Source organism: Sapajus apella, unplaced genomic scaffold (genome assembly GCF_009761245.1).
Source record: "Sapajus apella isolate SASKATOON/1434 unplaced genomic scaffold, GSC_monkey_1.0 scaffold11, whole genome shotgun sequence".
NCBI lineage: Eukaryota > Metazoa > Chordata > Mammalia > Primates > Cebidae > Sapajus > Sapajus apella.
Window position 1 is genome coordinate 16,107,753 of NW_022436951.1, and position 72,089 is coordinate 16,179,841.

A 72,089-nucleotide genomic window follows, 5' to 3' on the forward strand; every position below is an offset into this window, starting at 1 on the left:
CCTGGAGAAGAAGGTATCCCTCTTTGCTTCTTCCAGTTTCCACTTGCATTAGACATTTCCTTGACTTGTGCCAGGAAGCATAATATATATATATATTTACCTCTGACTTCTTATGGAGTTCGTCCTGTGTCTTCTCACATTGTCATCCCTCTATTCATGTCTATTTTGGTCAGGGGTTAGGACTTCAATTTATCTTTTTTTGTGGGGATGCAAAATTCAGATCATGGCTGACTTCAAAGCTTATAAAGGAGGGTGATTTTCTTCCCTAGCTCTAGCTCAAATAAGTAGATCTCCTCAGTTATACACTTACATTTGAAGCAGGAGGCCAAGAGTGGAGCATTGGACTTGGTGTGATGAGACATGGTAGATGCTCAATGAGTATTACTTGATGAATGACTGAATCAGTTATATGTTGTTATAAAATAGAATCATGAAATTTTAAAAGCAATGGAGCAAATCATAAAGTGGTGAACATATTTTTTAAAAGCCTCAAAAATTGTGTTTTTTAACAAGTTCAAATTCAAAATACTAATTTTATTAGGCCTTTGATAGATTTTCAAACAGGTTGAACAATATATGCAGATACACTATTAATTCAGGATTTTATTTTTCAGAAAATATATAAATTAGATTTCATATTTGCATGCATTGCACTGCCTGCCAAATTATAAAGTGATCATATGTTAAAGCTTCACTTAATTTTGTGTAGTTTGATATGACATTTTCTAGGGTTTTCAGAATTAAAAAAAAAAGTTACGTTTGAATTTTAGATAATGACAAAAAGTTTAATGTAAATATGTCCTATTATATGTTTGTCAGTAATACTCTTTGTTTCTTTCACTGTGTAAGTGATTTACTCTTTATTTTTTAATAAAAATATATATTTCAAAACAGTGGCAACTTAACCTATTATTAATAATATGAAAAAAAAGCAGAGAAATACAATTAGTAGAAAATAAAACTTCTTACACTTTAAGATAACCTTTTTTGTTATGAGTCACCTTAAGTTAAGATTTTAAAACTTTATGAGAGCTTTAGACACAGATTAAGCAATTAAAGAATATTTTAAAATTACACATTTAAAGTTTATTTACCTTTTATTATTCATTATAAAAATACGCAAGTTCTTTGCATCTAATCATTACATATATCATCCCCAATCCCAATACAAAAAAAAATCCAAGAAAAGTACTTGATTAAATACCTTTTATGAAAAACAACTCTAATTGTATTGAGAACTTAAAATAATACAGATTTTTAAGAAATGAAGATAATTTGAATGAGGAAATTACTTTCACGAAACAGAAATAATAGAATAAAATGCCTTGAGATTTGGAGATTGACTGGGCTAAAATGTGTATGTGTTCAAAAAATGTCATGTCAAGAAGAAACAAGGTATGAAATGGTTCATTTTGAAGCAGTAGATGGATAGAACCTGCGCCGTTTGATCAGTGAAATTGATTTGTAGATATCAGAGCTTAAAAGTGAATCTGGAAACCATCACTTTCAACAAACTGACACAAGAACGGAAAACCAATCACTGCATGTTCTCACTCAAGTGGGTGTTGAACAATGAGAACACAGGGACACAGGGAGGGAAACATCCCCCACTGGGTCTTGTCAGAGCGTGGGCTAGGGGAGGGAAAGCAGGGGGTGGGGGCACTAGGGAGGGCTAACATTAAGAGAAATACCTAATGTAGACGACGGGGAATGGATGCAGCAAACCACCATGACACGTGTATACTTACGTAACAAACCTGCACGTTTTGCACATGTACTCCAGAACTTAAAGTATATATAAAAAAAAATAAGGTACTGTAGAAGCTATGTAAAATTAAAAAAAAAAAATGAATTAAAACTCAAACGTTGTCTACTTTACAGTTTTTTTTTTTTTTTTCTTTTAGCTGGGATCATAAGCATGTCAGAGTAAAAGTATCACACTCCATATAGGTAATTTTCAGTCTCCCTCACCCCACATCCAACATAGACCTACAGCTCTCAATGCTTTCTCTTGGTGAATAACTACTTCACCTTTCCTATTTTCCAGGCCAATAGCCTGCTGCATCCTATCCTACTATTCTTCTTTATTTTCATTAAAAAAACACTTTCTCAGCAACTTTTATGTATATTACTTTTTAAGGAAATTTACTGTTTGTATTCCCACTGGTACTTAAGATGTATCAAGGAAGATATTTTCATCAGTTCTGTTCGGTTCTGTATGCCAGTTTCTAAACAATGCCTGGCACAAAATCAACACTCAAATATATTAATGAATTTTGGATACATTAAGTAAATTTCATTCATATTCATTAATGTCTAATTTTTCTTTACATCTGTTTTGTTTTTAAATTTTATTAAGATTAGTATTTCCTTATACCTATGGTAAACTGGTTTGTATTTTTAAAAAACTACTATCCCTAATGCTAATTATGTAATTTAGAATATTAGCATGCACTTTTTCATGTAACTAGAATATGTAATTGAAGTTTGAAGAACCAAGGGTTATAAATTTTTCTAAGGAAAATATAGAGTACTTAGAAAACCCATTTATAATTTCCAAAATTCTCATGCTTTCCAGAGATTCTTACTCTTTCCTTTAAATAATGCTAGAGGAATTATTATCCAAATGCTCTCTTGAGTTTTTTGTAATTAGCCTGAATGAACAACACATTACATATAGTTATTATTAAGCAGAAATGATTTCTAAGATCCTTCTCAATTTATATTAATTTACATTTAGATTTACAGGCCTTTGAGAAGATTGAGGAGGAACCTATTGTCATGAGTAACAAATGTACTACACATCATTTGGAATGAATTTATACACGCAGAGAGCTCTTCTCATCCATATATGTTTGTTGTGCTTTGTGTCACTTTTCAGGAGAAATGACACTTTGCTATTTTATCTTAAATTGTAAGTAGACTCCTAGGTATAAAATGTACTATTTAACACACTAAGAGGACATTTAGGTATTATAAAATTAAGATTTCAATTTTGTTCACCACCTTACATTATAAATCACTATGTGGTTTTCTAAAATACTCTAGAAATAAATAAGCATATTATGTGAATAATAATTTAAGTATTTAAAAAAGTATTGATCAAATTAGTAAAGCAAAAAAAAAAAAAAACTTACATATCACAGGGAGTAACATAATTATTTTAACTGAACTTCAGCTGTTATTTTGATTTACAAAACAAAATAGAAAACCATGGAATTAAAGCTTTTCAAATATGGAATTCAGAATTAATCTCTTAGAGAATTTTATACATTATTATTAGAAATAAGTCAAAAATAAAATAAGTTACATGAGAAATACTGCAAATTACCAGAGGATTATGCAGTGAGGATTATGCAGCTTTTGCTACACTGGCTACATTACCAACATTCCATGATGCTATTTCTCATGAGTCTACACCTAGTAATGGGCACATAACATGAAGCATAGCTCAGTGAAGCAATTCAGCAAGATGCTAGAATTATGTGGGCCAGATGTGTAGCCTTCAGGTGGTGAAACTTAATTCATAGACATAAGGTAGAGTAAGAATAAATATATATAACAGGCTTATCTATTTGAATATATCCTAGAATTATTTCTACATGTCTACATATTAGCATCTGAAAAGATGACTGTAGGTCTGTTTGCAATATTAAAAATACATAAAATAGCATAGACGTACATAAATTAAGAACTGAGTAAATAATATATTGCATATTCTATGAAAATCTTTCATATAGCTGATTAAACAAATTCCAAATAATAGAGGCAAATATTAATTAATCAAAACACACTATTGAAGAATGAAAACCCTAACTTCAAGAAGCACCAAAAATAAATAACATTTATTTTATTAAGAAAGTACATTTCTTAATATATATTTGCTAATTTCATGTCATAATAACTAAATATTTCTAAATTAATATGGTTTAATACCATATATTTAATTCATAAATATGTAAATGTTTGTAAAATATTTTAAGATGAAAACTGTAAGCGTATTTCCCCCAATTAGAATAGTTGAGGTTGAAGGGCAAAACGATGTAAGGTTATTTTTAAAGTGCACTTTTACTATATATATGATGTGGTCGTTTTAAGCATCACTTAATCGAATCTGAAATACATAGGCATGATGTGTGATTCTCTAGAGATAGTACAGAGTTAATATTGTTGATTGCTCTTGAAAGTTTATTCACATATTTATACATAAATTGTCAAATTGATGTCCCCTCCTTATTAAAAACTTGAGGAGTTTGACACATGCATGAATGAAAATACACTCCTATTAAGAGTAAAATATTACCTTCAATCAAACTAGAAATTTTCCTCATGAATAAGTTAAAGGCCCACTCCTGCATACTTATAAGGGACATATGAGTTTCAAATTTCAGCATCAAAAGGTTTGAGCAAAATCTTTTTTAAATTATAGTTTTTTTTTTTTAAATAAAAATAAAATGCAGTCTTTCTATGTGGGGTAGCCAGGTTGGAATCAAACACTTAGGTTCAAGGGATCCACCCACCTTAGCCTCTTGAGTAGCTGGGATTACTGGCACATGCCACAGTGCTTAGGCACAAAATGCTTTTTTACAAAACTGTATTTAAAACATACATTTCATATGCTAATTCTCTCTGACAGCAATATGTATCTGTAAGTCTATTAACCCAAATTAATCCTGACTTCTGAGTAAAAATCTTTTTAAAACTTTACATATTAACAATTAAACAATAGAAAATAAAAAGAAAAAACATTAAAAACAATTTAACACAATTACAACTGGTAACAAACCTGTTTGTCAACCAGATAGGAATATAAAGGCTTCATAGTTTCAGGAATATAAATCCATTTTTATGTTACTTTTCAGTGAATTTTATACTTGAGTGAATTTTGATTTTAGCCAATAATCATTCCATAATTTCTTTTAAAATATTATAATATAGTAGAATATTAGTGCTTATTTAATTATTTTTGCTTATAAAATCAAATGTGAAGACTTTCCATCAGAGAAATGTGGGGCTTATTCCTTAGGTAAACAGGATATTCTGCGAATGTAAGACTTTTTTTAAAAAGTTGGAAACTACTAAATTAGCATCATAATGTAATTCTGAGTCATTTTCATTTGTCATATTTTCTATGAATCTGCAAAATTTATTTTCAGATACTAGAACTCTAGGATTTAACCTAAGACTGAAGAAACAATGTCAATTGTAGTTCTATTGCCCTGTCTTACATAGTGGCAGGCAGGAGAGAATGAGAGCCAAGCAAAAGGAGGAACCCATAATAGAACCATCAAATCTTGTGAGTCTCATTCAATACCACGAGAACAGTTGGGGGAAACCAGCCCTATGATTCAATTATCACTCACTGTGTCCCTCCCACAACACACAGTGATTATGGGAGCTATAATTCAAGATGATATCTGGGTTAAGACACAGCCAAACCATATCATTTCACCCCGACCCCTCCCAAATCTCACATCTTCACATTTCAAAACCAGTTATGTCTCCCCAACAGTTCCCCAAAGTTTTAACAAATTTCAGCATTAGCTCAAAAGTCCACAGTCTGAAGTCTCATCTGAGACAAGGCAAGACCCTTACATGTATGGGCTAGTAAAATTAAAAGCAAGTTGGTTACTTCCTAGATACAATGAGGGTACAGGCATTGTATAAATTCATGCAACCCAAATGGAAAAAAACAATGTGCAAAACAGGGGGGCTAAAGACCACAAACAAGTCTGAAATTTAGTGGGGCAATCAAGTCTTTTTTTTTTTTTTTTTTTTTTTGAGACAGAGTCTCACTCTGTCACCAGGCAGTGGCACAATCTTGGCTCACTGCAACCTCCAACTTATGGGTTCAAGCAATTCTCCTGCCTTAGCCTCCCAAGTAGCTGGGACTACAGGTGTGTGCCACAGCACCCAGATAATTTTTCTATTTTTAGTAGAGACAGAGTTTCACCATGTTGGCCAAGATGGTCTCGATCTCTTGAACTTGTGATCTGTCCACTTCAGCCTCCCAAAGTGCTGGATTACAGGCGTGAGCCACCACACCCAACCTAGTAATCAAATCTTAAAGCCCCCAAATGATCTCCTTTGACTCCCTGTCTCACACCCAGATCATGCTGATGCAAGAGGGACATCCCAGTGGTCCTGGGCCTCTCCAGCCCTGTGACTTTGTGAGGCACAGCCCTGTTCCCAGCTCCGTTGACTGCCTGGCATTATCTGCAGCGTTTCTAGGCAAATGGTGCAAGATTTCAGTGGATGTATCATTTTGAAAACTGGAGGACAATGGCCCTCTTCATAGCTCCACTAGGCAGTGCCCCAGTGACAATTTATGTGGGGGCTTAAACCCCCCACTTACCTTCTGGATGGCCCTAGCAGAAGTTCTCTATGAAGGTTCTACCTCTGCAGCACACCTCTGCCTGGACGTCCAAGCATTCCCATACATCCTCTGAAATCTAGGTGGAGGTTCCCAAACCTCAAACCTTGACTTCTGTGCACCTCTGGGCTCAACACTAATGGAAGCTGCCAAGGCTTGGTTGGGGTTTGCACCCTCTGGATCCACAGCCCAAGTTGTACCTTGGCTTCTTTTAGCCATAGCTAGAGCGACTGGGACACAGGACACCAAGTCCTTAGGTTACGCACAGAAGTGGGGCAATGGGTCTGGCCCATGAAACCCTTTTTTCTTTCTAGGCCTCCAGGCCTGTGATGGGAGGGCTTGCCTCCAACATCTCTGATATTTCTTGGAGACACTTTCTCCATTGTCTTGGTGATTAGCATTTAAATCCTCATTACTTATGGAAATTACTGCAATCAGATTGAGTTTTTTCTCAGAATACATGGTTTTCTTTTCTACCACATTGTCAGGCTGTAAATTTTCTGAACTTTTATGCTCTGTTTCCCTTTTAAAACTGAATTCTTCTACCAGCACCAAAGTCACCTCTTGAATACTTTGCCACTTAGAAATTTTTTCTGCTAGATACCCTAAATCATCTCTCTCAAGTTCAAAGTTCCACAAATCTCTAGGGTAGGGGCAAAATGCTGCCAATCTCTTTGTTAAACATAGCAAGAGTCACCTTCACTGCAGTTCCCAACAAGTTTCTCATTTCCATCTGAGACCACCTCAGCATGGATTTTATTGTCTGTATCATTATCAAGATTTTGTTAAAACGATTCAACAAGTCTCTAGGAAGTTCCAAACTTTCCCATTTTTCCTGTCTTCTTCTGAGACTTCCAAACTGCTCCAACCTCTGCCTGTTACCCAGTTACAAAATCTTTTCCACATTTTTGGGTATCTTTACAACAGCACTCCGCTCCTGGTACCAGTTTACTGTATTAGTGTCTTTTCATGCCTCTAATAAAGACATACCAAAGACTGGGTAATTTATAAAGAAAAACAGTTTAATAGACTTGCAGTTCCACATAGCTGGGAAGACCTCACAGTCATGATCACAATCATGGCAGGGTGAAAGGCACATCTTACATGGTGGCAGGCTAGAAAGAATGAGAGTGAAGTAAACAGGGAAACCATGCATAAAACTATTAAACATCATGAGGCTTAGTCCCTACTATGAGAACAGAATGGGAAAACAGTATGATCATTAAATCACCCTTAGGATTCAGTGATCTCCCATTGGGTCTCTCCCACAACATGTTGGAGTTCTGGGCACTACAATTCAAGATAAGATTTGGGTGGGGCCAAAGCCAAACTATACCAAGGTCTTTATTCCTAATTGTTAGATAGGTATTTTAAAAACATTTTATCTAAATATATAATCATACTAACTCATGGCCTTATAAGCACTAACCATTTCACTTAGGTAAGACCTTTGCCATTCAGATAGCTGTCATGAAATGTGATTATTTATTATTAGAATTACATTGTATCCAAGAAAAACTAAAGTGTCTCCACTCCTGTGTTTTTCCACTCATCCACTCATCAGTGCTAATTTGTGAGAATTGGTAAAGATGAGAAAGAATGTGAGCTCACATCACCTACTGTAATTCGATTATGTTTACCCGGGCTAAAGTCACTATCTTTCATTAAATAACTTGTGTATAATTGAGGGGCTTAGATTTTTGTGGCCATGTATATATGCATATATTTTCAAGCATATTATTGTGTTTTTCAGTATTTAATAATTTATACATTACATACAGATTTAAAATATATCAGTATTATTTTAAGATCATGAATACCAATACTTACATTATTCTTAACCTAACCACGAATTGGCTTATATACTTATTGTCACTCTAAAGACAAAAGAATCATAACCAGTGTGGTGAGAACCTGTCATGTTTCTGACTACCAGCAGGTTGCACATCCTTAGCTATAACTGGCAAATTTACAGCTTTATGGCCTTTCACACCAAAGTAAAATTCAGAAATAGAAATTTCTTACATTACTGTCGACAAAAGCTTATAACAGAAGACCTTCACATCAGAAACACTCCAAATTTAAGTTAGAAAATGAGCAACTTGATGAAGGCTTCATGACACCCATCACAGGTAATGGTCACATTTTCAGATCTGTGGCAACAGGCATAAATAGTTTGGTATTCTGTTGATTTCAAGATTGAGTGCTTCACAAAGAAATTTATTTGCTTGGGCAACAGAAACAGCAGTTGTGTTTTCTTTGCATCATTTTTAAAATATGTCCTTAGGTACAGTTCCTGAATGTGTTTTCTGTCTCTCTTCATAATTTTCTGAACTGCCTAATATTCTTTTACTGAATCAATTTTTGCTTATTCATCCAAAGTCAACATCTGTTATTTGCAACTAAGACCCATGTGTTAAACAGACAATTCTGATGTCTGCTAAATAATTGTCTTTGCTATGAGCTATACGTGACAGAAAATCTGACATTAGCTTTACAAAGGTTCTTTTTTTCCCCTATGCCCTCAGAAGTGTTGAGGGAAAAGATCGTCGCATTGATTCAGTGGCCCAAAGCTGACAGGCCCAAGATTTCTGCACTTCACTTAGCCTTTTCCTGCGGGGCCATATGACAATTGTTACAGATTCAGCCATTAAGACAGAACTTCCTGCAGGAAAAGAGGTTAAAATAGATAACACAAAGAGCAATAGGAGACAGGTGTATTAGAAACACACAAGTTTTGCCAAATTCCCAGCAGACTCACACTTGTGCCTGGTTGGCTCTCATTATGTCACAGGGCCATCATAATTGCAGTAGAGCCTGGTGACTGTAATTTTAAAGCTGGGTTCATTGCCGCTCCAAATTAAAGTGAGGATCGGCTTTTAAAGAAGGATCTAGCTTGACTGTTATTCAGGGTCCATGCATCCACTTTCAGATAATATAAACTCTCTTAGCTATTTTACCAAAATGTATTTCATAAAGAGAATTGTGTACTTATAAAAAGTACCAAAGGCTTGAGGAATAGGTATAACCTTTATTTTCAGGAATGACTTGAAACAATGTTCCCATCAGTAGTGCCATCCTCTCAAAAGATGTGCGGCTTCTACTTCAGTCAGAACATTGTTGAATTAAGTGTTGGCCCCTGAGTCGTACTCCACTGGTCATAATCTTGGAATAGAGAAGTCATTGCTATAATTATTAGATCCAAAACCCCACTGCTCCAGGCCTAATGCATGACGCTCCTGTCTTTTCTGAATATTTCACTTGAAATGGTCTCAAATTCATGTCTTGTATGAACCAGATAAGATAGAAAGAACCCAAATCACAACACAAAGCCTACCTGTAGAAAAGGTTAAGAATATAATTTGTAACTTTTAAACCTCCACTATATTGAATGGTGTACCAGAAAACTGTTGAGAGGTTTGTATGACCATATATGCTACAACTATGTAAAAATAAAATTATATTTCAGTAAACTATATTATTTAATCATTACATTACATTGGTAAAAGATGAAACCACTTATAATTCTTTGAAATCATGATGATTTAAAGAATAAACTAGAAAACAATCTGCTTTCTCTATCATCAAGTCTGCTCAAGGTAATTCATTCTCCTTTTAAAAAGCCATGCTTGGACTACCAGATCATTCTTCCGATTATTTCCCTCTTACCCTGTTTCATTCATAGCACCCTTCCTAGAGTCATTAGAAAGAGGGGAAGTAACCATTAAAAAAGTGATTTTACTCTTTTTAAATTTTTTTTGCAGCTCTTTGTCAAGTATAGGATCAACATTGAGTTCCCAACTATGCATAGGAGGTTCTGCCAAACTCTCTTCTTCCAGCATCCCTTGTTTTATTCCTGAAAACACTGCCAAACATTTTATGTTCTAACACTAGACATCTTATAGTTCTCTACACACTTCTTTGTTTCCCAAATCCATACACTGACTTTTGGAGTGCTTTGTACTTGTCTCACATAATTTCCAAGCTAAATTTTATTCACCTCTTCAGATACAGCTCTGCCATCACAGTCTATGAGATGCCTTCCCTAAAATGAAGGTCTTTCACTTATCTTTCTTTCTCTTCTCCTTAAGAACAGCTCTCAATACTGTTTGAAAATATCTGTCACTATATCTGATACATTTTAATTTCTGTCTAAAAAATTTGTCTTTTCTATGAGATTATGAGTCACTTAAGGATAAGTTTAATATTCACATACATATTGCCAGCCCATTGCTCAGTTGCTAATCCTTCTAAATTGTCCATACATGTTTATGAGAGAAAAAGAAAATCAGATGATAAGGATTATCTTTGGATATTAATATTGACTTACGGGAAAAGCTTTTATCTGAGTGTTGTTTGATTTTTTTTATGTGAAGAATACCTAGAATAAACTTGTTTATTAACGTCAGTGCTTTTTACACAGGTAAAAATTCACTTGTACAGGTGAAAATAAGAAGAAAATGTGATGGTTAATTTTATGTGTCAACCTAACTAGGATAAAGGATGACAAGATAGGTAGTAAAATATTATTTCCAGTTGTGTCTGTGAAGGTGTATCTGAAAGGGATTGGCCAATTTGGGTAGACATTATCCAATCCATGAATAGAACAGAAAAGCAGAGGAAGGGCAAAGTCACCCTGTCTCTCTCTTATGGAACTAGGACATCCATCTTCTCTTGTTCTCAGACATTGGAGCTCCTGGTTCTTGGGCCTTTGAACTCAGCTCCTGGTTCTTGGGCCTTTGAAGATTTACATCAGGGACTCTTTCTGTCAGACCTTTAGAGTGTGTTTGAGAGTTGGACAAATACTTTCTCTTGTTCTCAGGTCTTTGGGTTTGGACTGCAGCCACACCACTGGCTTTCCTGGGTCTCCAGCTTGCCAATGTCCTATTATGGGACTCTCTGCCTTTGTAATCACACAAACAAATTCCTCATTTTATATATATTTATCATCTATATCTTCTTTATTGATTCTGTTTCTTTGGAGAATCCTGACTAATATACGAGACTTACTGATGTTTTTGTTGTTATGAGCACAAAGCTAAAGTTTATTTAAATTGTTCATATATTCTCATACCATGAAACATTAAAATTACCTTAATAAAGTGATCATATTTTAATATATTTTTATAATGTACTCTTTCTATGTCTGTAGAGGCAGACAATGCTAAATAATTTGAATAATTAGTGAAAAGATTAGAAATTTTCAGGACAAATTCTTGACCTCATTTCCCTTTTTAAATTTTTCTAAATGTTGGAATTATATTTTATGTAAATGGAATTAAGTATCTTACTGAGAAATATATTATCTTCAAAGAGATTATTTACTGTGTATTTATTAATACTTTTTAATTTACTTCCAAAATTCTAAGCCTTATTTCCTTTAGAGATGAAATAAATGTAATTACTTCTTAATTAATGTCTTAAAGAAATAGTGCATAAATTATGGACAAAGTATGCCCTCTTGTGTGATTAGTTACACTTGTTGGAAGATTTCTATGATTAGTTATTTCAAAAAAAATTACTTGTTTTTATTAAAAACCAATATATTTTTTCCATATTCTAAATTCAGCTAATAATAAAATAAAAACACAATAACCGTGTGGAATTATGGCTCTAAGTTTTCTTTTAGAAAGTGCTCTCTAAAAACAGCAATGGCTCAGAAGTTTGTCTGCCCTAATGTTACACTGATTAGTGCTTTTGAGAATTGATCCTTAAAATACAAATCTGGTAAGTTTCCATCTTAATAGTGCACATTCTCAAAAAAGATAATCCAACATGTTATCAGAATAGAGGATTAGTCCATGCGGGGCAATCAGTAACCATTTTCATTTGAATTTCACTCAACATTTTCTAGCAAGGATATGAATCTTGTTCATATTTTTGGCCATCAAAGTTGTAGAAATAGCTCTCGTTTAAGACTTTCATATGGTCTTGTAGATTTTTAAGACTGGTTTATTTTTCTGAGTATTAGAATTCTGGACTCTGAGGGCTGGGGTAAAAACCTAGTAGAAATGTAATTGAGTTTTTAAAGGTTTCTCTAAAGTTCAGTAGAAATTTAAAATGAAGAATTTCAAGCCTTCCTGGCTGTAAATGAAATATGTTCTTTAATGTTGGAACCAAGCACATTTTTTTCCTTGTCAGCAGAAGGTAAAAAAAATCATCATTGAAAAAATATGAAATATGACAGATGAGTCAAGCTTATTTTCATCCTTGTCTTGATGTTCATGTCATTGGAAGTCAAAGTTCTTACGGTCATACTCTTGATTTGCTTTAAATCTGGGGGCAGTTGGGATGGAATCCAGATTAAACAACCCAATTGGGAGTTTTGTCAATTATCCAGCTCAAATGAGTTGGAGGAAAGGAAATACTTATAGACAAACACATATATATGGACAGGCACATATATATACAAACACATGTACATATACATACTTATATGCACATATATACACACATGTACATACTTATTTGTGGCTGTAGTTATTTATATTATATAAAATATATTAAAATATTAACATGAGCAGAATATTACAGACAGAAAAACAGAAAAGGGATATTATAAAACAACAATAAGGCTAAATATATGTAGTTATAGATAAGTATATTATTTATAATGGAAAAATCAAGAAATTTTTTAAAGAAATATATATTTTATAGGAAAAATTTGGAGAATGTTAGAGTATAAGATCATTCTATTTATAGTATTTTTATAATTAATTTTAAATTAAAGGTAGCAATTAAAGGCTATCTTTAGCTTTCATACTATCCCAGTTTTAAAGAATGAAATTACATTGATTTATTAGGAGTCAGGAAAATGCATTTAAATTTCTCTTTTAGAGGAACAATAATATTACTGTGGAAGAATGACCTCTACTCTTGTACATAACTTACTTTGCACAAAAGAAGTTCATTCAAACCTGAGTCAAGAATTCATTTCTACAATAACACTAAAAATGTATATGCTGTTAGTATACCATATTTTAAAATTATCTAGGTTTTAACCTGATAAAAATTTTTCATTTATTTTCCAACTGTATATATGCATACTTACATCTAAAATAAAGTGTTATAAAAAATCTCATGAGTGTTAATTTCTTTTGGTAGTACTGTTACTATATTAAATACTTTAAGACTATTCTACCACCACTGCTACTACTATATAATGAGGATGATAATCAATAACATTAGAATTTGTGGATGACTTATTATTAGATTTGCATTCTCCAAATATTTTGCATGTATTATATCTAATATAAGCATTGAATTATGTTAAAAAGGTAACTAGGTTTAAGTTTGAAATCTGGAAGAGAAAGAGATGCATCATTGTAAAATAATACCACAAAAATTTCTTTTCTGTTTCTTTATCCTATTGTTAATTTGCGAACTTAATTTTATCATAATCACTGTTTATATCTGCAGTTAAATAAGAACAATAAAAAAAAAAAAGATTTTCCCTATCCAGTCTATCGTCGATGGGCATTTGGGTTGGTTCCACTACCATTCTCAGCAAACTGACAGAAGAGCAGAAGATCAAACACCACATGTTCTCACTCATAGGCGGGTGTTGAACAATGAGAACACATGGACACAGGGAGGGGAGCACTACACACTGGGGTCAGTTGGGGTGAAACAGGGAAGGGACGGTGGAGGGTGGGGAACAGGGGAGAGATAGAAAGGGGAGACATGCCAAATGTAGATGATGGGGAGGAAGGCAGCAAATCACACTGCCACGTGTGTACCTATGCAACAATCTTGCATGTTCTTCACATGTACCCCAAAACCTAAAATGCAATAAAATAAATAAATGGGAAAATAAAATAAAATAAAAAATAAAAGATTACATATCTTACTTAAACCTAAAGAAAGATCTGTTTTTTCATTTTCATTGTACCTAAGTGACTGTGTATCTGGACAACACATATTTTTACTGCATATATTTTCTCCCTATGTCAATTTTGAAGTTCATCACAAAATTACAATTGACATCTACACTTTTTTTAAAAAAGGATATATCAGAACAAAAGTAAAAAAATACTGTTTTTCCATGTGTTGGTGAGACATAAAAGAACTAGATGAAGCATATAGGATCAGTAAAAATTATACTTTTATATCTAATAAATTTTCTAAAAAATTTCTACCGTGTGTGAATATACACAAATAAAATATCTGTGCATTTTAATTCAGTCTGCAAATTCAGAAAAAATAGTAAAATATCTTTAAATAATTTCAGTATGTTAAGTCCAATTTGGAAAAGAAAATTGAGTAAAGTTAAAATTATGGGCAAAAATTGGTCAGAAAAAGATGAGTTTATTAAAACACCTAATGGATTAAAAGTTACTTTAACCTTTTCTTGTTTATTTCTCTTTTTAATGTGTTGGCTCCACTAAAGTTAATTTTTCTTATGAATGTATCTTTTGGTAATCATGATAGATATATATTTTCCCACGTACAGAGATGAACTCTTTTATACTAAATATTCTGAAAGCCTGAATTTACCAGACAAGAGTTAGTTGTGTAGTTCAATACAGTTTCAAATACCTAAAGACTTGTATTCAATGGATTCTTACTCCTTTTGCCTTTAACCCTCTTATTTACTGCTAAGATTATGTTTGTAAGAGTGTACAATTGGTGATTTTTATCCTTTTTTACTTCTTCACCTGAGATTAGAGCACAAGTATAATCATTATAAAGAAAACTGCTATTTTATCTGAAGTGCTACTCTCTTATAGAAATAAATGATGTCTCTGGCAGACTTTTAGTGACAATATTTTAAGTGTCCTGCAATGGCCATGACTTTAGAGTTGTCCCATTCTCTTCTCCAGACTATGTTTATATAACATTATAGACAAAATCCTAGGGCTGTATTGACAGAAAACTTGGATCACAGGATTCTGTCACCTTCTACTATGGATGAAGTAGGCCAAAAGGCAAGGCATAGTTTCAAAAAAAAAAAAAAAAAAAAACCATGCAAATCCCCAAGAATAATTTTTTGGGTGGTATTTGACAATCACTATGGCTATATATTATATCAGTGGCCCCTCTTGAGGGGAAATTTATGTTGATTAAACTTTCTACTTAAAATTCACAATTATTGACCAATCCTGAGGGATTTGTTGTTTTGTTAGTTGTTTTAAATTCTTGTGAAGGCTGTGAATTGCTAAAATGCCATGCCTTTTTTTTTTTTTACAATTACACTGGATAACTAAACTTTTCTTATCTATTTATTTTAGAGGAAAAATGCACTGCTGACATAAAATGCCTTTTTATAGGCAGACCACAATTAAGTTTACTCAACATTTTAATTACTTAATTCATTAAATGTTTTAATATGAATCGAATCATGATATATCTACTATACAAGATAATTAAGAAAAATAAGATGTAAAATGAAAATATATACCCAGAATGCAAAGAAAATGAAGTCCTAAGTTCAGAGCTATATGAAAAACCTAGCATGAATGCAGTGTATATTAGAGAATTAGCAAAGTATAATTAAGAAGTTGTACTATTTTATGTACATTACAAGAAAGAAAATCAGAAGCCCATTTAACTTATCAATATCAGTGAAGGATTATGGATTCAACTGAGTCCTTGCATATTAAAAAGTATGCAGCAAAACAGTGAGTTTAACAGTGTATTTCATAATAAAATGCCATGATTAAGCAGCATTTATTACAGAAATACTGGCTCCTATCACATCAGAAAACCTAATAATATAAATTAGAAAATTAATGGACAACACTTAGCCATATAGTAATTTCAAATAATGTAAACAAATTATAAATTTTAACACTTGTTTTATAACATAAAATAGCAAATAAAGACTGGGAGAGAATTGTTTAACTTGGTAATAATTAAATGCCAAAAAAGAAAATATAGCAAACATTATACTTATTGGAGATATTTTATGAGTTTTTGATTCATTCTTTGAGAGCAAGAAAACAATGTCTGCTATCATTGAATTATTTGTACTGTCAGTACTAGCAAAGCAAAGCAAACTTCTGTGAGAATTGGAAGAGGAAGACTGAATACTCTTTATTAGCTAACAATATCTCAATTAGAGAAATCAACTGAGTTTAGAAACAAACTAATAAAACAAGTAAAAGTGCTTGACAAATTTTCTATATGAAGCATGGGGTCTTACAAATACTGGTAACATATCTCTAACCAACTAGAACACATAAATTGTAAAAATATGCCTCTCCTAATATCAATGAAAACTATTAAGCGTATAATAACTAACTTAAGCAAGAATTTAGCAGATGTTTATACAAATAAGTTTAAAATTCTAATAAAACATTCATTAGAATATGAATTAATAAATAAATAAATATTCTAAAGTTCTAACTTAAATTGAAAAAGACTTTATTAGAGCCCTAGCCCAGTTAGGGAAATGGTATTTATCTAATACCAGGCACCTCTACTCTTCTTTCATATTAATTGGGGGAGGAAGAACTGTGAAATATTTTTTAATGGTGAAATTTCACAACACAGATTGGAAATTAATCATAGGATTACGGAATACTTCCTTCCATGCCTAAATTATTGTCATATCAACAAGGGTCAGATATGTTTTCAGTGGATTGCAACTTGAAAAGTGCTGATAGATATAAACTCTTCCTGAAAAGGAATTTGTAGAGACATCCAAAGTCAGGAAGAGATACAACAAAAAAATTGTGTAGTATGCCAACAGACAAGAAAAAAAAATCTGAGAAGACAAAGCAAGCATGAAACAAGACTCAGATATGACATAGATTTTGGAATTATTAGTAAGATAACTTATGGTAGCTATGATTAATATGATAAAGACTCTAATAGTAAATGACAGGCAAGAACAGATGTGTAATATAAGTAGAGATATAGAAAAATCTAGAATAAAAAGAAAATGCTAGAAATTAAAATAAAGCAATATTTAATAGAAACGATGGATATCTTTGATGACCAAGGAAAGAATCAGGGAATTTGAAGATACTTCAATGTAAACTTCCCAAATGAAAGATACACACACACACACACACACACACACACACACACACACAACGGAATGGTAAAAAATAAGAACAAAACATTAAAGAATTATGGGAAAAATCTCAAAAGAGGTAACATAAATATGAAATATTAAAATGATAAGGATAAAAAGAGGAAATAGTAACTTAGTACTTATCAAAATTAACACTGACAGCAATATCTGATCTAGGATGCTCAGAGAATATCAAGTAGATTTATACACACACACACACACACACACACACACACACACACACACACACACACTCACATACACCCCTAGGCATGTTATATTCAAATTGCAGAAAGCTGTTTGTGAAAACAAATACAAAATCTTCAACAAAGCCAGAGAAAGTAAACACTTTACCTAGAAAGGTACAAGGGTAGGAATTTGAGTGGACTGCTCATCAGTAATCATGCAAGTAAGGGAGAAAGTGAAATATTTGAAGCGTTGAAAAAAAATACCAACATAAAATTTTATATCCAATGAAATTACCGTTCAAATTTGAAGAAGAAATAGTTTCTTAAACAAAAACTGAAAGAAGTAATTGCCAATAGAACTGCTTTATAAGAAATGTTAAAATAAGTTTTTAAGGAGAAAAAAAGAATAATATAAGTCAGAAACTACTGAAAGGAGAGGGCCAGTGAATTAACGAATGAAGTTAAAATAATACATATCTTTTTTATTCTTTTTTTTTTTTTTTTGAGATGGAGTCTTGCCCTGTTGCCCAGGGTGGCTTGCAATGGCACAATCTCAGCTCACTGTAACCTCCACCTACCATGTTCAAGGAATTCTCCCACCTCAGCCCCAGAAATAGCTGAGATTACCGGCACTTGCCATCATGCCTGGCTAATTTTTTGTATTTTTGTAAAGACGGGGTTTCACAGTATTGACCAGGTTGGTCTCAAACTCTTGACCTCAGGTGATCCACCTACCTTGACCTCCCAAAGTCTTGGGATTGCAGGCATAAGACACTGCATCTGGTCTATCTTTTTTTTAATTCTTAATTGATCAAAATGATAATTGTTTGTTAAAGTCATAATAACACCAATGCAATGGGTGATAAAACATGTGAATAACCAACAGGAATGACAGCAACATCATAAGTACCTCAAGAAAGACACTGGGAATAAACTGCTACAGCTCGCCTAAACTACATGTTTATAACAGTAATATAAGTGGACTTCTGTTCATTTAAATTTGTATTGGAACTCCCTAAGAAGCTACTAAATAAGTTTTTTAAATGAAGAGAAAATATATATCATAATAGAGAAGAGGTAATAGAATCACAAAATACCAGCAAAGGCCAAAATAGATCAGGGGAAAGGAGAAAGAAAAATAAATGCCAGAAATAGAAAACTGCTTCAAATATGGTAAATATAATAATTGATATTAATAATCACTTCAAATGTCAATGGTGAGCACATCAATCAAATGCCATAGAAATCAGGTTACTTTAAAAAAGAAAAGCCCCAACTATATGTTGTCTATAAGAACCCAATAAATAAATACACGGTGACATGGGTTAAAACTGGTATGACAGAGAAAGATATACACCACTAATGCTAATCAAAATAAATCTTTAGTTTTATTAATTTTATAAAAATCAAACCTTATATACTGAAAACATATCAGTTTAAAAGGGGGGCATTGTATAATTATAAATAGGTCAATTATCCAAAAAGATATATTAATCCTAAGCAAATATTAACAGAACAACCTAACAACAGAACTTCAAATTACAGTTCAGAGGCAAAACTGACAGGAGAAATAGACAGATACACTATTATAACTAAAGACTTGACATCCTTTTATCAGTAATTTGTAGGACGAGCAGGCAGCAAATTGGTTAAGATATCCTGAATTACAATGTCAATCTACTTAATATAACTGATATTTATAGTATATAACATTAAAAAAGAGCAAAATACACATTCTTCTCAAGTTCACTCTAAATATTCACCAATAAAGAGTCCATAAACACATGTTAACAAATTTTAAACAATAAAAAGCATATAAAGTATGTCTCAGGACACATAGAATTAAACTAAAAATCAATTACAGAAAAATAGCTGGAAAATTCTTCAAATATGGTAAAGTAAGTAACATTTCTAAATAGTAAGAGTTTAAGAAGTCTCAAAATTAACAAGTATTTTGAACTAAGTATATAAAATTATAATATTTCAAAATGTTGTGAAATGATATATTTCCTGTAATTACTGATAGTAGTAATTAAAGGAAAACTTAAAGCACTTAAGTACTTACATTAGATACGAAGAAAGATCGAAAATGAATAACCTTACGATTTTCCTTAGGCTAAAAAAAGCTAACTCTAAAACAAGTGAAAGAAAATAAATGATTCAATTAAAGTGAAAATAAAAGCAGAAAAACAGTAAAGAACATTAATGAAACTAATAGTTCTTTCAAAAGATCAAAAAAATGAATAAACATCTAGTCAATATAACAAAGAATAGAAAGGAATGCAAACATTCTTATCAGAAAGGAAAGAGAAGTAATGATTAATGATCTTATTGGTGTTAAGAGGATGACAAACAACTCTAATTTCATGAATTTGATAAATTAGATGATAAATTAGATGTTATTAGATGACATGTATGAATTCCATGAAGACATGAACTACCAAACCACACACAAAAATAAGCATATAGCACAAATACAAATACACCTGTATACACACACATGCATATGTATGTATACATATTACACACACATATATAAAACCTTCCAAAAAAAGAAAGTACTAGGCATAGATGATTTCACTGATGAATTCTACCAAACAATTAATGAATAAACAATAACAATTTTTTGCAATCTCCACAGAAAGTAGAAGCTGAGGAAACACTTCTTAACTCATTTTTTAGAACAATATTCCCTTAATACTAGCCAGATAACTATATTACAAAAAAAGATCTACACTTTCTACACATTAATATTTTCATGAACAAGCTTGCAAATATTTTTTAAAAATATTATCAACTTTATCTAAAAAAGTATAAAAAGAATTATTCACCAAGACCAGGCAAAATTTGTTTCATGTTTGCAAGGCAGCTTCAACATTTGAAAATCAACATATATTATTTACTACATTAACAGTCTAAAGAAGAAAAATCATATAATGAGGCCAATAAAGGTTAAAAAGAAAAATTAGGTAAAATTCAATACCTATTTATAATTTGTAAAGCACACAAACACAGATGACTCTTAATGGTGTAGAATAGAAGAGAACTTCTTCAACTTGATAAACTTCACATACAAAACCCTATAGGCAATATTATACTTATGATGAAACTGGACTCTTTCCCCTAAGATCAGGAAAAAAAACAAGGATGTCTTCTCTTATTATCCTTATTTAGTATTATATGGGATATCTGAGATAGTGCCATAAGACAAGAAAATATAATTGTTTTTATTTGAAGTTAACATATTAATCTATATAGTAAATCCCAAATAACTGACAAAAAAACTATTAGAATATTAATCAAATATAGCAATGTCGAATAATACAAGCTTTATATACAATACTGTTGCTTTTCTTTCTTTCTGTCTCTCTCTTTCTTTTTTCTTTCTTTCTTTCTTCCTTTTTTGGAGACAGAGTCTAGCTCTGTACCCCAAGCAAGAGTGCAGTGGCTCTATCTTGGCTCACTGCAATGTCTACCTTCAGGAATCAAGCAATTCTCAGGCTTCAGCCTTCCAAGTAACTGGGACTACAGACCTGCATCACCACACCCAGCTAATGTTTTGTATTTTAGCATAGACAGAGTTTCACCATGATGCCCAGGGTGCTCTTGAACTTCTGAGCTCAGGTGATCCACTCGCCGTGGCCTCACAAAGTGCTGGGATTACAGTCGTGAGCCACTGGGCTCAACCTAACATTGCTTTTCAATGTTACTAAGATTGGAATTTTAAACATACAAAAAAAGAGTTAATAAATACATGCATAGATACAAATCTAACAAAATGTGGAAACTACAAAACTCTGGTGAGGGAAATAAAAGAAAATCTAAAAAAAATGAGACATAGTCCATGGATATGGATTAGGACTACTATTATTAAAAGTGTCAATTCTTTCAAATTTCATCTATGGATTCAATATAATCCCTAATAAATTTTCTCTATGAATTCAATATAATCCCTATCCCAGGTAATTATTTTATAGATATTCACAACAAACAGATTCTAAATTTATATGGACAGACATAAGACCTAGAAGAACCAACAAAATATTGAAGAAAACAAAGTTCAAGAGTTCACACTACCAGGTTTCATGACTTATTACAAAGCTATGGTAGTAAAAACAATATGGTATTAGCTAAGAAACAGATACAGAAATGAAGGCAACAGAACACAGAACCAAAAAAACAGGTTCACAACAAAATTGTCAACAAAAGTATAGTGGTTGACATAGGAACAAAGACAATTCAATAGAGAAAATGTAGCCTTTTCAAAAATTGGTGCTGGAATAATTGAACATCCATATGTAAAATATGAAGTTAGGTGGAAAATGCTATACTTTTCTAAGATGTTAACTCAAAAAGATTACAGAACTGAATGTGAAATGCAAAACTCTAAAACATCCAGAAGAAAATATGAGACTTGATTTGTTACCTCAAGTTTGGTGATGAATTTTTAGATGAAAAACCAAAAGCACAATTTATTAACGACAAAAATGGAAACATCAGGCTTTATGAAAAGACAAACTAAAGACTCAGAGTAAGTATTGGAAATATATATGTGATGAAGAACTTGTATAAGAAATATAAAACAAAGTCTTAAAATTAAATAATTTGTCATATAGTGCAATTAATATGTGAGTTAAATATATGCCTATTTATGACTTGAACATATAAGTTGCCAAAGAAGATACAGAGATGGCAAATATACATATGAAAAGATGTTCATCAGCATTTGTAATTAGGGAATTGCAAGTTAAAACCACAATGATATGCCACTACACTCCTATGAGAAAACTTTTAAAATCCCAAGCCTGACAATACATATTGATGATGGTGAGGATACAGAGCAACCAAACCTCTCATTTTTCTAGTGGGAAAGCAAAGTAGTACAGCAACTTTGGGAAAGAGTTCTGCAATTTCTTACAAAGTTAAACATAGTCTTATAATACAATCACATATAATTACACTCCTAGGTAGTCACATAAATGATTTGAAAATTTATGTTCATACAAAAACCTGTCTGTAAATGATTATAACAACTTTATCCAGTCCCTTCCTCACCCACCCCCTGCAAATTGGAAGCAACCAAAATGCCTTTCAATAAGTCAAAGAATGAACTGTTCTATTTATCCAATGGAATATTATTCACTGACAAAAAATGAGCTTTAATTTTTGAAGCAACATGAATAAATCTTAAAAACCCTGTTTCTACTAAAAATAGAAAATTATCCAGGCATGGTGGCACACACCTGTAATCCTAGCTAGTTGGGAGGCTGACGCATGAGAATTGCTTGAACCAGGGAGGTGGAGGTTGCAGTGAGCTGAGATCATGCCACTGCACCCCAGCCTGGGTGACAGGGCAAAGGGGAGATTGAGTAGGTAAAGCAAAGAGATTTTTGAGGGTGGTGAATTTATTATGATACTGTATTTTTTTTTAATTTTTGTCAATGTAATTATGAATATGTGAAAACATAGATTTTTACAGCATAAAGAATCAACAACAATAAATTAAAATAAAATTCATTTAGAAAATCAGGAGATCCGGGAGTAAGTGTAAAAAATGAAAAATATGTAAATTATTACAAAAGTACAAAATCTTATTTAAGGATTAAGGATGCAAGGAAAATTCAGGCCTATGCTATTTTGAAAGTGAGTGGACTGTGGACTTTCCAAGACTAAAGGCAAAGGAAGCTGTATTACGGACCATAATCCAGTTTTTATTGTTTCCTATAGGAAGAAGTTTTATCAATTTTGAAATATCTATACTGGCATTGAATGAACAAGTAAATGGGTGGTTGATGGTGGGAGACAGGTTTCTCACTACTGGAATGACAATTTACAGATAAACGACGAAACTAGAATGATCCATATGGTGATGGATTAGAGTTAGAGATATCAGAATAAATTCATGTTTAATGGAATGTAGATTACAACATTAACATATAGTAATATTTATATATGTGCATATACATCCATTGGGATACACAAATATATTTCCTCTCTCTGTCAGCTGAAAGTGCCTAGAGGCATGACAAGGAATATTAATGTGAACATAAAATAACACCTAGATCTTGTTCCTAACACTTTTCTTCAATAAAAGAAACCAGGTATTTTGCATGAAATGGCTGACTCAAGGACTGGTGTAGGAAAAAATAAAATATGAAACTGAAATATTTTGTGGGCCCAGAAATTCAGAAAAAAAAAGTAAACAAAATGATAAGCCATGTTAAAAAGATAGAGGAGCCAGCTGAAAGAGCTTCCAATGGCTCCAAGTGGAACAATTTGAACACAAATGTAGTAGTGTCATGTATAGGTCCGTATCATCTACAAAGTAAAAAAATGAATATTCTTAAGTTCATACTTACATATATAAATGGTTGCAGAAATCAAACAATGTGGAAATCAGTGTGTGTAGTTTTGCAGAAGAATTACAAAAATTTATATAGATGATCTGGACTCAACCAGTGGAACATAACCTCCCATTCCCTAAGTGTAGGCTGCACATAATGACATGTTTCCACAGGGTACAACAGGGAAAGAGGCAAAACAAAGTAACTTCACAGTGGAAAAACGGCCAAACACTACTTCAGCTAAGTAGTGAAGCTCAACAGAAACAGTCGTAAGTCATATTGAAGGCTTATCACCAATAACAACAGATAAAGCTCTATTGTCACATTATGTCAAGGGTAATGCTATAAAATTCCTGACCAGGGCTGAAAACTGTTCAGAATATAAATTGAAGAAAAATCTAAGGCAGTGTTACAGTCAAAAGAAGTCTAGCAAAATGTGGCTAATAATGTAATAAACAATCTTGCATGAGGTCCTTAAATAAAGATGTACTTCAATTATTATTAAAGTATCGACATCTATTCATTAAATGCACCATACAAAATGCACCATGTAAAGATAATATGTTAACAGTAGGAGAAACAAAGTGTGGAGGTATATGGATACTCTGTTCTACCTTCACAAATTTCCTGTAAATGTAAAACTATCCTAAGTACAATGCTTACTTAAAGAAAAAAGAAGACAGAACACTAAATTGAAAAATAGATATTCAATATAAACAGGGAAATTACAGGAAACAAAACCAAAAATGCTAATTGAGTTGTGAGTAGATGTGTGTATTTTTTACCAATTGTAGAACTGAAAAATGAAATTATGGTAAGTTGTCTTTTTTTTTTTTCTTGAAACAGAGTTTTGCTCTTGTTGCCCAGGCTGGAGTGCAATGGTGTGATCTCGGCTCACCACAACTTTCACCTCCCAGGTTCAAGCGATTCTCCTGCCTCAGCCTCCTGAGTAGTGGGATTACAGGCATGCACCAACAGGCCCAGCCAATTTTCTTTTGTACTTTTAGTAGAGATGGGGTGTCTCCATGTTGTTCAGGCTGGTCTCGAACCCCTGACCTCAGGTGACCCACCCATCTCGGCCCCCCAAAATGCTGGGATTACAGGCATGAGCCAATGTGCCCAGCCAATAAATTGTCATTTTAAACATTTAGATTGGCAAGAATAAATGGATGATAGAAAGCGCTGAGGTCCTCTTGGAAAGTAGGAATCATCCAATTGATGAAAGTGCATAGAGTGTGGTAATTCAAGAATGTTACCTGGCAGCATTTAGCTAACTTAAGTATACACATCAACAAGATGGCATTTCTACTTCTCATGGATATATCTTCCCCCAAAAATGTAAGACAAATTCCTTTTGCACATCTGTAAGTAGACACCTGCAAGGGTACCCATTGCAAGATTGTCTGTAGTGATGGAAAGGCAATTGTAAGAATCTTGGAATGTAAGAGCCAGTTGGGTGTGCAATAGTAAGTAGTCTATGTACAGAAAACAACAATGAAACATATTCATGCTGACACCGACATAATGTGAAACTGGATTGGGCAATAGCAAAATGGTAAGACCTAAAAAACACTTTATCCTTTTTGTAAAAACAGTAAGTGCACATGATAGATTGCACTGGGTTAAAATTAAGAATGAGTCTTCATCAAATGGCATTACTAAGTTACCCATATTTTCAGCATATTGCCTTAACAAAATAATTTGCCATTTATGAATTTGAGGATGAAAACTGCTAGCTACATAGTAAAGCAAAGTAACATGAGAAATGTTTGATTTCTGCACATATACTCATTAATTTATAAATGCTAATTTTATAAAATAAATTATAAAATGCACTTTTTAATATCCCTTCATGCAATTTAAACTGATACTCTATCCTTTGGGAAAAAGAGGTAGCAAATTCTTGTATTGTATTGAAGCCTCACTAAAGTTTCTTACTGTGACCACTCAATGATGATTTGTTAAGGACTTCCGCATTTAAAAGCTGAAACTCATCTGGCTTAAGGTTAAGCTGACTAGGGCATAAATTTGCAAAAAGGGAAGCATGGTATCAAACACAAATTTTAAGAGTCCACATGAGTCACAGCAGATAGAAATATCCTTCTAAATTATATACTTTTCACTCTCAACACTTGTGTTTTTTCTTCTTTTTATTTCTTTTTAAAATCAAAACTCAGTGATCTTCTGGCAGTAAAGTAGTAAAGGAAATATATATGAGTCAATGGCAAATAAATAAAAGAAAACTAATGTGAGATGGAATTTGCATTCTAGTCATTGGAGTGGTATATAATCGTGTACTGTACACAGTTAAATGAGTCTGTTTTCTGGCTGTAATGAATATCCACATCCGTCCTAACAGTTAATGAGGAATAAATGACTTATTATCCATGAATAGCTGTGTCTAAATAGCTCTGCAACAAAAACAGAATATTAAAATGTGTAGCTAAAATAGATTTTAATGATAATGAACTTACTTAGATTATTAATTTTTAACGCATCAAGAGGTTCACTGCTTTAGAATGAATTCAGCAATAATGTAAGTTCAAGCACAATGACAGGCTCAACGTCTGAATTTAAAATAGATTTGAATGTATATATACTCATGCTAATACATATGTATGTACGCATATGTCTGCATATATGTATATTTAAACTTATGTATACATATATACAAGTAGGCACACTATGACACACTAAGATACAAATATATACATTTAAAAGACAATTGTCATGTGGGACATATTTGTTACTTTAAAAATAACAACATTTAATTAAACATACCTATCCAAAGTGCAACAATTCACATTTAATACACTCAGTTATGAGTAATAAACTTAATTTTAAAAGGAAAGAATGCTATATTAAAACTATTTTTGATAGGCTTAACGTTTATGCATAATTTTTGAAATAATGGGGGTGTGTATTTTGTGAGAAATAGAAAAGTAATATCTTTTAGATTACACTGTTTCCAGCTTATTGAATGAAATTCACCAAAAAATTGTATATATTTAAGGTGCATTATGTGATTTTTTGATACATACATATAGTGAAAAAAATACTATAATTAAGCTACTTAGTATGTCTGCACATTACATAGTTACCTTTTTTGTGGGTATGTGGTGAGAATATCTAAGATCTACTCCCCTAGCAAATGCCAAGCATCATACATTTTATTAACTGTAGTCATCACACTGTGCACTAGGCCTCCAAAACTTGTTCATCTTATAAGTGAAAGTTTCTACTCTGGCTAATATCTCCCCATTTTATCCCCCTTCCAACCCCTTGTAATCATCCTTCTATTCTGTTTCTATAATTTCAGCCTTTTAACATTGCACATGAGTGAAATGATGCAGTATTAGTCTTTCTATGTCTGGCTTACTTGACTTAGCAAAATGCCTTCTAGTTTCATAATGTTCCATATAGCATATTTTTTTTCATTTTTTCCTTTATTTCTTCTAAAAAAAATCAGTATTCATGTGCAGAACATGGAGGTTTGTTAAATAGGTATATGAGTGCTATGGTGGCTTGATGCACCTATTGAACCATCCTCTAAGTTCCCTCCCCTCATCCCCATTCCCCATCGGGTCCTAGTGTTTGTTGTTTCCCTCTGTGTCGATGTTTTCTCGATTTCAACTACCACTTATGAGTGAGAACATGTGGTGTTTGGTTTTCTGTTCCTGTGTTAGTTTGCTGAGGATTATGGCTTCCAGCTTCATCCATGTCCCTGCAAAGGACATGATCTCATTCTTTTTATGGCTGCATAGTATTCCACGGCATATATGTAAGACATTTTCTTTATCCAGTCCATCATTGATGGGCATTTGTGTTGGTTCCATGTCTTTGCTATTGTAAATAGTGCTGCAATAGTGCTGGCTTCATAAAATGAGTTAGGAAGGAGTCCCTCCTTTTCAATTGTTTGGAACAATTTCAAAAGAAATGGTACCAGCTCCTCTTTGTATTTCTGGTAGAATTTGGCTGTGAATTCATCTGCTCCTGGGCTTTTTTTCATTGGTAGTCTATTAACTACTGCCTCAACTTCAAAGATTGTTATTGGTCTATTCAAAGATTCAACTTCCTTACTTAGTCTTGATTGGGTGTATGCTTCCAGGAATTTATCCATTTCTTAGATTTTCTAATTTATTTGCATAGAGGTGTTTATAGTATTCTCTAGTGGTAGTTTGTATTTTTATTTTTCTTTCAGTAATCGGATCCCTCTTCTGTCTGGCTGCTGCAGTTCGCTGGTGGTTTGCCTCAGGCCTTATTCATCTGATTTGCTCCTGTGAATGGAGATGTCACTCAAGGAAGCTGGAGAGCAGCAAACATGGGTGCCTGTTCCTTCTTCTGGGTCCTCTGACCTTGAGGGGCACCAACCTGATGCCAGTAGGATCATTCTTGTACGGAGTGTCTGATAACCCCTGTTTGAGGGTCTCACCCAGTTGGGTGACACAAGGAGAAGGACCCGTTTAACGAAACACTTTGTACCTTGGTGGAGAAGGAGTGTTTTGCTAGGGGGAAACCCACTTATCTGGGCTACATGGATTCCTCAGAACTACCAGGGGGAGAGGCTAAATCCACAGAGACTTGGGCACCTCTGCCCCTAAGGGCTCATGCCCAGGGAGATTCAAATTCTAACCCTGAGCCACTGTCTGGGGTTACTGGAGATCCTACAGGAATGCTCCCCACCAACCCAATGAGAAAGGATGCGTCAGAGTTAGACCTGAAGAGGCACTCTGGCAGCTGGCTGCCACAGCTGGCATGTTGGGCTGTGGGTATAAGACTGGAGACCATGCTGTCCAGCCTCCTTAGCTCCAGCAGGGGAAAAGAATGGCCTGGAGCTATAAAATGGGTTCTGCCCCTCCGCAGGGAGCTTAGCCTGTAAGGCGGTTGCAAGTCCCACTGATGCTTGCTGCCCCTCCCCCAAGGAGCTCAAATTGCCTAGACAGCAGCCAGCCACAGCCAATGCTGGTCCCCACACCATGTCCTAACCCCAGGAGTTGAGCAGGCTTAAGCAGATTCCAGCTGAGAGGCTTTAAGAACCTGCATGTTCTAGGGTTGGGAAGCTAGGCCCTGGTAGTGTGGGTTCATGAGTGTTATCTTCCGATCTGTGGGCTGCAAAGTTCCACGGAAAAAGTGGTTTCCAGGACTGGGTGGAGTGCTCACTCATTGTTTCCCTTGGCTAGTGGGAGGGGGTTCCCCTTCCCTGTGTGGCTCTCAGATGGGCCCTGCACCACACTGCTCTTCCCTCTCTCTGTGGGCCATGCCAGACTTCTATGAATTTTGTTGAGAGAACCTGGATACCTTGGTTGCTGGTGAAGGATTCACATGCTTATTATGGGTTTTTTCAATGGGAGCCCCCAAAGGCAGCTGCTTCTAATCAACCATCTAGGCCCTACTCCCCCCAATATTTTACATTTTTATGGTTGAACAGTATTTCATTATACATACATAAATGAAAGTCATATATATGGCATGTTATATATATATATCACATTCATATACATGAAATATATGTGATATTGGTACATCACATTTATATGTTACATATTCTTTATTGAGTTTGCCATGGGCAGACACTTGAATTATTCACATGATGGCTTTTGTGAATAATGCTGCAATGAATGTGGGAGTGCAGATATCTATGAGATATCAATTTCATTCCATATGTATATATGTGTGTATATGTATATATGTAACTTATCTCTCTCTCTCTCTCTATATATATAATATATATATATTTATATAATAAATAAAATATTATATATATACACACACCCCAAAGTGGCAATGATAGATTTCTGCTTTTAATTTTTTGATGAAGCTCTATACTCTTTTCCATAATGGCTGTGCAAATTTACAGTCCCACCAACAGTGCACAAGGGTTTCCTTTTCTGCATGTCCTTGCTAATATTTATTATCTTTTGAATTTTAGAAAATGGCCATCCTAACAGGTGTAGCCTTATGTGGCTAATAGAATGAGCATTAGATTTCAGCAGCTTCTTGCCACACATGGTAGGAGGACAATAAGTTAATGAATGACAATTGAGCATTTGAGCAAGCTTACGACAGTTAAAATTTTGTTTTAGTTTTCTGGCTTCTATTCCTGGAGAGGCCAGCAATATCCTATCTTAAAGAAAGAAGGCCAACCTACATCAATAATGCATATTCCAAATTGTCACTATGATTTATTTCATGGCTATAAGACTGTAATATCAGAAATATAGGTGCCTGTGGCTTTTGGTACCTGATTATTTTCAAGATTAATTACATTTGAAGACAAGTTTGGCAGTCCACTGTATATTTGGATTTAGTTCAAAGTGATCTCATGCACTTTTTGCCAACTGTCAGTATTTTAAAATATCTTTAATCTGATGCAAATATCACTTGGGGGTTAGCAGATAAATTAACATTTTTTTTTTCTTGAAAGTGCTAAGACTATGCTAGCAAAATATCAAAGACATGTTTCTGTGTCGATACAATTAATGATCAAAGGAAAATATCTCAGAAGTATTTTTTAATGAAACAAACAATTGAAATTTCCAGAAGAGTCTAGAAAACGTAACTTCAGTCATGATTGTTTTACAGGAGTAGGGAAGTGAACATGAGATATAAGCATATAAGGTACACACCATATTTTTCCAATTTTCTATCTGATAATAGTTATTGATATGCATAGATTTGATCAGTGATTCTAGGACTTTTTGTAGCATGCTCAAGTTTTTTGTCATATAGTTTTCACATTATTTGAATTTTATTTGAATTCTCATTTTAAAAGTTAAAATGTATTTAAAAATTAGATTATTAATAGGAATATCTGAAAACTGTAGTGTTCTGAAACTGACAACAGAACCAAAAGTTAAAACAGAAACAGTGATCCAGGAAAAATCCAGGGATCACAAGTTAGGGAGAGGTATTTAAGAATCATATTTATATTCAATGTTGATTGTTAAAGATAAATTGCTGGTTGTCAACCAGGAATAGGCAATCAGTTGTAATTATGATTTGTGTTTCTACCTTGTCTTTTTCTTAGGCTCACTATTGAGATGCCCTAATTTATTTAATCATACTTTTTTTTTTTTAAGAAATAAATTAAAATCAAGGAAAGTCTAGAATTTTGGATAGTCTCACCACTTAGCATGGCACAAAAACTGAAGTAAAACTGTCTTAGTCTTATTATTTGTGGTCAATCTTCTATATTCCTCTACATATCTTCTGTTTTGGCCACCTAACATACTTGGAATCTGTACCCAGCTCTTAATTACTTGGAAAAATTGATATTTCATGTACAGTTCTTTATTTTCTAACTTTTCCAGATTCAACCAAAATGTCCCCTTCTCCTTATCCCAAGATGCTTTTGAAGTAGGATCCACAGGTTATCTGTATGTCTTTAAAATTGTTCAGTGCCTCATACAGCATATTGATTCTAATTTTATAAAAGCAGCCCTTTAATTCATGTACATGTCCAAATTATAACTATCATTTCAGACACCTGGATCATAAAGCAGTGAAAACAATGAAGAAAGGATTGTGTAATTATGTCCACGTTATGAAAAATAAAACATAAGTAAAAACTATAAAACTTCCCTCAGCTTCCTCATTTAAAACAACTTTCAATTTTCAAACTATTTGACATTGTTTTTTTAAATTACTGAAGCACAAATGCAGATCTGAACATGACTGAGCAACTCTTTACCTGACTTTTCAGCTAGAATAAATTGCCTTTCAGAGAAGAGCCTTAAACACCATCATGGTGATTCTTAGACTAGCAAGATTACTACTTTTTATTCTAATGAATGCAATACTGCTTGAAATACAAAAAAACTATTTCATAACAGCTAGAAAAATGTAAGTAATAGATATAGTGAACTTCATTCTACAAGTTTTTTGAAAAGTAAATATTAAATTTAAATTTTTCTTGAGGTTTTTTTTAGGTGTGTTGCTTAATTTGTTGGCTAATGGATTTAAACTTAGTCTTCAATGAACTTCCTTATTTTTCTATATTTCCATCATGTTACTTATTTCTGAGGCTTAAAAGAGATGTGGTTACTTCCGTTAGGGTATTTAAATCATATTCATTGATTTTCAAGAGTTCAATATAAAAAATGAGAATAATATACATGTGGGCGGAAATTAGGCTCTGGAACTAGGCTTTCTGATTTGAATCCTGAATTTGCCATTGAAAGAATACATAAACTTTCTTGGGCTTTAGTTTCCTTATCTTCAAAGTGGAGCTACTTAGTTGACAGAGTTATCACAAAATTCAAATTAATTGATTTTCTTAAATTGTGGTAAAGATGCATTGCATATATGAAAATTCAAAGAAGTATTTATTTTCCATCTTGGTAAAAAAAAATAAAGTTCTTCTTATAAGTCAGAATATAATTTTAATGGCATTAACTTTATCATGATATATTACTTTAATTAGCATGCAAAAATCATATACTTTTTGTAGCAAAGAGTTTCCTAATTCCACAAATATATTGCCTTACATTTAAGGATATGATTTTGTATTCTCACTTGACTTTTAAATTTCACATATTTTATAGATGTCCGTACATACCTAGTATCAAGCATTAACAGAAGAACTGTGACTTGGAATGCAAGCGCTTGAGAACTCTTATTTTGAATCTGTGGTAGTTTTAAAGCTTATTTATTTTGTCTGTAATATGTATTAATATTAACAGTGGGATATCAGTGATGTTTTCAGTGACAGAAGCCACTTTTCAAATAACATTAATAATATTTAATACCAAGGAAGGGTATCTTATATTTTAGTAACTGCTTGAAGACAGTATTAAACAGTAACTTTTTTTTCTACAAATGGAAAGGCGAGATGTTATGAATTCAGCATTATCCCTAACATTTACAATTAATTTAATGTAACACAAAAACTATATTTCTTCAACCTTGCACACAAAAATCTGCCCACTTAAAAGAGACTCAGGCATATTTCTATAGGTGACCTAATTTGATGACCTTATTGAGTCCCTATTTTTAAATAATTTTTAAAATCTGTTGTGACAATTATGGCTCAGTAAATATGATTAACTATTTATACGTTCAAACTGAGGTTTACCAAAGTCATCTTTCCTATGCATAGGTTTCTGAACCCTAACAATTAGTCAAAAATAATGCGTGTGTCTTCAGTGGCTTGATTTATACAGCAGTTTATTCAAATAATATGATGAAAAATGGTGAGGTTACCAGGAAAGTTAGTAAGCCAAAAGAGATTCTTCTTTATGTTTGATTTCCGAGCTTTTGAAGATATATATGAATATGTAACTAAAGTGTAGAATAAATTGGAAAATTTGTGCAAATTGTAAATGTGTAGATCTTTTTCACTGCTAACTTTGCTAACTTTGTAGGCTTTAATACTCTAAAATTTATTGCAACTCTCTGAGAGGAATTTAATTGCATTTTTTTTTTCAATAACACTGAGCATCACCACAAACTTGTTTCAGAAATGCTATTTGATGTTTTGCAACCATCTTGATACATTTATTTGGCACCTACTTCCATTCTGATGTCACACTAAAGAGTGATCAATTTAGAAAATTTTTATTTCAGTGTACAGGTACTTCCAGAAAAGTGTTGCCAAAGTGAACATAAAAGAAAACTGAAAAATTGTTCAATGCAATTTGTATACAGCAACATATCACTCTACCAGAAGTGGATCTAGCTGTGATGAAGATTTTGGGGTTGTTTTCTTGACAGCTACATCAAAAAGGTTAGTATCTTCCATATTCCTTTTTAATTTCTTGAGGAACCAATACTGCCTTTGAATATCAGGACAGAATGGATGAATGGTTCAGAAGTTAACAGCACAGAAACACAGCAAGGATTTCTCTCCAGTCACCTTTATTTTCATGCCCCCTCCTGCCTCTTTCTTCTCTCTTCCCCTACTCATCCTATATTATATTAAACATAGAGAATTACCTATCACTCCCTGAAACCCAACATGGTTTTGCAACTTGTTCTCTCTAATTGATTTAACTCTCCTTGCCAGGAGTTAATTTTTGAACCAGTTTGCTACACCTTGTGTTCATTTTGTTTCAAAGTAAAACAATGACTATTTTATTCTCAAAATATCAGTGATGTAGGTCATAGCAGTGTTTACTTACCTAATTATCTACAGAATAAAAAAAATTATGTTTAAGATAGCAACATTCCAAGACCATACATTTTATATTGCCTAGTTAATGCAACACTTTTACATGACAGAATTCATGCTGGAGTGAAAAATTTTCCAAATCTTAATAATGTCAATAATATTTGCACTTAGAAAAATTATTTCTATTTGCTCTTCCCCAAGTTTCTTTGCCAAGAGCCAGCTCTTCAGTGTCTTGTATTTAATGCAGTACAAAAGGTATTTTTGAAATACAGAATACCTTTGCTATTTACAACAAAGGCAAAAGGGGTGATAATACCAGATTTACCAAAAAAAAAAATTCTATCCACATATAAAAACAAAATGAACTTTGGAAAAACTAATGTGTGTAGTTTAACTACGGTTTTAAAAACAATCTACCAAACAGAGATGGCTACAGGCTAGCAGAGATGGTAATTGCCTGACCTAAAAGACATGTGAGCTAAGAAATATGCATTAGTTTACTGGAAATGCAAGAAGCGTCTCTCATAATAACAGTAAGATTCATTACAAATAATGGCTTAGTTTTATTTTCATTTTGAGGCAGCGTCTCATTCTAGCACCCAGGCTGGAGTGCAGTGGCACTACCATGGTTCACTGCTGTCTGCACCTTTTGGGCTCAAGCAATCCTCCCAGCCCACTATCCCTAGCAGATGAGACTGTAAGCACATGACACCATACCTGGCAATTTTGTTGTTGTTTTTGTTGTTGTTGTTTTGTTTTGCAGCAACAGGATCTCACCATGTTTTCCAGGCTGGCCTCAAACTCCTGGGCTCAAGCAATTCATGTACCTTGGTTTCCCACATTTCTGGGATTCAAGGCCTGAGACACTGTCCCAGCTTAAAAAATAGTTTTATATTAGAAAAATCATTAAAAAGAAATAATATATTCTATTGCCTAAAATATTCTTCTTACATGAAATACTTTTACTCTAACATGTGTTATAATGGAGAATTACCTTAGCCAGCAGGTAAGGAAAAACATCGTGGTAAAAACCATCTGCATGAACAGTGGTGTTTTGAATTTTTACTAAGATCAATTTCCTGTAGAAAAGTTACACTCTTCAAGATATAACATCAATTGATAGGTAAAAAGGTGTCTGCATTCTTTACGTAAGTAAAGGCTTGTATAGTGTTGCACCAGAGTGAGCATAGAAAATCAACACCACGACAAAGGTATGCCAAATTGCAGGGTCTTTATTGTCGGCGGCCATGGAGGACTCATGTCTCTCCAACCCGTGGCCCTGAGCTCAGGGCGAGCAAGGCATTTAAGCTGCAAAACCACATCCTTGTTCAGAGGGGCTCAGGGGTGTGCAAGGCAAGCTGTCTGTACAGAAGCTAAAGTCAGCGGTTTGTTGAAAGGGGAGGTGGGTAGCAGTGGAAATTTTTTACCATTAGAAAATACTTCTGAGAATTGCAGTACAATAACAGTTCTGAGAACTACACCTCTGCCCAGGGCCCAGGTGTCATCTCTATAAGATGGCGGTGCTTAGGTTTCTGTTTTAGCCTCTATCTCAATAGAGATGACAATATATATATAAAGCTGTGGGTTATTATATTTATATGAAAAAATAAATAGCCGAAAACGTCCATGTGTAGCATGAATCGAATAGCTCTGAGCTTCAATTACTCAGGATAAAAATATTACCATAGAGCTAGAATTTGTTTGGAAGATGGTGTGTGTGTGTGTGTGTGTGTGTGTGTGTGTGTGTGTGTGTGTGTGTTATGAAAACAGTATTAAGGAATTCTGTGAAAGCAATGTTAAAGAATAGGGAATTTACAAAGTTAAGGAAATTGTTACTAAGAGTATATCCAAGCCAGGGGAGTAAACTTAATTAGAAGAAATAAATTGTGTCACCATGTAAGGTTTTAGAGAAATGGCAGGGCATTCGCTATGTTTTAATGTAAAATATGGTGGGCGGTGAAGGAGAGAAGGAAAAGAGAGAGGAGATATGAAAATAAAGATCCTACAGAAATCTCTGTTTGTTTCTGTGTTAATGTTAATCTCTTAGCCATTCATCCCTGCTATCCTGATATTTAAAGGCACTTTCATTTCCTCAAGAAGTTAGAAAAGGAATATGGAAGATACTAATCTTCTTGATGTAGCTGTCAACGCTTCATTCATAACAGACATCAATCATGGTGCATACTTTTATAGAGAAATCTTTTTGAACTTCCTTTTGGTTTCTGCTGTCAGTTACTATCAATCAGTCAAACCTTTTAAAGCAAACTAGAATAGAATTCTTAGGTCACCTTTATTTTGTTGCTTCTCAAAGTAAGTAAGCATATAAAAGGACAAGTGCTTTCATTGAATGGCTGATTATGTATATTAAATATATCTTTTAAATATGCCAGGCACTTTCATAGTCATTGCATATTTTACAGTTTATTTGAGAAGGTATGTGAGCCTAATCTTATTCTTATTTTATTAGAAGTCTGGCATTAGTACCTCAGAGACTTAACTTGACATGAAACACTTTTCTAAAGTTAGAAAAAGTAAATTTCAATACCTAGAAGTGAGCACTCACCTTGATTAAAATAAAAAATACAGCAAGCCTTTACTTTCAATGTCTTTCTCCATTAGAGAATCAATTTTCACTTCATGATTCTAAACTCATATGAGGAAAGCATAAAATAACATTTTGAATCAGTTTAGTTCAACAAAGAGTTTCAAAGCATAATTTACTAAAGTAGTGAATGTCGGACTTTCTAGACTTAAAAATAAGATCAGTTAGTGCTAATGAAATAGCAAACCATTTTTTTTTGAAAGTGGCTTTTGAATACTTATGTATTTTATTTTCATAAAATTAAAGCAGCATGAACACATTATAGTTAATTTTCATATTATTTGAAAAACATTAAATTCAAACAAGTTGTATAACATTTAAGAAGGAAACATTATTTTGGAGTAAATAAACCAAAATAATGTATTATTTAAAACCAACTTGTATCCTAGGCAAATGAGTTTTTCTATGAGTATTGGCTTCCTTTCCAGATAAACAATTTGATTGAATCAAATGTTTACATCTCTCATGTAATTATATAATTTAAAATTTAGTAAATATATTTAAGTCAGGAAGTGATTAAGAAACAGCCACTAATTTCTATCACACACACTTGGCTTGACATGGGTATATTGCTGTAAGTGCCCAGAGAACATAAACCTCAGAAAAAAAAAAAATTGTGTTTTGTCCTCTTGTTGGAATCAAGATAAAAATAAATATGTTTAGATATAGAAAATTAAACAATTATCTATTTCTTGCATATCTAAATTTGTAACTGACATAAATACCCACTACTGTTGTAACGTTTTTACTCTCATAGTTTGGCAGGTTGAAGCGTTACAGCTCTTTTTACTCCTGCAGTTTGGTGAGTTTCAGTTTCTTGTCCTGCAACCAAGAGGAATAAGATATGTGAACACTAGAGAGGGGTAAGGCAGAGCAGAATTTATTGAGTGTAAGAAAAGTTCAAAGTGTGTCTCTGGACTTAACTTCTAAACTACGGTGGTCTCCAGGTTGCTACTTATTGTTAGAATTAATTACTTAAACAAGCCATTTTCAGTATGATTTTTGGGCTGATATCAATTTTAAAGTCCTCAAAGAACAACATGAATAAGTGTCTCTAACCTGTCGGTGACATTACCAATAATGGATAAATAGTGGCAGTAGAAGTGAGCCAGAAGTGGTATAAAGGAAAATAGGATTAAAATTAGTAACTAAGAACTCAAAAATTAGCTCCCATTTAGTTTTACCTGAGTTAACACAAATGATATTAAATATCTATTTCCATAGACTTGGGAATATAGGAAATAATCTTAGGATCTTTCATTGGTAAGCTAATTTTATTATACTTGTATCTTAAAAGGACAATATGTTTGTGTATTGCATAATAAACAAAAATAATAGTAAAATGATTACTAATTTTTATATTTTTATAATATAATTTCATGTCATTAATCATTGCTGAATTTATCTTCATCTTTAGAGTACAATATTTCTGGCAATTACCTTTGTTGTAAGGATAATGATGTATTTGTAATGCGCTTATTTTTATATTTACTAAGGTGCATCTCATAGTAAGATTAACTTGACTGTTACATACTTGTATTGAGACATATTTAATCAGTAATGAAATATATTAAATAAACCATCACATAGCACTGATCTAATTTAGCTTGTTAGATTATTGAAAGAGGAACAGCGTTTAACTTTGAGAGCAAAAAAAGACATTTGTTTAAATAACTAAAAATAGGGTCACCAAGAACTTCATTTTATAGATAAGAGAAGTGAAACAAAGAGAAATAAAATGATTCATTAAAGTAGAAGGCCACATTGTAGGAGACATGGACTAAGTATACAAGTTCCTAAATTCTCTAAATTGATACAGTCTGCCAGACTTTATTGCACAAACTCAGTACATGAGACAAAATACCATCACATTACCTATGCATATAACATCTCTGCATAGCAATGTTAATAACTTGAATATTTTCCCTCCAGAGACCTTATTTACAATTATAATTGATTACAAAGTAACTATATTGGTTCTTGTTTACTTAATGTTTCCTAATTTATTAGCTGCATGCACCTAAAAACTAACATTGCCCAGCACTTTTCAAATACCTCCCTATGATTGGGAATTAATAAATAGCTGTTGAAGTAATTAATTAACTAACAAATGACAATATGAGGAAAAGTAACATAAACCTTTACCTGCCTTCTCAATTATCATTTTGTCATTTCACCATCTTGCCTGCTACTTATGAATAATGAACTTTTTTGGGTTAAGAAAATACTTACCTTCATTGATATTAAAGAACCATGTCTAATTAGGGTGGGGATTAAAGGTGTCACCACGGCTTTTGTTTATTACCACATTGATTTGTTTAGTTTTTTGTTTTTTGTTTTGCTTTGGATATATTTATTTTTCAACTAAAATATTTTGTTCATATATTTTTATTAACTTTCTCTTTATTCAAGTTTTTTTCTAAATTTTAAAATTTTAGCTTAGGCCACTTTTAAATATATGTATTTATGAACTGGCAAAAACTTTAGTATAATACAGGTGCAGAAAACATATTTATAAAATGTATTTTATGTTGGAAACAATGCTGTTTAGTTTTAAAATATTAAGCAAATTGTATCATTTCAATTTATCGTGCATTATAGTTAACATTTAATATTATATATTTGATAATCATGTCATTTAAATATTCTTAACTACCAACCCATATTTATCTTTGAAAACCTCACTTATTTTCTTGAATTTATTAATTAAAACCTATATCTATTGTCTTTTTTGAAATTAATTTTAAAACTTATTTTTTAAGTTAATTTCTATTTTAATAATTTTAACATTTATTTTAGATTTAGATGGTATATGTGCAGGTTTGATACATGAGTATATATAGTATGATACTGAGATTTAGTGTGAGTGTGATTGATCCCATCAACAAGGTAGTGAGAATAATACACAGTAATTTTTCAAACCTGGTCCCCTTCCTCCCAGTCTATTGTTGCCATGGTTATGTCCATGTGTACCTAATGTTTAGGTCCCACTTACAAACAATAACCTGTGACATTTGGTTTTCTGTTCCTGAATGAATTCACTTTAGATAATGGCGTCCAGCTATATCCATGTTGCTGCAGAGGACATGATTTTGTTCTTTTTTATGTCTGTGTAGTATTCTGTAGTATATACATACTACATTTTATTACAGTCCACTATTGATGAACACGTGAGTTGATTCCACGTCTTTGCTATTGTGAATAGTACTGCATTGAATATATGAGCATGTGTGTCTTTTCACTAGAATTATTTGTTTTATTGTGGATATATAGCCAGTAATGCGAATGAGTGGTCAAACAGTAGTTCTGTTTTAAGTTCCCTGAGAAATCTCCTAATTGCTTTCAACAGTGACTAAACTAATTTACATTCCTACCAATAGTGTGTAAGTGTTTACTTTTCTCTATGCATTTTGAATAGATTTTTGTTTAAAATCAACACCTAAAAATTTGGTTTAAGATGAACAATAACATTACAAAATAGATAAAAGTGTATATCAATTTTTAAATTATGAAAACATAATTTCACAAAATCAGAAAAAAGAGATTTAAAATTACTGGGATGAAATACGATTTGCTTACATAAACTGTTATACAGCTTTATTATCTTCTTACTAACACTTTGAGCTTACTAATTTTACATATTCATGATAGAACATAATAATATTTTATTTTTATTTTTATTTGCCCACTGGGTGGTCAAAAAACAAAAACAAGAAAGATGAATTTTATTATAGTTAGTTCAGTACTACTAATATTTCAAACTGATTCACAAGTATGACAGAAATACTAACACAATAAAATGTTTCAGTCACTGACAAAACATATTTATTTGTCAGTAGAATAATTTTGGAAAATCTAAATTGTGTACTCACTGTGATCTCAGTTCTGATTTCATTTTCCTAGATAAAGATTATATAAAAGTCATATTATTTATGATGTCCCCTAATACAATAAAGTAATTTTAAAAACTAAAAAATAGCACATTTTTAAGAATGTGTCTTTCAGAATATTAAGAATATGATAGAAAAATATAATTGTTACAAATACTAAGCTTCAAATAAAATTGAAAATACACATTTTCAGTTAATCATGAATCAAACACAATGTAAAATGTAATGCAATTAATTGATATACCTAACTAATATGAAGTAAATATATTTGAGATGCTTCATTACATACATAAGGTATTGGGGGGGAAGTAATCATTGCATATTCAATCAAACTATGATTATTTATATGAAACTTATGTTAGAATAATAATACAGTTAGAGAGAATTTGCAAAGATGGTTTAGGTAATTCTCATACTAACTATAACCCACTTCTCCAATGTTAACATCTTACACAAACATGGAACTTTTGTCAAAATTCAAAAATTTACATCAGTACAATATATTAAGTAAACTGTATACTTTATTCAGTTACAGTTACATGTTAAAACATCAGTGGAAATCAATGATCATAATTGGTTATGTTACCCATAATACGTGTTTGGTAATAAAACTTGAATATATAACAATACATAAAATAATTTTTGATTGATAGTAAGCAGAAAAAATGACCACCCAAGATATCCATGTCCAAATCTATCAAACCTATGAACATGTTACTTTAAAAGACAAAATGGACTTTGCAAATGTAACTAAATCAAGGATCTTCAGATGGGAAAATTATCCTGGATTATCAGACTAGGCCCAATGTCATCAAAAGAATATCTATAAAAAGAAGGAGGAAGATAAGAGTCAGAGTGACAATGTGACTATGGAAGCAGAGGTTCAAAAGACGCAGTTTGAAGATACATGAATGTACATTAAGAAAACCCCATCATAACAGAAATCATCACAACCAGTCTCTAAGACCACAGTGCAATACAGTTAGAACTCAGGATTAAGAAACTCACAAAAAACTGCACAACTACATGAAAACTGAACAATCTGCTCCTGAATGACTACTGGATAAATAATGAAATGAAAGCAGAAATAAAGATGTTCTTCGAAACCAATGAGAATGAAGATACAACATACCAGAACATTTGGGACACATTTAAAGCAGTGTCTAGAGGGAAATTTATAGCACTAAATGTCCACATCAGAAGTGAGGAAAGTTCCAAAATCAATATCAAGCAAATTCAAAAGCTAGCAGAAGATAAGAAATAACTAAGATCAGAGCAGAACTGAAGGAGATAGAGACACAAAAATCCCTTTAAAAAATCAGTAAATCCAGGAGCTGGTTTTTTGAAAATTTCAACAAAATAGATAGACTGCTTGCCAGACTAATAAAAAATAAAAGAGAGAAGACTCAAATAGATGCAATAAAAAATGATAAAGGGATTATCATCCACTGATCCCACAGAAACTACCATCACAGATTACTACAAACACCTCTATGCAGATAAAACAGCAAATTGAGAAGAAATGGGTAAATTTCTGGAGACTTACACTGTCCCAAGACTAAACCAGGAAGAAATAGAATTCCTGAATATACCAATAACAAGATCTGAAGTTGAGGCAGCAATTGATAACCTACCAATCAAAAAAAGAACAGGAACAGATGGGTTCACAGCCGAATTCTACCAGAGGTATAAAAAGGACCTGGTACTATTCCTTCTGAAACTATTCTAAACAATACAAAAAGAGGGAATCCTCCTTAACTCACTTTATGGGACCAACATCATGCTGATACCAAAACCTGTCAGAGATACAAATAAAAAATAAAATTTCAGGCCAATATCCATGATGAATATTGACATAAAAGATCTTCAATAAAGTACTAGCAAATCAAATCCAATGGCACATCAAAAAGCTTTTCCATCACGATCATGTCAGCATCATCCCAAGGATGCAAGTCTGGTTCAACATCTTCAAATCTATAAATGTGATCCATCGCATAAACAGAACCAAAGACAAAAACTGCATGATTATCTCCATATATGCAGAGAAGGCCTTTTACAACATTCAACAGCCCTTTATGCTAAAAACTCTCAATCAACTAGGTGTCAATGAATCAAATCTCAAAATAATAAAATCTGTTTATGACAAACCCACGGCCAATATCATACTGAATGTGTAAAAACTGGAAGCAATTCTCTTTGAAAACTGGTACAAGACAGGGATGCCCTCTCTCACCACTCCTATTCAACATAGTATTAAAAGGTCTGCCAATGACCATCATGCCAGAGAAAGAAATAAAGGTATTTGAATGGGAAAAGAAGATGTCAAATTGTCCCTGTTTGCAGATGACATGATTGTATATTTAGAAAACCCCATTGTCTCAGCCCAAAATCTCCTTAAGTTGATAAGCAACTTCAGCAAATTCTTGGTATACAAAATCAACATGCAAAAATCACAAGCATCCCTACACACCAACAATAGACAGAGAGCCAAATCATGAGTGAATTTCCATTCACAATTGCTACAAAGAGAATAAAATACCTAGTAATACAACTAAGAAGGGATATGAGGACCTCTTCAAGGAGAACTACAAACCACTGCTCAAGGAACACAAACAGATGGAAAATATCCCATGCTCATGGTTAGGAAGAATTAATATCGTGAAAATGGCCATACTGCCCAAAGATATTTACAGATTCAATGCTATCCTATCAAGTTACCAATGACTTTCTTCACAGAATTGGAAAAATTTTTAATATAGGCATTAAAACCTCAATAGGTAAAATTTTTTTCTTGTTCCCTATAATTCTGTTTTCTAGCTAAAAAAAAAATTGAATTCTTTATTTTTTTCTACTTGTTACCTTTTTTCACAATGCAATTTAATAAATTTTATTAAAAACATATTACTTAAGTAAATCTACTTTTAAATTGCATAACTTTTTAGCTTTTATTTTTATTTTGTTCATTTTTAGCAATACAAAATAGTTATATATATTGATGGATTACAGTGATATTTTCATACATGCAAACAATGTAATGATCAAATCAAGATAAATGAGAGATTCATTACCTTAAATATTTATCATTTCTTTGTGTTATTCCAAATCATCTCTTCTAGCTATTTAGACATATACAATAAACTATTATTAATTATAGTAGCCCTAGAGTGCTATCAAATACTAGAAATCATTTCTCCTTCTGACTGTATTTTTGAACCCATCAACATACATCTTTCATCTCCTCACCTCCTACTCTTCCCAGTGTTTGATGACCGCCATTCTAGTCACTACCTACATGAGACTACTTTTTAGTTCTTACACATGAGGGAGAACAAGCAATATTTGTCTTTCTGTGTGTACTTCTTTCACCAATCATCAGGGAAATGCAAATCTAAATCACATGATACATCATCTCACCCCAGTCAAAATGGCTGTTATCAAGGGGACATAAAATAGCAGATGTTGGTAAGGATGTAGATAAATGGAAATACTGGCACATTATTTGCAGGAATGTAAATTAGTATAGCCACATCATGAAAAATCATATGAGGATTTCTCAAAAAACTAAAAACAGAACTACCATGTGATCTATCAGTCACACTGCTGAGTATATGTCTAAAAGAAAGGAATCAATACAACAAACAGACAGTATAAGAAAGAGAAACAGTAGCCAAGAAATAGAATCAACCTAAGAGTCCATCACTGAACAAATGGATAAAGAAAATATGGTATATAAACACAAAGGAATATCATTAAGTTGCAAAAAGAAGGAAATTCTGAAGTTTGCAGCAACATTAATGGACATAGAGGACATTTTGTTAAGTGAAATAAGCCAGGTGCTGAAAGATACCTAATTCTTTATGTGCGCATGTCTTTATGTAACTTTAAGCTCTCTAGGTGTATTAAAATGAGTGATATGAAATAATCATTGTCTTACCACTTGTTATTCATAGATACTGTAATAAATTATGTAAAGACAAATACTGTGAATGATAACTTTTATTTTGAAAATTAAATAATATATATAACACTGTTCAATAGTAAAAGAGCAAAAATAAAAAAAAATAATAAACAGGACTTTACAAAATAAAAGGGAACATTTTGTAGAAATAGTAAATTCATAAATCATGTCAGGTCAAAAATATAGTAAATGCATATAGGAATTGATATAAATAAAACAAAAATATTGATGACTAAATTAGTATTATAATTATATCATAAATTTATTTCAGATACAAAATGAATTTGGGAAGTACTATCAAGAAAGTATCTCCACTCTCCTTTTACTATATTTCTTTCAAATATACTTTTTATTAGAAGTTAGTATTTTTATATTCCTTTCCTTAGAGTCAGAAACTGATATAAACATTAATTATGAAAAGTAAACAATGACACAACCTTATTCTCAACATATGAATGCATTTGTTTAACTTACCATGACTAAGTTGTTATATATTACTAAATTTTTTAATATATTGCTAGACTTACATACATGTACATACTTACATAGAAAAATAATTTGTACTTTACATTAGAAAGATTTGATTCTCACAGAAAACCATATCTGAACTAACTTTTTTGGGGATACACAAAAGCTTTCAACTATACAATGGAGTCAACAAGAGACCTAGCTGGGGAAACCTGAGGATTACTACTGTGAAAAACTGCTTTTGACTGAAGTATCTTTAACTGTTCCAGGACTGTTGCCTATGACAGAAGAAAGTAAAAGCAGCTCTTAGAACAACAAGGTTTTATGTAGAGTATGAAACGTAGTTGCTAGGAAATCCCTCAAAAGTAAGCACAGTAAATGAAGAACTTTAAAAATTCGTTATATTAATATTTACCACAAAGGTTAATACAAAAGAAAGTATTCAAATGTCAAAATGAAGATAAAATTGTATGATAACAACAAGAAAATTAGCAGTATTCAATAAACAAAAATTCTTATGACAAAGCAGAGAGCCACTTACTGCCAAGATGTTGGATTCTAAATATCACTTACCACTAGAACAGTGACCTAGCCAGGATAGGAAAATATAAGAGAAGCCTTCAAAATCTTGTGGTATGAGGAAGTAAGAAAATTCTTTTAAAAAAGCAATGACAACAAAAGCCAAAATAAACAAATGGGACCTAATTAAGCTTAAGAGCTTCTGCACAGCAAAAGAAACAATAATTTGAGTGAATTGGCAACCAACAGAATGGAAAAATATGTTTGCAAGCTACCCATCTAACAAAGGGGTAATATTCAGATTTTACAATGAACTAAAATAAATTTACAAGAAAAAAGAAAAAAAGCAATCCCATCAAAAAGTGGGCAAAGGATATGAACAGACACTTAAAAAAAAAGACATTTATGCAGCCAACAAACATGAAAAAATGCTCATCATCACTGGTCATTAGAGAAATGCAAATCAAAACCACATGGAGATACCATTTCATGCCAGTTAGAATGGTGATTATTAAAAAATCTGGAGACTACAGATGCTGGAGAGGATGTGAAGAAATAGGAACACTTTTACACTGTTGGTGGGAGTGTAAATTAGTTCAGCCATTGTGGAATATAGTGTGGCGATTCCTCAAAGACCTAGAAATAGAAATCCCATTTGACCCAGCAATCCCATTACTGGGTATATACACAAAGGATTATAAATCATTCTATTATGAAGACACATGCACATGTGTGTTTATTGCGGCACTAATTACAATAGCAAAGACTTGGAACCAACCCAAATGCCCATCCATGAGGCTGGATAAAGAAAATATGGCAAATAAACACCATGGAATACTATGCAGCCATAAAAAAGGGTGAGTTCATGTCCTTTGCAGGGACATGGATGAATTTTCAGCCAAAAGTCCCACCCTTCTCCCACAATGCTCAAACAGAGTATTTATCAATGGAGGAAAATATATGTGTTCCTTTGAATATACCACTAGCTCTCAAAATGTAGTCTAAGGAATTCTGAGGATTCTTGAGACTCTTTCAGGATTCTGAAAAATCAAAACTGTCTTCCTGAAAATAAAATAATATTTTTATTTTCTTTCTAATTTCCTAGAGACCATATAGTGGAGTTTACCAAAGGCTACATAACATGTGATATTCCTAAGGAATAAATCCATGAACAGATATAATGATTCATCTCTTTTCTAATTAAATTAATCATTAAGGAGATTAGAAAAAGGATCCAGGTTTCACTTATTTTTATTGGTTTGTAAATTACAGTTATTTTCCTTAAAATTTTATCTTGTTAGCCTATGATGGAAGGTTGAGGTAGGAGAATCATTTGAACCAGGGAGTCAGAGGTTGCAGTGAGCTGAAATTGAGCCACTGCAATACAGCCTGGCAACAGAACGAGACTGACTCAAAAAAAAAAAAAAAAAAAAAGAATCACCTAGTGAGTTTTTAAAAAGAAACTAGATAGGTGCCATCCGCATAACCTGATTTAGCAAGGTTGGGATTGGCCTTCAGCATCAGTATGCTTAAAAACTCATCTTATTCTAGAAAAACGGAAGTGTAAACTCTTAATCTTTGAAAATATGTATTGATATGTTTAATTTTACTTTTTTGTCTCTTGTTTGTATAAGCTAAATAAGGTCAATGGTCTCCTACGTGCCTAAGCATAGTGAAAGTAGATAAATGTCAACTTGAATTTGCACAGCCCATTTTATTCACAATTGTAGAGAGAATACTTAAGAGAATCTTTGAAAATATAAAAGGTAAGGGTGGAAAGATTTGCAGTTAAAAGCAAATGAATATGGAAGAGCATGTATACTTTAAACCCTGACAGTGAGCAGGAATAACAATGGTGATAAGAAAGGTAGATAGAGAACAATTCTGTATTTGGCACCTGAGGATAACTGAGACCACTGGAAAGATAGAGTAATGTCTTTACACAGTTTTTACTGTCAATGGGTGATATGAAAAATTTTAGCAAGCTTGAGGATTTTCTCCCAGTAATTTCTGCAATTTCTCTAAAATTAAAAAAAAAATCCTCAAGTTGTATCATACATATTGTTATCTGAGGATTTATGCCACTTGACAATGAAATGTGAAATTCAGTTTTAAAGAAGAGGTGAGTCTTACATGGTGTTTAAAACTAAAATGTATGAGATATAGCCAAGACAAGTGTACACTTTAAATATTTATCATACTATATACCTATTACCAATTTATCTTTTTAGTAGCAGCAACATATTAGTTTGCCTATTTAGCAAAAGCTGATAATATATTCCATACAATGTATCATTCTAAAATAATACATTGCCAAAATTACTCTGGAAAGAATAAGGAATGCTTTGGTTTGAATGTGTTAAAAGCATTAAATTTGTTAAAAGCATAAAAAGCATGTGCTAAAAACTTAATTAAGACAGTATTGGAAGGTTGGGCCTAAGGAAAGGTAATGTAGACCGTGAGTACTCTGTCCTGATGAATGAATTAATGCCATTATCTACAGAGTGAGTTCATTGTCACTTGGTACAAGGCTATGAGCCTACAGAACTTATTTGCATTCATTACATTTTCTACTAATGTCCTGTTTTGTTGTTATTCCAGGATCCAATCTAGAATCTCAGATTTTAAGCAACCATCATCTTTCCTTCGTCTCCGATTATCTAAGTCAATGACATTATGTATATGGAAGTCTTACAAATTTGTTAATGAAGGTATGTGGTAAAACTTTATTAATGATAAATACATTTGTTATTATAAAATTATATTCTAGATTGCTAGAGACAATTACTTTATACTCTATGATTTTGACACTTTTGAAGAGTACTGGTCAGGAATTTTAGAGAGTGTCTATCAATTTGATTTGTTCTGATGTTTATCATGAGTAAATCAATGTTATAAATTATTAGTAAGTCTCTTTATTAAAAAAATAAAGTATTCATCACAGGAGTAAATCAGAAAATTTTCCTAACGAAGTAAGAACTGCTTAGAACTCAAATAAGGTATTGATCTTAGTACCTTAGAAAAGATAGGTAACATTGAAAATAAAACTCATTGTCGACAGGTTCTTATGACATAAAATGAAAAGTTCAAGTAAAAACAAGGAAGTCAGACATTTGTGAGATATTTTTTATTTAAAAGGATATTGTAAAAATTTGGTAAAATAATGTTTAGACTTTCAAAATGTAAAGTGTAACCAGACTCCATAAACTTATGCCTGGATATTACCTGAGGGGATAAGAATGATAATAATCTGTTTAAAGACAATGACTTTTTGAATGCTTATTATGTGGTCATTCTGTCTTTTCACATTTACACATTTATATTAAATAGATACAAAAAATTGCATAGATACAATGTTGTTTTGAAATATGTATGCATTGTGGAATGACTAAGCTAATTAACATGCATTATTTCACATATTTTCCTTTTTTGTAGTGATAATACTTATAATCCATTTTGTTTAGCAATTTCACATATATTCCCTTTTTGGTAGTGATAACAGTTACAATCCATTTATTTAGCAATTTTCAAGAATACAATACATTGTTATGAAATAGTCAACATGTTATACAATAGATCGCTTCAGTCATCCTTTTATATATTACCATTTTATACAACATTTAATGATTGAGACAAATCATTTAGGTAGGCACTATCAGTATCTCCAATTTAAAGCTGAAAATGCTAAGGACATATGTAAATTAACTTGCCTAGTGCTAACTAGGCAGTGAGAGAATTGAACTATGATAATTGTTTTGAAATATTTCATTGTACTTAATATGACCCCTCACTGATTTTTAAAACCTTTGGGGCATTTCTATAAATAACTTCCTGCTTCTGCCTTAAGTCCCACCTAGTTCTCACTGTAGGCTTGTGAGACCCTTTGTTACTATCAGTTGGTATAGATGTACATGCCTGGTGTTGGATACAAATTGCACTTGGTATCCCTTAGAAATTTTCTTGTTTTCCCTCTTTCCCCTTATCAGCATGTGCCTAGCTATATTCTGACATTTTAACTACAGAATGAATAATTACTGGCAACTTAATGGGTGCTCCTTCCTGCATAGCTATTCCCCATCTCCTCTGCTTACATTTGGCACGCCTGTTTTGGATGATCTCTAGGGTGTGAGATTTTCTAGACTTCCCTTTTCCAGGGGCTCCCCCTCCTACTCATGCCTAGTTATCTGCCTATTCTAAAATTCTCCTTCTACGTGAAATGCTTGAGGTATTAGACAAAGGTCAGTCTTCTGTAACTTCTTCCTGGCAACAGATGGGTAGAGAAATCCTCAGGGTCTCATTTTCTTGATCTCTGTCAAGGAAGTAGCCCCTCCATGTTTTCCTGGAAGAGCTGCCTACTGGCATCCAAGGGTGAGGTGTGAATATAGGTGTTGGGGTGTCCAGGAATGGCTAACTGATATCCCTGATATAGTGTTACTTGAAGACTGATAGCCTGAATGTGGGAGAGATGAATTTAGTCAACAAATTTGTGAAACAAGAACCTAAGAAGAGAAGAAAGATTATAGCAGAGAGTAGGTCTAGAGGAGGCCAGAACCAACTGAGTATGCTCTATGGATATAAAAATAGGCTTGAAGCTGCCTATAGACATTCAGATTTTTCTTATAGCTGTTGAGTGCTGCCCTGTACCATTTCTGATTGGTTAAGTGCAATAAATATTCTTCCTTAAGCATAGCACAGATATTTCCCTGGGCTGAGGTGCTGATGTCTAAGGCTCAGGGGGTTTTGGAGGACCATCCCTGTTAGGGAGTTAAGTTTATGGTTAAAGGCAGTAATGACTTTGGTTGTCTCTTCACGTGCCTGCTCTAGCTCATAAGTAAGGTGGTATGTACTTGTTGAGAGGTTAAAATTTCTGCAGTTCCTTTCCTTACCCCAGCTAAATCCAGTTCCTAGTACTAGAGCAGTAAGTAAGAGGAGGAAAATGATGGCTACTCTCTTTGAGAAAGAGACTCAGGAGATAGATACTGACTGGTGTTGCTCCAAAAGAGTCACATCAGGGGAATGATATTGGTGAGCAAGTTCCTCACCAATTGCTAGAGAGGAATAGATATGCAACTGTCAATAAAATCAAACTATTTCCAGCATAGCTAGGGGAATGGCTAATCCTTTATGTCCCCAGGCCATATTTAGAATTGAATGCCTTTAAAACAGGCAAGTTAACCAGTTATTAAAAGTCACAGAAGTAATTTATGACCTTAAAGCACTTAACAAACCTAATATCTGACCTGCATAATTTGAACCAAATATCTACATTTTGAAGACATTTTTATTTTACTTTACTAATATTCTTTAAAACTATATTTACCAAAGATCACTAAAGTTACATGAAGTAAATGGCATTAGTTTTTTCAAAACTAAAAAACCTAATAAACAAAAGATAAGAGTTTTAAACTCTTGTTTCTTAAATCAGTTACCAAGAAGCCAAGAAAAAAAAAAAAAACAGTTCTGCAATGTGACTGTTTCTCCTTATGGAAAGCCCATTTAGAAAACCTGGAAAAGAGTTTAGCATTATGCCTTAACAACAATTAGAATCCAAGGAAAAGAAAAAGTTACACAAACTGACCAAAAAAAATGCTGAAGGAAAGAATTATTATCCCAGGCCTTCTTAAAGAGGCGAGAGAGCTTAAAAGCAAAAAGACATAGAAAATGTGGAACTTTTAAGATATGATTCTGAGAAGTCTTTAAAGAAGACAGTTATAAAATTAAAAGATTTTTTGCAATTCCATTAAGAGCAGATTAACACCTTAAGAAAACCTTGTCTTTATATTGAGAACAAATTTTAGAAAAACAGTCATAATTTCCTTCTAATTATAGCCAACTTAATCACATATAAAATTCCTTCTGTAAATAACTTTTGATAAAACTGCCTATCAATTACACAGACCATATATGACATGCTTGGTCTTTCTGACTTGCCCTAAACATCCCTGTTTCTTAAATAACAAGTTGGTTTACTTTATGACAAGAATTTACTATTCAAGATTTTTTCTCATATGAAATGTTTTTGCTTTATAACCTTCCTTATCATAAATAACTTCTTAATTTTATAAACTTATTCATGTTTTTATTTCCTATTTCCTTTTATCTTGTTTTATATATAATCATTAAATAACCTTTAAATTAGAAAAAAATCATTTTCCTTTTGTTAGAAAGTTAAGGTTTATTCTACATGTTGCTGTACAAGTTCTGCAAAGACAGTGCAAATAAGATGGTAGTTTACATACTGTAGAAGTTATTCTCCTAAAGAGATTGGTCAGTTAGATTTTTTGCAAAGGCTTCTTAAAGATAAATCTGGATGTTGGATAAACATTAAGCAGGCACCCATCCTGGAAAGTATCTCCCTGCCAAAAGGGGTGTGGGACATTTATACATTACCGGGGACTGATGGGAAAAATAGTAATTGGTCTGGTAAGTAACATAAAGCAGGTGTGAATCTTTTCTTTTGGAGGAGGGGATACCATTTTCCCCCAGTGCTTGACGGGATTTTGGAGGAAAGTTGTTCAGAGAAGAAAGTTAGTACGCAGTGGGTGGCTCTTGAATCCTAAAGGGAAATTTATAGTCTTACCTGCCACTTCCAGAGTTGCCTGTGGTATTGTCCTTTGGATGACAATATCAAATCTGGGAGCTGTCTGCATTGGAGGGCCCCTTCACCTCAAACCCATTACTGGATTGACATGGAGGCCTTTCGGCTTTTACAATAATCCCTTTTCCAGTGGCCCAGCTTGTGGCAGAATAGGTAGATCTTGTGTGGCTTTTTCCCATTTAACCTATAAGGGCAGTTTACTTTACGGTGGCCTGGCTTTCTACACAGATAGCAGTTTTCTAAGAAGCAATTCCTAAGGCAACCTGGGGGTAGCTGGTAGACTTGTAAAGCAGCCCATAGTTGAGCCTGGCATTTGTTCTTGTATTTCTCCCTTTCTTTATCCCTGTCCTGCTCATCTTGATCTCTGTTATAATAGACTAAGAAGGCCAAGTTGAGTATTTCTTACAAAAGTTACTAGTTTTTGCAATTTTCTCCTAATGTCTGGAGTAGCTTGGGTAAGGAAGGGATCCTAGAACCACTTGTCCTTCTGGGGATCCCAGATCTATGTTGATGTGCTTGATAAAAGCTTCCTGGAACCTTTTGAGAAAGGCTGTGAGGTTTTCATTTTGTTCTTGGTCTATGGTGGCTAAAATTACAATTTACAGGCTTGATTTTATTCCTTTTCATTTTCTCTTTTAGACACAGGAACATATGATTTCTAGCTTCTATACCCACCTGGGGATTATAGCCCCAATTAGGGTCCTTGTGGATTAACTGTAGCTCCTGTGGGGTAGTTGAGGTCTACCAGGTGTAGGTCATCTGCACAACAAAGTGCTGCCTCATAGATGGTTTGTCTTTTCTCCTGTGAGAGGGCTTGTCCCATGAGGACATCTATATGCTTCCAAGTTCACTTAAATATAAGAGTTCACTTCAATCTTTGGAAGTCTTGATAAACCTCTTAGTGTCATCCAAGAACTTTCTCAGATATTTTTGTTTAACTTGGCAAAGGTCTGATATGGAAGATAAGACCTGAACCCGGGTAGATCCAGGTGTCTCACTCACCTCCTGGAATGGGCAGAGCCTGGAAGGAGCATTAAGGAGCTCTATGTAAGAAGGTGCTTATTCCAAAGGCCTGGGAGTGGGATAAATAGAAGCTGGAGTCTGCAGTGGCTGTTTCCCTCTCTTCTCCTGTGGCCCCCTGAAGAGGATGCTAGGGGGAGTTAGCAGGGGAGTCTCCAAGGCCTCCTGTTGGGAAGCCCTGGGATAGGCAGCTGAGCATAGCCAGGATGGTGGGGTCTGCTTTGCAAGCTTTACAAAGATCAAGGTCTTTCCTTGATGCCATGAAGGTTAAATAGGAGACCCCTGACTGTTTGCTGTGATGACAGCAGGAAAGGTCCAGCTGGAGGATAGCATTAAACTTTGTTTCTCAGTTCTTTGGCCAGACTTCCTCTGGTTCTGCAAAGAAAAATTAGACTTTTTTTTTCACTTTTAGTGTTTGAGGTTTAAATTTTCCCAAATTTTTGAGGATTTATTTGAAAGGTAGGAATCCAGGGTTATGGAGATCTGGATTCCCAGTCATCCTGGTCTGTTAAGAGGCCCAGGAGTCATATCTCTACTAGAGTTTGTAAAGGAAGAACTTCAACAGAATGTCCTCTAGTCTAAAAGTTCTGGTGTTAGGCATCTTGCTTATAATTTATATTTTTCCTTGACATGATCTGAAAGAGAGAGAGAAAAATTGGACTTTTACCCTGGGTACCTGAATCCTGTATGTGACCAGTCCCACAGTTGAGCCAGGAATATAAGATGTTCATGTTCTCTTTGCCTCAACAATCTGCACCCAGGCATTTCTGGGTGCCCACTTGGACTAGCTCCATTACTGAGGGAATTATTCTGAACAACTCTTTTCTTGAGGGAGTGCTCCATGCCCAAGAGTCTGCACCCCTTAGGGCTTTAAAAAAGAGAAAGTTTTTAGAATTACATAAGACAAATAGTAGTCCTGATTTTAAAGTGGCAAGAATGTTGGTGTTTAATTCAATTGATTCCCGTCTTTATTTTCTTGGGAGGCATGAGTGGCCACATGCTTTAGGCTTCTTAGACTAATATCACATATTTAAAATGCTGAAAAACATATTTGCTGACTTCTAATTTTAATGTCATTGAAAAATATTATTCCATGATTTTAAAAAGTAATTTTCTGAAATAAAAATAACAAAAATTAATTATTGACATACAATATTAAAATAATCACAAAAGCAGTTCTAAAGTAGAGAGCAAGAAAAGAAATGTCATGCAAAATTATGAACAAAAGGAAGAGTAAATATACATGTCAATATAAGTTAATAAGGACTGAATGAAAAAGACAATAATGTGTTGTCAGTTTAAAAATAAATATGAAACTTAAATCCATAGCTTAAAATATTGTAATTGCCTAGAAGTTTCAACAAGGTGTTTAAAACACTATTTATTTTACTACTATTCCCTGGTGTGTTAGTCTGTTCTTGTGTTGCTATAAATAAATACTTGACACTGGATAATTTGTTAAAAAAAAAAAAGAAAGAAAGAATTAATTGGTTCATATTTCTGAAGGCTGTACAGGAAGCGTGGTACCAGCATTTACTCAGTTTCTGAGTGAGGCCTGAGGAAGCTTTCAATCATGGTGAAATGTAAAGGGAGAGCCAACACATCATATGATCAGAACAGGAGCAAGGCCTGGGGGGAGGGGCCACACACTTTTAAAGGACCAGATACCATGATAACTCACTCACTATCAAGAGGATTGCACTTAGCCATGAGGAATCCTGCATGATCTCAACACCTGCCACCAAACCTCAACCCAACATTGTAATAAATCTCATTACATGAGATTTAGGTAGGGACAAATATCCAAACTATACCACTTGATGTTCCTTAGCAGCCATGGTTAATGGACTTGGTGAATAACTTTTGTCATAGATTCTTAGAAAAAATGAGCAAGTTAATATATTGTTGATTTTAGATACTACACCATAGGTGGCATTGGTTGGGTTAATGACCAACTTAATGATTGCAAACTTTTGTAGAGATATTTATTTTACTTTTTATTTTATGAAAATGACATTTAAACTCCAGTGGTGAATTATAGCATTAATTAAAGGATTCCTCATATCTATGCTGACAGAAGCTAATCTCCACCAACTTCCCAAAACAAAAACTCATTGAGAATGGAAAGAGGATGGATATGGTTAGGCTCTATGTCCCCACCCAAATCTCATCAACATGGGAGTGGTTTCCACCATGCTCTTCCCATGATAATGAGTGAGTTTTCATGACAACTGATGGTTTTATAAGAGGCTCTTCCCTCTTTGCTCAGCACTTCTCCTTCCTGCCACCCTGTGAGGGAGGTGTCTTGCTTTCCCTTTGCCTTCCAACATAATTGTAAGTTTCCTGAGGCCTCCCTACCCATGCTAAAATGTGAGTCAATTAAACCTCTTTCCTTTATGAATTACCCAGTCTCAGAAAGTTCTTTATAGCGGTATGAAAATGGACTGATACAAGTACTATAAGTGCAGGGTCCCTATTCAGCTTTATATCTGTATATCTATAATCATGTATAAATCCACTGTAAATTTAAGCGTTCTGAGTATTCTTTTTAATTCTTGGTAGCTTTCCATAGACATCTGTCTCATTATTGTTACTGTGAAAATTTTCAACCTATTTTCTATCTGTAGTCACAGTTATATAATGACATTATTTTTCTTTCACCCCCTAAATATAATCCAGGATTAGGAAATAGTTTGACCTCTACCTTAAAAATACATTGAGGATAAAGGGAAAATATCAATTTGTATTTGTGGCCATATAAATATTTTTTCTTCTTTTGTTCTTTGGTCTATTTCTTAGGTAAATTTATAAATATAAAACAGTATGGAAGCCTAGTCAAGTCTGATATCTGAGAAATGCTTTCTCAACAATTATGGAATTCCTGTGTTCACTGCTATAAGTTGCTTACACAAATAAGTATTCTTATTATAATTTTCATCAGTTGTGTGAGTTGTATGCCTTGTTCATTAAATAATCTGATGATTTCCTACCACTCCACTGCTAACACCAATGTGACTACCCACAGCTTTTTAACTGATCTATTCTTTTCACCTTTGCCAGGGGAATCTTCATAAAAGTAAATCAGTTATCAATTTTTAGGTGAAAACTCTGCAATAGCCTTCCAATTCAAAGCAAATACCAAAGTACTATAAAAGGCCTCAAGGTCTCATAGGACCTGACCTCCCTTTATCCTTCTGGTTTACACTTCACTACCTCCTCAGCTCTGCCTTTTCTCTGGTCTCACAGGCCTCGAAAATTCTCCTTAAATTTACCACAAAAGCAAACACAAAAGTGTGTTTGCAGCTGTTAAAACTTCTCTCATAACACAACAACCAGAAAAAGGTTTTTCCTGTGTTTGGACAAATGAAACCTTCTCATTAGTAATTCTTGGAATTCCCAAAATTGTATCTTTCCTCCCTGTAATCCTTACATGCTTTTGTATCTTATAATCATCTACTATTGCATATATTTTTATCTTTGTTATTATCTATAACCTGTAGTAGAATGCAGCTCTGTAAAGAAAATAATTTTTGTTTCCTAGATTCCTTATTTTATGTTTGGCTCTTAAAACAGTGAACCAGAAACACTTTAAATGAATAAATTAAAATTCATTCATGGTTGTCAGTTTATTGTCAACCTGAACTGTATTTTAAAATAAGAAATATACTCTTATTTTAAGTAACAAAAGGAATGCTGAATGCAATATATTATATTTTGTACTTCATCTTTCTATTTATTTATACACTTGAAAGTAAGGATGTATATTGCTGTACCTTCAATTTCAAAGCTATTTTCTATTTACAATAAAATGAAAAGAAATACATGTTTGAGTTTGCAAAAAGAAGCAATTATTTTCTTTTATGAATCCAGGTGTTTAGTTTTAAAGTGACTTTCATTGATCACTCAGGCGATAATCTTCAACTTGCCATCTCCACACCCATTTTTACATCCCAAGAATTTAAATTTTTTTTTTACAAATTATAAAGCATAGTTGTATTAGTCTTTAAACTTTAAAATATTCTTTGAACACATAAATTCTACCTTGTGAAGTCTTAAATGTATTAATGTATATCTTAACTACTTTGTAGAAATAAGAATGCTTAGATAATAAATAAATACAAACAACTGTCATGCCAAATATTTAATAGAAAAATTTCTGCAACATTCTTATACTGGTGGAAGGTTTGGCAAACTACTGCCCATAAGCTGAATCCAATCTGTCACTTGTTTTTTGTTAAAAATGTTTTACTGGAAAATAGCCAGACCCATTTTTTATATATTGTCTATGGTTTCTTTTGCATCACATGATAAAGTTGACTCATTGCAACAGAGACATAAGGCTTGCAAATCTGAGTAATATTTACAAAGAAAGTTTCCAACTTCTGCACTAGTAGATTAGAAGGGTCTAGTTCTATGAAATGGAAAGGACAAAAAACTCTATGACTACCTTGACACTTCCAGAACATTGAAGTCAGTTACTGCAAGCCATATTGGCAAATATGAGAGACCAAGTTTGTCAAACAGTAAAACAGAGTTATCATAAAGTATGCAATATAATTTTGATAAAGATTAGATATCAATGCTATGTTGGGACAAACAAATGTAGTAAAGATGGATTTTAACAGACAAACACATAAAGAACTATCAAGTTAAATAGCCATTCGTTTGTGTCATGGTTTGCTATTTGTCAAGGAACACAACCTATTCTTCTTAAATGCTCCTCTAGTTCCACATCAATAATATTTTTTCCAAAGTTTTTATCAAAGTGCTCTAATGCTTAAAAGCGTTGTGTGCCTAATGTAGAGATCTGTTGAACACTACTCTCAACTTAGTTTTAAGAATTTCTTCAGCAGTTAGACTCAACACATAAGCAGGAAGAATAACAACCATGGTACTGCTTATTAGAAACAAACTTTAATTCTGGTCACTTTTGGCTCACAGTTGAGGTAGGTAGTAAATTAAAAGTATAGTTATCCCTTAGAGGAAGAATTGGAAAATTATTCAAAAAGTAAAAATAAATAAAACAGGACAAAGCAAAACAAAACAAAACAAAACAAAACAAAAACAAAACAAAACCAAAACAAAAAACGAAACACTGGACTGCAATAATCATACAATTAAGTTCAGTAAAAGATGAGTTACCTAAACCCCATGGGAAAATTAGAAGGATATGGGAAGCACAGAATATTAAAGTGTTACTCTCTAAATGTTCTACCAATTTCTCTATAACTAATCACTATAGAATTTAGTGCCTGAAGCGATGCTAATCTTTAATGAAATCTTAACTCTGTAGTTTTGGCAGGGTTTGTGGGGGGAAGACCTATTTCTGCTTTACGTGACATCACTTGGGATGTTGCAAAGGACAGCTGAAAGATAGACTTGTTACTTGCCCACTTACATGTCTAATGGTTTACTGGGGTCCCTCAGCTAGGAACTCACAAAAGGGCTGTCAGCAAGAACACTTCCATGTGGCTATGTGGCTTCTTCAAAGAATGTTGGCTGAGTTTTAAAAGCAAGCATCCTAATAGAGAGTCAGGAAGTGCTATATTGTTTTTTAGCTTCAGAAATCATCTTTTAGCATTTCTGCCACAGTTCAAGAAAAAGGCACATATATTCTACCATTTGATGATAGAGTAGCAAAGTTCTACAAAGAACACAGCAAGAAACTAGATATATTTTTTAAGCCACTTAGGGGAAATACAGATGCTTCTTAACTCATGATGGGATTACATCCTGATAAATTGATTATAAATGGAAAACACTGTAAATTGAAAACATATTTAATATACCTAACCTACTGAACATTATAAACTAGCCTAACGTAAGTTAAACATGCTCATAACACTTACATTAGCCTATAGGTTGGCAAAATTATTTAAGAAAAATCCTATTTTATGATAAAGTGTTAAATATTACCTATAACTTACTGAATATTATAGTGAAAGTAAAAAACCAGATTAGTTATTTGATTACCCAAAATATGCTTTCTACTGAATGTGTATCAATTTTGCATCATCATAAATGTCAAAAAGGATCAATTGAACTATTCTGACATCATCTGTGTAATCTGCCATACTGAAAGTAAAACATCATTTTAAACAATATTCACACTATCACTTACTTTCAAATATTGTTGATATAGGAGGCATTGAATATGCTTTGTATCATATTGCATCATATATAAAAATAATTCTAGAAAAAACATGGGAAGAAACTCATGCAAGTGAACAGAAAGTATTCTAGATGTCAAGTTAATTGCTTTTATTTAATTATAGTATTTACTTTGTAATATGAATGAAAAACTAAAACAAAGTGAATAAAATAACTCAGGGAGTTTAATTTGCTGATTTTCATCATATACCCAGATAATTATTGTTATAGAGGTCAGAGTAATTGCTGAAGAGCAACAGGAAAAATCAAAGTATGTAAGTATATTTTGTTGTTAATAAGAGTACAGCTTCGTATTAGCAAATGGCTAGGTATACAAAGGAGTGACGTGGTAGCATTTCCTGATAATTGCTCCTGTGGCCTTCACTTCCTAATGAAGAATCCTTGTTGTCAAATGTAATACCTGATTGAAACTCTACAGGATGATCTCTTTTCTCATCATGAGTAATTTATAACTTACTCATCCTTCTCAATGGTTTCCAAAACAATAGTTTTAGGCTGACCAGCCCTCTAGGTAAGGGCAAGTGCTAGCAGATTCATTACACCACTGCATACTTTAGGAGAGATTGGATGAATCAAAGGTTAAGTTCCCTTTGCATCACCTTCCTACCAGGCTCAGGTGTACTGAAATTCATACTTTCATTATAGCCAAGTATTCATGAAACAAACACCAAGAAACACTAAAAACATAAATTTATTAGTTCTCTATTATTTAAATTCCTGCTCAAATCTAGTTTAAAAATCTCTGGAAGTTAAAAGGGTGGACATGCTGATATGATTACACCAGAACTGATAATACTTGTAATTGTTTGCTTAAAATACAAATTACAAATATAACCCAATCAATAAAAACATGAAAAGAGGAAGAATGGACATTCTCATGGAAGAAAATTATGCTACAATTTTGAACATGATGTATTTGATTTTTTTGTAGGTAACGCGATTTGGCAAAGAGTCTAGGTAGTAGCACATGCATGATATTTGAAGTATTAAGAATGTGCAGGTCACTCTGTTCTTAGTTTATATCAACAGCTAGCTCTTCAATTCCATTAAGAAAGCATATGTCTGTTTTATTTTAGGTATTCTACCTAGTTTTACCAGAAACCTACAAATGCAAAACTCATTTTGATCAATATCATAATTAACCATGCATCTTCCTCATTCACAGGATATTCTCACTTCTCTGTGGTGGTTTTCTCATCAAGTCTTAGAGCATGACTGAGAACCTTGGGAATCATTTTGTCTTTAATCTGTTAGGGAGATAATATGAAATATTATTCCATGAAAACCAGTGAAACCATGAAGACATTTAAAAAAATGAATTATTTGAAGGAAAAAAATCACACTGTTGAGATTCTGATATGTGCATATTAGAATCAAAAAGAATAAAAGAAGGTGTCAAATTTTATGAGTATGGAAGTGGAGTAACGTTTACCACCTGGTCTTGAAGACAACTCTTTCCGTTGCACAGGTTATTCAGCAAATCATCATCCAAGTGCAGCTATAATGGCACATAAATTTGAGGAAGGAAATAGTTTGCTCTGATACACTAAATCCTAAATAATAATTTTGAATATTGAAAAATGACACATTTCTGTAAAAGCAGATGAGTTATATACACTGTCAACAATCTCATTCTTTCTGGGGACAATAAAGGGCTATTTCTAGCTATGAATGTAAATGTACATTAAATGCATACTGAATGATAAATAGCTGAAATAACATTAAACAAATGCCAGGGTAAAAGGAGTGAGATGATATGACTACAATGGCATGTTTCTCCTTGAGTAAACTTTTACAGCTAAATTATAAGTACAATAAAATGGACATATTTGTTAACTCCATTTGTGCTAGAGGCAGTACATATTAAAATATTAGTTCCACTACTTTTCAATGTCATCTCATATCCTTTATAACTTAAAGGAGATTTGTGTATTTGTTGGAGGTTTTGTTTATCTAGGTGTATGTCTTGCTAATTTTGTTAGATAAAGACCTGCAGAAACGGAGGAATTGATCCAATTGTGCAATTATTCAGAATTTTTATTAGGGTGCCAAGTATAATAAACTATATGTCTACATTCTTTGATCTGTTACTGAGGAGATGTTAAAAAAATGGATTGTCACTAAATATTTCAGTTTATCTCCATGGATCTCAATGAAATCAAATCATGTAATAAAAGCTGAAACTTCATCTTGCAGCATAATATGCTCTTGTCACATTTTATTAAAATGACAAGGCTTAAACCATAATTCATATGTGCAGGTTTGTTTCTCATTATTCACAATTATTCTTTTGTCTTTAAGATTTCTAGTTTAGAAATGCTATTCAAAATTTAGGGCAATAAGTAAATTACAGCAAAGGTAGATTTTGTTTGCTACGTAATAATTTATATTTATAGGAAAAAACTTCCCTTTCTCCCAAATACTGAAGGTTTGTTTGTGTATATGTGTGTATGTGAGTGTGTGTATATATATATATATATGTGTGTGTGTGTGTGTGTGTGTGTGTGTGTGTACATACATATACTCAGAAACAACACAAAATCCTACTATTTTAGTGTTATGTTACATGAGAAACATGAATAAAGTATATCCAGTTTATAATAATGAAAATGTAGTATTAATTTTTCAACATCACATATTAGATTCTCTCAAGAATTGGCATGATGGTTAAGTTTTTTTTTTCTAGTTATTTAGGAGTTAGTAGCCACATTCTCATAAAATTTTAATGAATCAGCTTGTCTACATAAAAATAATTAACTAGTTATAAGTTTTGCTAAGAGAACATGAATTATATAAATAATCTGAGAGAATTTTGAACATGAATTTCTTACAAAAATAAATTAAATATATTAAAGCAAATTGTGTCAAGGAAGCACAGTGACGGATGATTAGCCTGACATAATTATAAAACTTTTTTAAAGCCTCAAAGATTGAAAAGGAACTATAACACTGTAAAATGACTAAAGTGATGAACAATAATACAGACCAGAAAGTCTAGAAATTGACTCAAATATATTTTAAAACTTATTCTCTGAGAAAACGTCACCCAATTAGAGATTTAATGCTATACTAAATAAAAAATTGTTGAGACAATTGAGTTGTCATTTTATCATTGATATAAACATATCCTTACAGTGTTCACCAGGACAAATTCAATGGATTCATGTTATATTTTTTTTAAAAAATGAGTTTATTAGAAGAAATCATGGTAAAATTGCTTTATTATCATCATGTGAGAAAGGCCTTTTTAAATATGGACTTATATCAGGTAATTTCAAAAGAAAGTTAAATAAATTTGACTACCTAAGGCTTAGGAAAAAAAATGACCAGCCTTAGAAAAATACTTGTTAATTTTTGCCAATATGGGTTAAATTCCCTAATATGTATAGATTAAAATTTAGTATCAAATGGATCAAAAACACAGTAGCAAAATGTGTAAATGCAATAAGGAAGTAATTCACAGAAAGGGCAACACATCCTTTTTCTTAAAGAGATGAAAAAATGTGGATTTATCAGATGGTTAATAAAAATTAAAACTACATTGAGGTGCAATTTTCACTGTCACCTAAGTATTTTCATGTATTGAGAGTAGCATATTAAAATTTTTAAAGTGACAAATGCAAAAAATTTAAATGTAACTTAAAAACAAGCATATGTATACAGCTAGGAAGAGCTTGTCTCAATTAAAATAAAATATTTTCTTAAATCTAGATTCATCTTGGTATGTTTACTTTGGGAAATTATTATTATTTTAAAAAGTGCAAAAAAGAACAGTAAGTTAAATATAAAAAAAGATGAGTCATATGACAAGCTGGCCTCAAATACCCCTTCTGTAACATTTTACGTGTCTGATGGCAGAAGGTAATATATATATTTTTAAGTTAAAAATGATTATTGAGATATCATTTCCAAGTATTCAAATTGTACAAATTTTAAGTATATAATTGTATTGATTCTAAAGTATGTAAGCCACATGGAATGTGGATGTATATTTCCGTTTCTCCCAATGTTTCCTCTTCCACTTACATTCATTTTCCTGCCTTAGCATATGCATCCTGAAAATCACTGATCTTTATTCTCTCACTGTAATTTTGCCTCTGTTACAGTGTCATATAAATGGAATCATACACAGCATAGTCTTTTGTGTGTCTTCTCTCAGTGAGCCAATTTTTTTAGATTAAATTACATGTCTGAATAAAAATATTTCATTCTGGGGCATACCAAAATAGTTTCTTCACTCACCACTAGACATACACCCATTTTTATTTTTGTCTTAATATTACTATGGACATTCAAGGATATTTTATCTGCCTATCTGCAGTATATGAGATGTTGAGTTTCTCAACTCAACACACTTGCCAATGACCAATATTGTTATTTAAAATGTGTCTTTTCCAGTGATTATGTAGAAGGATTAGGCTGTTAATTTTGATTTCTTTAATGACAAATTATGTTGACATTTTTTATGTTTGCATTTACAATAAACATGCACAATACACAGGCATATTCTTTGGCGCATTGTCTTTGTCTATTTAACCAAGTGGTTTGTTTTTTAATTTTTTGAGTGGTAATACTTTTTAATTATCTGTTTGATTTGAAAATACTTTCTCCCAGTTTGTTAGGCTGCCTTTTTAACTTACTATCAGTGTGTTTTGATGAAGAAAATTTTAATTTTAATGAAGCCTAACATTTTTGTATGTTATTGTTTATCCTTTTATGCCCTATGTAAGAAATCTTTGCCAAATGCAGGTTGGATTTTCCCCCAGGGTTGCTCCAAAAGGTTTTATAATTTTAGCACTTAAATATAATCCTGTGATCCATTTCAAATTAATTTTTTATATGGTGTGAAGACAAGGCAAAGATTATTTTAAAATATGAATATCCAATTCTTTAAGAAAAAAATGTTGAAAACATTGACTTTCACAATAAAACTCTTGATATCTTTAACAGAAATCAGCTGGTCACATTCACATATGTAAATGTGGTAATATGGGTACTATGGGACTCTATTTTTTCATTAGCCTATATGTCTAACCCCATTCCACACTATCTTGATTGCTGTATACTTACAATAAGTTTTAAAATTCCATGATGTAAGTGTGTCAACGTTGTTCTTCCTTTAAAAAATGCCTACAATCACAGTTTCTTGGGAGGCCAAAGTGGGAGGATTGCTTGAGGCCAGAAGTTTGAGACCAAGCTGGGCAATATAATGAGACCCTTTCTTTAAAAATCATTTTTTTAAATAGCCAGATGTGGTGGCACTCACTTGTAGTTCCTGCAACTCAGGAGTCTGAGGCGGGAGGATTACTTGAGCCAGGGAGGTTGAGGCTACAATAAGCTGTGATCACACTACTGCACTTCGGCCTGGGCAACAGAACAAAAACTTGTATCAAAAAATTAAAATTAAAAATTAAAACAAATAAAAATTATTTAGCATACTATAAGCTATTTGCATTTCCATCTAAATTAAAAATTTACTGTTTCAATTTTATCAAACAAAATATTGGGGCTCCAGTTGGAAGTGCATTAAATCTGGTGACATTAGGGATACAATTGAAATTTTAAAATATTGAGGCTCCACACAGTTGAACATATTCTATGTCTCTAGTTATTTAGGTTTTCTGAATATATTTTAGCAGTATTTTAATTATATAGGTGTTACACATGTTTTCCCAAAGTTTTCCCTCAACGTCTAATTCTGATAGTCTTAGAAATATTGCTATTCTTACATATGAATTTCCCCTTGTTTGTTGAAAGTATGTAGAAGTAAAGTTTTTAATAAATAATACATTAATCTTGCGTTCCATTGAAGTTAAACTCACTTCGTAATTCTAATAGAATTTTGTAGAGTATTTATAGTTCTCTGCATAGATGACCTGTTATTTGTGAAAACAAAATTTTTATTTTTCTCTTCCTTTCCAACCTCTATGTCATGTAGTCATTTTTACCATCTTGTTTCATTGGTTAGGATCTTTTCTACATTGTACACTAAAAATAGTGGCAGCTTATATTGTTTTCTGTATTCTTGAACATATAGGAAATCAGTCTGTCTTTAGTATTAAATACATCTTAGCTTTTCATGTATTTTTTACCACAAATGCCCTTTATCAACTTGAGGTAGTCCCCTTCTCTTTCTAATACAACAAATAATTAAGTGTTTAATTTTACACATGATTGTTCTGCAAGTGTTAAAATGACAGTGTTTGTTTAAAGTCTTTTTACATTGTGAATTATCATGATCATTTTGAGAGAGTAAATATTGTATTATTTGAATGAACAATACTTATTCATAGTAATATTATCCTTTATAACTTACCACATTCAGTGCCGTGTGCACAATTCATGGGGCCCAGCTCAAAATGAAAATATAGGCCCCTTTTTCACAGAGAAAGTAAACAGTGCCATTAAGGGCACTAAGTTAGACAGCTTCTCCCTTTCTTCCAGTTCTTCCTCTTTTTTAATTTTTTTTTTTTTTTTTAACTTTTAACTTCACAAATACAAGTGCAGGTTTGTCACATAAGTAAACTTGTACCATGGGGGTTTGTCGTACAGGTTATTTCATCACTCATATATTAAGCCCAGTGCCGATTAGCTATTTCTAAGTATAGTAATGGTGTTTTCTGTTTGCATTTAATATTGCTCATCGTAAAGAAAAACCAGTATTTTATAATTTTAGCACGACTTTTAACATTCATTCATAGATTGTGCAACACCAGTTTTAAGTACAGATGTAACAATATTTAACTCCAATATGGGATCACCAAATATACACAGATGATATTGTGTAGATCATGCATATTTTATTCTTAACAGAAAACTGGAAACACTGAAAAACTTTAATGCAACTCTTTTTATTTTGCTTCTTGATCATAAGCACCCTATAAAGACTGTCAATAGCTTACTGATGACTTGGATGAACAGTGGGGAAAAGTCTATAGATTGCTTTTTTCTTCTTTATTTCTGTCAAGATTTTCAGCATAACTGATTGGCCAATACCGAAATATTCATATGGCAAATGCAGCTTCTTTGGGTTGTCAGTGCCCTTGCCTAATCAGTCATACATAGTAATGAAAAGAGCACAGAATTCTCATGGCCCTGATGCATGGTTTTTCATGAAGACTCAGAGTGTGCACAAGGTAAGCCGCCCGAAAAGGTATACCTTGTGTTTACTTTGAGGCCCAATTAGCTGCCATGCATTGTGGGTTCACTAGAATTCTGAGTTCAAAGGGTATCAGAAACGGTACAGGCAAATGGAGGAGCAAAGTACCAAAACGTGCATTTTCTGTGACTCTCTGCTCACATGCGTCTTCTATGATCAAATCAGTGTTTGCTTAACACAACTTTAAGGATAAAATTAAGAATTTCAAGATGTGACACGAAGGCATGAAACCAAGTATGGGGTCTCTACAAATGCTGAACTCTGTCTAACTGCATAAGTCACAGGTCCACGGAGCAAGCCATGATACACATGTGAGATATGAGTGTGTGTGTATGTATGTGTATAAATATTTTTTTCATATTTTTTAAACCAGTATATTGTTACAAAAAGAAAATATTTAAATATTTTGTCCCTCACATTACACATTAAAATTTGTAAACATCTTATTCTAGTTATATTTGCTCTGTAACATATTCGCCTTTTTTATGCATTTTACATGGAATTTTCTCATTTAAGAAACTCCAGGGAATTACAGTCTTTTATAGGCTTAATTAGTTGTAGTTATTTTATTATTATCATTATTATCATGACTTATGTTATTATTACAACTACTGACATTTTCAAATATTAGATAATGAGTCACTAAAGCTATCCCTTTTGTATGACACCTATCATTATTTATAGAACACATGTTTTTCTAACAGTGTTACCAGATTAAATCTTACATTTCCTTTGCATCCCAGGGACATAAAAGAGTCAATGACATTCAAAGTCTCCCTTTAAGGGACAAGAGGATAAGGGACATAATGAAAATACTGGGGTGGTGATCACAAGAATGTAAATGTAATAAAATTGCATAGAACTAAATACACACATAGATACAAATGCATGCATGTAAACTGATGAAATCTGAATAAAATCAGTGGATTCTATCAATGTCAATTTCTTGGTAGTGATATTATACAAAATATACAGGATATTACCATTTTGAGAAACCGGATGAAAATATATGAGGTCTTTTTGTTTTATTTCTTTCAACTGCATGTTAATCAATGAAAATCTCAAAATAAGAAGTTTTATTTTCTTAAAAACAGGAAATGCTAAGAATGAGCATGAGAATTAGTAGTAAAGAAAAGTGCATCCGATGCTCTTCAACCATATATAATATGGACAGGGTTGGTGAAAATGTCTTATAAAAGATATGGGCTCATAATGATTTTTTTTCAATTAAAGATTTAAATGTTGCTATACTATATATATATATATATATATATATATATATATATATATATATTTTAAATGTGTTTTATCAATCACCCAAAGTTTCTATAACAGTGACATTCAAAGAGGTAATCTTTCTAATATTCTATGCAGGATTAATATTTTTTAAAATTTTTTCTTAGCTTTAATGAAGAAAAGACACCTTGTTTTTATTTCTTTACCTCTTTTTGTCATACCATCAAAGGTAAAATAAATAATCATGGATTCTAGCCTTATATAATTTTATTTTTACATGATATGTTACCTTTAGATTTCAAACGTTATCTATGGTGATTGTATTCTGTTTCCACCTGGATTTGTAAATGAAATTTTTAGATTTAAATAGTTGCAATAACCTACTCAGAGGAAAGACAAATCTGCAAAAATAAAATTTCACCTTATTGTGATGTCAGATTGACTAAAACTCAAGCTCCTAAATTCTATACTACTAAGGAGGAATTAGTCTTGTGTCTGGCATACAAAGATAGAGGAGGAACAATTTTTTGAATCCTGCAATGATGACAGGTGTAACTCAGTGTTTTAAAATTTGCAGAACAACCAGATATATTTGCCACTTTTCAAAAGAGATCCTAAGGCATTGCTGTATCTATAACTTCTATAGGGTTGTAAAATTTTCTGGTCAGCAGTTTCAAGAATATCATTTACTTAGGAGTGGTTCATAGTACCTCATAGTGGCTGTGATGTGGAAGTCAGCCAGAAACAGGGAGATAAAAGTGAAAGAGGTAATTATCTAGAGAACTAAAGTATAATATGCACTTGTGAAAGATGAACAAAAATGACTAGATGTTGCTTCAAATAAAGAGGTGACATTATAAGTCCAAGGAAAGAAGCAGTAATGTATTGTTTTATGGCTTATATATATGCACCATAAAAAGAAAATAGTGCGATACTTGGTAATGAGAGAATGGTAATCTGCAGGAAGTCGCCTTTAGACATTTTAAGAAAGACTCTTTAAATTGGCCAATGACTTCTGCAAGGACAAATTTTTTTATGCCAGATATATATTATAGAACAGATTTCATCCCTTAGTAAAATGTCGTAATCCAAGGATAATGTCTATCAATATTCCCACATTTGCATAATTAGGAGGGATGATTTTTTTTTTTTTTCTCTCTAGTTGAACTGTGATCTGGAAACATAGCTGAGACTAGCATTTTAATTACTCCTTATTGGGGACATATCTGTAATCTTGATAGCATAAAGGTCTACTTTTTTCCTTTGACGTTATAAGTAATTTGTGGGGGAAATTCTTACAGATTTTGAACATGTGGCTCCCATTGCTGTAGACAGACTATTTTCCAAAGATTGGTGGAAAAGTACCTCTGTTTTCAAATGCTCCTTTATAATATACCCTTCCTACTCTCCTATCAATAGATAAAATCAAGTTTGCTTCCCCATAAATCTGTGAGTTAGTAACTGCTTTGACTAATAGATTGCAGTAGTGGTGACACTGTCACTCCCAAATCTGGGTTAAGATGGTGTTTCTCAATCGGGGGTGGTGGCTTATGCCTGTAATTCCAGCACTTTGGGAGGCCAAGGCAGGCGGATCACCTAAGGTCAGGAGTTCCAGACCAGCCTGATCAACATGGAGAAACTCTGTCTCTATGAAAAAAAAAAAAAAAAAAAAAAAAAAAAAAAGATAATTTTTCTCTTGTTTGTTGGAACTGGCATGCTTACAATGCAGACCCACTGTGTAAGAGGTCTGATTTTCTGAGGCCACCTTGCTGTGTGGAAGCCAGACTACATGAGGCTCCATTGTACTACACAATTTTCATAGGTATGTGATGGCAACACATTGTGGTTTTAATTTTTATGTCTCTAATTATAGATGAAGTTGAGTATCTTTGCATATGCTAATAGGTTATCTGTATATCTATGCTAAGTGCTTTTAACTTCTGCCTGTTTGTTTCATGTAGGCTATTTTCTTATTATTAAGAATTGAGAGTTCTTTATGTATTCTGAATGCAATTTCATTATCAGGAATATGACTTGCAAGTATGTTTCCCGGTCTTAACTTGTTATTTCACTCTCTTAATAGTATCTTTCGAAAAGCAGATGTTTTCCATTTTAATAAAGTCCAATGTGTAAATTCAGCTATCTTTAATGGATTGTTTTTTTTAATATTGAACTTAAGTAATCATTCACTGACTCAAGATCACAGATTTTTTTTCCATGTTATTGTTCATGAGTTTCATAATTTTAAGTTTTATATTTAGGGTCATGATCCATTGTGAGGTATGTTTTTGGCATATAGTATATTGAATGGATTGAGATTCGTTGTTTTCACATGTGGATATACAATTGTTCCAGTTCTATTTGTTGAGAATATATATTTCTCTGCTGAATCGTCTTTGTAACTTTGTTGAAAATCAAGTAAATATATGTAAGTTTGCTATTTTTAGACTCAGTATTCTGAGCCATAGTGTGGTGTGTCTAAATAGATGACTGTAACACATAATCTTTAACACTGTAGCCATACAATAACTCTGTACATTGAGCTTCTTCTTTTATTTTTCAGAACTATTTTGATGACCCTAGTAACTTTTGATTTCTAAATAAATTTTAGAGTTAAATTGTCAATTTCTTTAAACTAGCTTGTATTTTGTTTAGCATTGCATTACATCTGTAAGATTGGGGAACAAGCAGTGTCTTAAAATATTGAGTTTTCCGGACCCTGACATTGTGAATTTATCTCGTGGTTGATATTTTTGTATTTCTATAAATATCTTTTGGCATTTGGGGGAACCAAAGTAAGTTACTTGAAAATGTTTAGCTCCTTTAGAATCTTGCTTTGGGAGCTGGAATGAGAGTAGTTTTTATTTTAGGGTTAATTTTGCCCCACCACTGAGTAAAACTCTTCTAGGTTTTCTACTAAAGTCCATTATTTATATGTGTATTATTTCTTATTGCGGGAAACGGTCATTATTCCTGGTCCTGTGTGAGCTTAGAGGGTTATTGTTTTTATTACTTTTGGGTGGTTCTTTTTCATTTTCACCCCATGCTCTTACATCCTCAATTTGATTAATATCCAGTGAAAACTTACTCAGAATTCCCTCTTGGTTCAGCTCTCTCTGCTCAGAGTTCTGTTTCATTATCTTTTGACCTCCATCCACTTCCAGCTCTGTCTCCCCCTATCAGTGAGACATACTGGCTCTATCTGGGCTTTTCCTTCTGTTGTGGTCTAGCAACTTTTCTCCAGGCATTAAACTGAACAAATCCTAAGATTACCTCATTTATTTTACTTCTATAAGTACATATTGTCCTTCATTGATATCTAACATATTGGGGAACATTATTTGTGTGTGTGTGTGTGTGTGTGTGTGTGTGTGTGTGTGTATGGGTGTGTGTATAAATTATCAGGTGTGAGAGTAAATCCAATCCTTTTGACTCCATCTTGACTGAAAGTGGATATGATTAGTTAATCTTATTCAATATTTGAAAATTTTTGTAAAGATAGAAAGAACTCACAGAATTGAAGGCCAAAGAACAAATGAAGGAAGAGGGAACAAGGATCTTACAGAGTCTTAAGATGAGTAAGCATTCCACAATCTTGTGCAAACAAAATTTATATCTTAATTATTTTTTTGTAGTATTTAATTCTAGGAACTGGCTTAGCTTTAGTAATAGGTATGAATATTATATATTTTTATTAGACAGAGTAAGAAATATGAAAGGAAAAATAGAAAATGAAGGAAAAAGTGAGGGAAAGGAAGATAAGAGAGTTGGGGACAACGGAAGATAAGGCCTATAACACACGCTTACACAAGGGCTCAAATTAATGGAAGAGAATTTATGCTCGATAAGGAATTTCAAGTACTAATACAAGAAAAATTCTCTGTAAGGAACCAAAACAATCAAGAAATATTTACCATATCCTAATTTATTAAAAGTGCTCATGGGAGATAGTCATAGGAAACATAACAGTCATATACAACCAATTAATTTCATTATTAGCTCCTTCAATTTGCCCGCCAGAGAAACAGTATTTGGTGTATATTTATTTCGAGATATTTTCTATGAAATTATTTTTTAAGTATAACAGTACTAAATATTTTGTTAGTTTTATTTTTGGCATTTTGTTTTTTTTTTTCATTCTTAATTTTGGTAATGCATATTTGTGTATTAAATACCATATGTTCATGATTTATTTTTAAAGAGATAAGAAACTCAGTAAATTCCTATTTTTCATTAGGTTAAATCATTTTTTTTTTCTTTTTCCAAATTTAATTTAGGTTCAAAGCGTACATGTACAAGTTTGTTACATGGGTAATTTATTGCATGTAGCTGGGATTTGGTGTAGAGATAATTTTGTCACCCAAGTAATCAGCTGTAATACCCCATAGGGACTGTGATGGTTAATACTGAGTGCAAAATTGATTGTATTGAGGGA